Source organism: Protomyctophum parallelum (genome assembly GCF_964188405.1).
Source record: "Protomyctophum parallelum genome assembly, chromosome: 9".
Taxonomy (NCBI): domain Eukaryota; kingdom Metazoa; phylum Chordata; class Actinopteri; order Myctophiformes; family Myctophidae; genus Protomyctophum; species Protomyctophum parallelum.
Window position 1 is genome coordinate 11,636,852 of NC_139706.1, and position 72,089 is coordinate 11,708,940.

Below are 72,089 nucleotides of genomic sequence, written 5' to 3' on the forward strand. Positions count from 1 at the left end.
AATATAGTCGCAGGTTTTATAGGCCCCTTATGGCGTACTTAGGTGTAACAGGCCCGAGCACAAAAAGACAAACCACATAAAAAATGAGTCAAATCTTCACATTGATCTCATACAAAACGTCACGGGCTGCTTCTCTATTTCATACGGTTGCTCTGCGTGAAATAGCAACCTTGATGATGAGGCAATAAAATGTCACGGATGAGCAACTTTCCTCTCCGTGAATTAGCCCACATCCTTTGAGGGACTCCTGGGTGGAAGATGAGGGCACTGTGTGAAGGAAATGAAGTTAGTGAACTGAGTGGGGTCAACAGAACAGGAAAAGACAAAGCCACTGGAGACGCGTGTCTCTGTCACGGGGCCACGAAGCGCAGATCCCGTGTGTTTCTGTATAGCAGACTCCCAGGGGACCCGACCCGTCATTACTCTATTATTATTTGCCACATATTGATAAGCCTCGGTGTTGCCAAAACTAATTCACAAGTCGTCGGGAGTCGGGAATAGATATTCCGAATATTTGTCTCAAAGACCCATGCACATGCTCATTTGCCTTTTTAGTAGTTTGATCAAACTAATAATGGTTTGAAGGTTTACCTTTCTTCCAAGTCTTGTTGGCATTTCATTCTATAGCATTAATTGTTCGTTATTTTGATGTCATCAAATCCATAGATCACATCAGTAGTCCCACAAATTCCTATAATAATTTGATTATTAACGAACCATCATTCTGGATTAGCAGGTGCCATATGGCCATATAGTGCTATACTGCTATAATTAAGCCTTATCCTAAACCATTTAATTGAAAACATTTTTTTTTAATGTCCAAAAAACACAACCTTTTTAGTTGATTTATGATGCCCTTTATAGCCTGTGTCGTTTTTCCTCTTATTTCACGGTTCAATGGACTCCTAATTCAGGCTCCCTCTCACACTCCGGGCAAGGGGAGGTTTGCTCTCGCACCTCATTGGTTGTGGCTGGTGGCTTTTCTCATCTTAGCTAACCTCGCCATTCATACACCCGGCGCTCCTTTACAGCCCTTTCCAAATAACTTACTGTCATCTTAGGTAACGACTTAGTTTAGACGCGGGGCTTAATTGTTTTAAATTGCGGAATAATTAAATCGAAAGAACGCGACTGACATAACAACAACGACAGGTGAGTGAGCAAAAATAACGTTTGGGTTTGGGCTCGCGTCCTTAGAGCCAAAATGTCGGTGTTGATGTGCATGCTTGAAAGATAATAAATCATCTCTTGTTTTTGTCCGTGGAAGCGTTTCACCCCCTCATAAAAGGGCTGGTTCAGTGCCATGACGATATCGAAACGCTATAAACTGACATCATGCAGCCTTTACAATAATTAAATAATATAGGCTATTATCGCCGTGTCATTACGTTGGTTTATTGTAAATGGGCTTTTTAAAATATTTACCTCATTGTTTTAACGTCGCGTTTTTTGTATAAATGTCCATTTATTTCGTCTTCACTGCCCGCTCCCCCCAGTTGCTGCTACTTTATAGGGCATGCAGGTCGAAATATATAAGAAAAGAAAAGAAACGAAAACACCCCGCATAGATTATAGTTGAAATCAGTCCACTCTCACATTTATGATGGATAACAGCGCGCTTCTCTCGTGCAAGGTAAGATGCTTAAAATGTAACACTAGAGGCTCCCAGCCCACGGGCTGTCTCGGAGGAAGGTCCATGCACTTATTCAACCAGTCCTCTCTCCTGCTCTCCTGAGCCGCTGGCCGCCCTAATTGGCTGCAGATGCGGAATTCTATGCTCTTTTACCGTTTAGAAATTGGATGCATTTGGGGAACTTTATGAGGCGAGGAGCCCATGCAACGTTTGCCTGCAGCAGGAGCCGAAAAAGACGAAAACAGTGCGGTCTCCCCACGCCACAATTATAAATCGTGCCCATGTTCATAATCCTCGCTGGATCATTTATCATGCATGATTGGGGGGCGAGGTGCATGCGGATTGCGGAGGCATGCAGGGAACACTTCAGCGAAACATGAAATTGCACTATAAAAATGGAACTGTGGTCCAATTAAACAGCTGATCATGTGCATCAATCGTTTTGTATTTTGGTTTGTAATTTTGTAGGCTATATTGTTTGTGGATGTTATAGCCTTATTGGACTATATTAGGTTATACACTTCTGTATAGTCTATACTTTACCAGTTGATCATTCCCCATCATACTATGCATAACTTTCTAAATTGATGCGGGTGCCCGCGTTTCTTTATCAGGAAGCAGAAGACATAAGTTCTGCATGGCCATGCTTAAAACCTTTAGAAAGAATAGCATATTGCACTTTGTACAGGGGGAGTGCAGTGCAATAAAAGACTGCTTATAGGTCCACTTGGGTCCATTTTTACTCCATGAGTTAAATTAACTGAGGGTTTCTCCTGTGTGTTCGTTTGCTATTATTAACCATATATAGCCTATGCAATTTTCTAGCTAGTAGGAATGTTTTGTTACTGCCTTCTTGATAATTGCGTACCGAAGGAAGGGCTAAAGACACCGTCCCCTTACTGCCCTTTCACCCTAGACTTTGTAAGCTGCACTTATTAAAGCGAAAAGTGCTTCAATATGTGGTAAGCTTTAAGGCAGGGGAAAACGGGATGGGGGTTGGGTTGGATGGATGGAACTGAGCTCACTCTGCTGCTGCGCTGTGAGTCCTGCCTGTTTTGGGCAAGTCAAAGTAATTCAACAATATAATGGTGTAATGTTCATATACAAATATATTATTAACGTGTAACAGAGACAAAAGCAATATCCTTTCTAGAAAAATACCAGGCTAAAATACCATATACCATATCTATTCTCTCGAAATTCGAATGATTCAAGCTTAGCCTATTGGCAGAGTGTGCTAGGCCTACTGTGGTAGTGTGGTCTGCACCTTACAGTGACGCGTGAACCTTAATGTGACCTTTCTTTTTATTTTGGTGGAAGTGGTTCTGTATGGAACGCTATTCATAAAACCACGAAGCACTCCTCTCCTCCTGTATGGAGCCCATTGTAGCTAAAGCCTTTCTAGGCCTATACGGCTATATTTTGCTGCTATATGCTATAGAGTTACATTCTGTTCATGTTTTGACTATAGTCTCGGGGATCGTCCATGCAGAAAAGGCTAGACAAGACTGCAATATCTGAAACTTAATATTTCGATTTATTTTTAGGCATGCAATAAACAATTATGGCTATTCATGCAGGACGGGGCAGATTGTCAATACGTTGTCTCGAAAATGTAATAATAAATGATATACCCCCCCCCCCCCCCCCAAGAGAACACATGCCTATATTTCCTAAAAGGCATATAAATACATAATACAAGTTATATTATTTAAAAAGCATTAAAAGGAAATCATAGGCATGTAGAGTTTTCACCTCACACAGTAAAACTCGAGGACGAAAACATCTGGCTAAAATAGTAGGTATCCCGGAAGGCCTTATATTGGCCTTTAGAGTGGGCGGAAATCTGTGGTCATATTTTTAGGTGAGTATAACATACTGAGGCCAATAATATACATCAGACAACTGCAAGAAGTTAGGGACACTTTTGTTTTGTATAAGCTATTTCTTTAATTTGCTATTAGGCCTAATACAACGATTATTATTGGCTATTAGCTATATACTTTTGTTTTATATATAATACAGGCTATATAATATATGCTTTGCATTAAGTCAGAATTCATCCTATAAGTTTAGAAGAAGATTGGTTTATAATATACAATTCATATTAATCCCCCCCCCCCCCCCCCCCCCCCTCCATATAGGGCCCACTGAACGCAGTGTACACGCTCGGGCCTGGCTGTCACGTGAACATGTTTCAGACTGTCCCTGACACGTCGTCTTACGTCAAGGTAAGACACCTCTTCCACCAGGTAACGTTGGAGGGAACGTGCAACGTCCTCTCATCTTAACTGCTTGGTTTTTTGAGGGCCTCCCTTTATTATGCCAAGCCGGTGTGTTTGTGTGCATTTTAGCGATGATTTGATTGGCTGATCACCCCATATGATTTGATTGGCTCAATTTGACTGCAGAGCAAAGTACATATTGAGGATAAAAAATGAGGGTAATACGGGTGTGATTTTATTTTTGCTATAATGTCCTAAATGTTTTATATAACAGTGGGCCTCCTTCCTAACCGTTTATATGCTTTAAGATAAATGTTTTTTACTCATTGTTGGCTAGCCTATATGGCTTATGTGTCATGTTTAAAATGTTTGTTTGCATCGACTGCAATCAACTTGTTGAAATGTTACTCTAGCAGGGTGTCAAGATCAGTGGATTTCTCTGCACTCTGCCCAGAGTTGTCAGAGCTCATTATCATATTTTACATCGCGGAGGATTTTTTTGTTTTTTTGTTATTATTGCAATCTTTTTTCTTTTTTCAGTCTTTGGAATGTAAACACGGCAAATAGCGGACATCTGTTTTTCACGTTATAAGTACCGTTGCATTATTGCATAGAATCGTTTGGGGTATAGAATTCATCATTCATGCATGCATACATGCACATGCTCTGCCCGTTCTTTGAGGCCTTTTGTCAGAAGAAGATGGATTATGAAGATGCATGCTGTAGGTTAGCAGCCCATATACGATTATACGAATAAATAAAGTTCCAACTTCCAAGTCTGTTGATATTGGCAGGAAGCCTCAGTATATCCTATATGACCTACACTGTCCCATGAAAGGATCATATATTTTTCTCAGAGTTAAATGAACACTTAGGAATATAATAGATAGCCTACTAATTCAGCTCCTTCATTTTCTTCCAATGTGTGTACAGTATATAGTGTGTGTGTGTGTGTGTGTGGGGGGGGGGGGGCTGCTTATACACAAATTGTGATCACCTGAAGTCAAGAGGACTTTCTTCAAGAAAATGAGCCATTGTGCTACAGCGAGCCATTCATAATAAAATCATAATCTACGTATTTTTCCAAGGGCGATTTGTTATGTTTTGAAGACTTATTGCCCCCTTTGCATAAGGAGTCTTTTCATACAGTCGCACAGCGTTTGTGCCACTGCGGGGACTTGAGTTTCAGTGGGCCACAGACTTGGTTTATGAACAATTCCTGATTTGTTTTGAGAGAGTTCAATGGAAAGGAATGTTTTAGGAGAAAATATGCTTTGAAATGAGTCTTTCTGCTCCCCAAATAAGAGGACAGGCCTAATAGTCAATGCACAAGGCGGTCTTTTATATAGCTCATGCTTTCAGTCTCAATGTTGGATCTTTTTTTTCCACAGAAATGCGTCTTTGTGAAAATTTGCCAATCTGTCATTTTTTTGCAGCCAAATATTCAAATTGTCTGGCCATCATCACATCCCAGCTTGTATAGCATTTTGCGTGCAAATTCTTCTACTCTTTCACTTTAAACGCGGGACAATATTGGTCAGAATGCGGCCCAGGCCTCAATACAAATTCTAAAGAAATATTCTGCTTCATTCAGCCGAATCCACGGTCCAGCGTTTGGTTTTGTTTGGTTAAGGCCAGGCGAGACTGGAGCTCTCCAATAAAAATAAATCTCAAATTAATTATGGCCTCAAGCAAGGGGCCAGACAGTTCGTGCTTATGTGCAGTGCAGCAGACTCCACTTTTTGCCCTCACTATTTTGACTTAGGCTGTCGTGTTGCCTGTGAGAAGGAATAAGGGACTTTACCAGAACTCTAGTCTAATGAAGAACCTACAAGGCCGATCAATACCGTGGTATTTGGTTAGAATAATACAAGCCTGTCACACAATTCAGTGTATATAGGCGGCTAAGACTATCGGGTTCCCGCTGGAAAAATTGCGACACGTGTCTGGAATTCGAAAATCGCGACAGTTGCCTAAATAATTATTAATAGGCCTATAATTTCAATCATAAGTTTAAAATGATGGCCAAAACATGCAGGTAGGCCTATATTCAGTTAGCAGTTAGACATGCAGGCATGCAGACAGACAGACAGACAGACAGACAGACAGACATACAGACAGACAGACAGACAGACAGACAGACAGACAGACAGACAGACAGACAGACGGACGAGCTACTGGATGGCTGACTCGTGGTAGCTAGCCATGCAGGGGAGGAAGAAATGTCTGCCTGTCTAGCAGTCAGTGTCAAGCCAGATGTTCTGTGGTTCCACTGTGTAAACCAACTTGCATCTGTTTATTGGCCTTCCAAAATGTTTGTTACCCGCTGTATTCATTATGGTCATGGCAGTTCTGTGGACCCCCACAGCCCACCACACCCTCCTCCATTTACCTAACTAACAACATTGTTAGGTTGAGGGTGTGATAGTGTCACTGTCACTGATGGGTGAAGTTGTGACGTAACGTTGTCGTTGACGTTGGACCAGTGAGTCATGTGGACCTGACTATTTCGGCAGCAGATGAGACTGTATAATGCTATATTCACAAAGGACGACTCGATATGGATTTTTTTGCAGAAGGGTATAGCCTATAGTTTTTTTTTTTTTTTTTACAAGAGTCCTCCAAGTAAGTCTACGGACCATCAGACGTCACCTCACCTACGCCTTAACAAGTCATTAAGTCAACATCCACAGCTTCGATAGTCGCGGCAGGCCTAAAACAAGAGCTGCTGCTATGAAAACACCACCAGAGAGCATGCTATAGAATATAATATGCAGAATGAACCAGCCACTAAAGAGTTAAACAAGGTGTCTCCCTTAATTACGCGAGCCTGAACTGTAGCCTGAGGCAGGAGAAGCCTTGACCCCTAGCAGGATCCAGATGTGGTGGTCTCAGGGGGGGCTTCTACCCCAAAAACAGACCCCCGAGTCGAAAGCAGACAGGCCGGCACGTCTGTCAGTCTGTTTGGTCACTAGTCTGAGGCCGCTCCTCCAGCCAGCTAGAGAGAGAGAGAGAGAGAGAGAGAGAGAGAGAGAGAGAGAGAGAGAGAGAGAGAGACCCAATTGGTCTGGTCACGTTCAGAGCTGGCTCTGTGTCTAGCATCTGCTGCTAAAATTGTGCTTGAATTGATGAGGGCAATTTCGTAAGGTAGAGAGGAAAGAAGGGGGGAAATACCACCGTTCGTGGGGGTGGGGACTGACTGCATGCACGGGGATTTTTGTTTCGTGGCAAGTCAGACACAGCCCTTTGAGCTATATATATAGGCTCCAAACAGGCCTATAGAACAATACATTATTGTTATTAGTAGCCTAATATATAACAACAACAACAACAACGACGACAACAACAACATAACATCAGCCTCCACACACACACACCCCCTGTAATGGGCGAATTTCCCATGTGAAAATAGCCACTTCTCTTTCCAAATGGAAGCAATATAACCCATAGCCATCCCATGGAGTCTATTTATATGTTCCAACTCCTTTCTGTTTCCTATGTGTGCGCCATCATTTGGAGAATATACATTCCATCATCCATCCATTCAGCCGAGACGCACACATGCAGAGCAGACCGTCAGTAGACATCAAGTCAAGAAGACGGGCACCGCATGCTTGGATTTTTATTAATGGTGTTTCAGGAAAACTTCCCAGCAGCTTGCAAAGCTATAAAAGACAAGGTTGCAACAATCCTCAGCCACATATAGCCAGGTAGTTCACATTTCTCTCCTCTCCTTGATTTAAAGTTATCAGTCAGTGAGTGAGCTAGTGCGCTATATAGAAAACATAGGTCATGTCACATGTACATGTCCAGTGAAAGTGAAACTTATTTAATTTCTATTTTTCACGGTATAAAACGCAATGCAATATATAGAGCACTGAGTGGTTTACTGGAGGATGGAGGCATGGCCAGATGTGGTGTAGTATAGTCTGTGTAGGCGTGAGCCAAAAGCGCACTCTAAAACATCACGGAATCACATTACTGTCCAGGAATGCCCCGCAACGAATAAACCTCAGCGGTATAGCCCAAACCAAATTAAATTTACGGTGAAATAACGGCATTTTATCGAAAAGAAAAGCCAACCCGCCCATTCCACGATGCCTGTGGTGGTGGTATTACTTGGAGAACGACACACAACAAAACAACACTCTCCAGCGTGCACGCCAGAAGAGCAATGGCTGTGCATAACGCAGTCAGCCATCCTGTAAATATTTCCGAGGAAAAACATCACGGCGGAGCGAGCACTCAATTGTTTTGCCTGCTTATCTCTTTGGGACAGTATCCTGCTTTTTTGGTGCCGCCGCGATGAAGGCAGGGCTTTGCCTTTCAGTGACACACAGCTTCCTTCTCAGCGGCAGTGACTTCACTTCCCAAATTTAGAGGGGAAAAAAACCATCCGGTAAACTGTCTCTTTCTCTCTCCGCGACATATCGGGGGCTGGAATTAATTCAGGAGCGTGTCATGTTTGGAATATTGTTGGGGTCCGCTGAAAATTGCGCAAAATGGACGGAACTATTAAGGTAAGGGTGGAGAATGGGGTGTAGGAGTTTTATGAGAGATTGCTTTTCAGAGTTGCGCCTCCTTTTAGTCTGTGTGTGAGCTGGAACCTCCAATCTGACGACAATGAGCGGCTTTTTCTCTCGGTCGGAGCGGTAACCAGATTTCCTTCTTCTTTTCCTCTTTCTTTCAAAGTTTCCCTTTCCCCTTTTACAACAAACTCCGCTATTGTGCTTAGGAAACCGCTGCGTGTGGATTCGGGGCTATATCTGTCACGTTTGGGATTTTAGGACCGAGCGCACAATTACGCACGTCTGGAATGTCACATAACGGAGCTCAGGCTATTTGGCTCAGACAATAGCCTATATACGCCACACGCAAACTGAAGTATAACTAAGCCAGGTCTACGTTTTACATTATAGGCACAACGGTTCGTTTATATGCTTTCGTTTGATTTGGTCTGTGGCGATTGAGCAACACCACTCATTATTGTCGGATATGTACCGTTAGATCAGCTCGCTCACTCGCTCACGATGTGTCGAGCTGCGCAACAGTGGTGTGGCATGCCGCCCGGCTGGCTGGGTCCAGGGATGTCGTGAGTCTCTCTCTCTATATATATATTCAAAATAAATATGTGATGTCTAGTTTTTTATAATAATCGAAACGAACCCGCTGTTCAGAAAATCAGTGTTGAATAGCAACTAATGCCATATACTCTTCTTAGCAAAACGGTCGTTTGGAAATTGTAGAGATATGGTAACTCCTGCTTCGTTTGCAACACTCAAACCACAAACCCTCACAATCATACCTTGGCTTGGCCCTTATGGTTAAACACATTTCAAAATGGCATGTTACAGTCAAGAGAGCTGGTCTATATTAGCCCTGGCTACTGTCCCCCGACATTGAAATTCCAGATGCATCGTGGCTGCCTGCAGCCACCAGATGTTGAATGGCAAGGCAAGCCCCCATTATTTCATATAGTGCGATGTCCTCAGTCCATGTCTGCCAGCCAACAAGTGTATAGGCTTACAAGAATGCCACATCTGTATTTGGGGGTTATTGTTGCTGAAAAAATGAAGGGAGCTTGTTTTCTTTTGGAAATTTAAAGTGGTGGGTCTGTGGCGGCTGGGTGTGGTGTAACTTTTAGAAGAGTGTAAACGTTGGCTAGACAAAAATGGCAGAGGCTGAATAGTCACTTAAATTCCCTCATTCTTCTCTTAACCGCTGCAGTCTAATTGTTTTTATATCAATTGGGAGGACGTGACTCTGATGTGTCTCATGGACTTAACGGTCCAGCCTCAACATTTGAGTCAAATCAACAAGTTGTGACAAGACATGTAATCAATTTCTCTACATTATAAATGACTGGTGGCAAATTGTATTCAGACTTAGCTGGGCCAAAAGGAGAGTTTCCTGTTCTTCACAATCTTTTCCTGACAGGTTTCCTTTTCCTCCTCAAACAAAAGACAGGAATGCACCCCCTATGAATCGCTCCTGCGGGATGGGTGTGTGACTGTGAACGCCAAACAGATGCACGTGCGTGCAGTCTGGACGCTGAGCTCTCTCTCAAGCGTGCACGAGCATACACACACACACACACACACACACACACACACACACACACACACACACACACACACACACACACACACACACACACACACACACACACACACACACACACACACACACACACACACACGTCTGTGTTGTGACGCATTTGGAAAGACTCACACAGACTTGGGCTGATATAGCAGCACAACAGAGGTGACCCCCCGGCAGGTGTCACCCTCACATAATGCTCACATTGAAGACTTAACTATAGGCCTATACTCTGGCAAGAATGATCTTAAACTTCTCTCTTTTGCTTCTGAAATAAGTTAATGAAAATAAGTTGGGTCAGTGTGTGTCTTCATGTAGTGTATCCCCCCATTTAACAATAGTTATCAACAACTCTCTGTGCGTACATCATACACATAAAATCAGTATTTATCCATTTGTAAGTTAATTGGAGAGTTACAAATGGACCATTATAGGGTCATTTTGGTTACATTTGTACTTGGAGTTAAACCAACACTCAGAACTTTACTGTCTAGGAAAGGAGAAAGAAAAAACTGCATGAGATCAACTGACTGGATCTCTATCCTTTATCACACCCTCCCCATTGGCAGCCAGTGTGTGCGTGTTCACCACAGATACTGGAGGGAAAACATACCAAATTGGCACCCTGTCTGTTGATGCTAGACCGCTCTTCACAAGCTCGGCATGCACTCCTATTTTTAAAAGCTTCTCTGTATAATCTTGATAGGCACATGCCACGTGCCAATCAACAATTCTATTGCGCACGCTGATATGTCACTGTAGATGTAACGTCGCAACAGTCAAATCGCTGGCTTTTCCCTTATCAAGTCAGCACTGAGGCATTCTCTCTTCTCTATACCATGCTTTATCGTCCAGGCTAGCTGGTGTGGCCCACTCAGATTATAGAGTGAATACGTGCTTGCTGCCAGTGTCCAGGCTATATGATGGTCTCAGTGATGAAATCACTGGAAAGTCCAAAATGTCTACATAGGAGTGGTTAGAGAAGTTACTTTCTACTCTTGCTTGCCACAGATCTCTAAATTGAATGTCATTATGGACATGGACTGACTCCTATTCTGTCACAGGGAACCTGACATCAAACTATGTTGATGATTGGGAATGTTTTTGTTTAAATTTAATTGATTCATAATGGTGGCATTGAAATATGATATAGGCACTGTATCAATTTTTGTGTTGTTATAGATTTTAAGTTAATTGAATCATAGCTATACAAGTCATTTGACTGGGGACTCCCCGGGACCTCCGAGTCCTCATGGACCCCTGGGGGTCCACGGACCCCACTTTGAAAGCACCACACCTTGTCCAACTAGTGAACCCAAGCGCAGCGATATCACATTGTTATATCACAGCCTTGTGAATATTGTTAAAGATACAGTACAAATACAATCACCAAACTATTTGACAATCAAAATGTTGACTGTTCTGTCTGGCTTAAATCATTTTGGAACTTTGTCATTCCATATTTAAGACAATGCGCCATTGAGCATACCAATGCATTTTATACCATTATTTAAAAATATACAACACTTTTACAGCTTTAAAATACACAACATTTGGTGTTACCATCAATCCTTGTATTTTCCGAGGCAAAACATATCAAGCAATTCATTTATTTCATAACAAATGCCAGTTGTGGAGTAAGTGTGTTTCAATAGGGGGCGGTATATATTTTTGCCATAGAATGGGTCTTGAACAACTATTTAAGGTCAACATCACCACTTTTCAACCTATCTTCATATAACTGATCCTCACCAATGCACATTATACTATGGTACCATTTTTGTTTACTCACTCTGTGTGTGTGTGTGTGTGTAAGTGCTATGGACAGTTCAGAAACCTGTCTACCAGTGACATCATTGATGGGGAATCCAAGCTAATAGAAACCGCAGGCTTTCTATTCTTGGAAAGTTAGAATGGTATAATGGAAGCCATTGTTCTCGCGATAATACAAATATAAATATTTTGTTTCGTATTTTGTTAAAAAGGAAAAAAGGAAAATCCTGCCTGCGATGATTATAGGCAGATTTATGATGTGTCGAGTGTGAAAAGATCACACTCGACTTTGTGCGTCCTCACTTTTCTGTTCTCACTCAGCAATTAAATCATCGCTATAGGTACACATGCACACACAAAGCTGGGAATAGGAGGGGCTAGCACCCCTCAAAAATAGTACAATTTTATTATGAGCGATAGTGAGGACCAATTATCTGAACATAGGTTGAAAATCGTCTTCCTTTAACAATCAGCCACACTTTCTCTTCTTTCTTAGATGAGCACTTCTATGTCTTCCTTTGTCATTGCACAGACTGTGCCTGTGCCTAAATGGCACTGACACATGAATCTGCACCATTTAGGAAGCATTTAGTTAGATTGCCATCATTATCAGAAGCTGCAAATTGAATATTACATTTATGACTGACACATTCTGACCATCACATTTCATGAAGCGGAAGAGTTTGAGTCATACGTGTCATTGGTCACAGTGGAAAACCTCACAGCCACTCTAATCCGGCATGGAACCAATCTACATATCAATTTGGTTTGGAGTCATACAGTATGTCAGAGATGACTGACGCCATAGGCCACATGAAGTCCAAGATCCACATTGGAGCTATGCCAATCCCATGTGGATCCCGAGATCAATATGATCTAACTTGATATATATATATATATGTATCACTTTCTCTAACTCTGCCTCACGCTGATGTTGTTATACTCTTTCAGAATACCGTTAACATTCAGTGCTCGGAGGACCTTTGCGTCAGTCTTGACTGTTGCTATTGTTTCGATAAATAAGATTGGTCATAGTTTCCAATAATTCAAAAAACTATGACAAACTCTGTATTACAAAATATGCTGGCATGGAATTAAATCCCAGAATGAATGTCTCACAGAAGGTTTTATACTAAATAACTAAAATGGAATTTTGAAATATTGACCCATGCATATCAACTACCATTATAATTATTCCCTAAACAGATATATGGCATCATGGAATGAAACCTTTCAATCTTTAGGGATTAGACTCGTCTCGGTCTAAGCCGTTCCATCAGATCGTATTGAACACAGATGTGCGTCAAATATAACCCTAAGCCCCGACACAAGGCTATAACTGTAATGATTTCACTTGTCATCTTCTTATTTGACCGATGGATTATTACAAAAAATGGACTCAATGAAGTAATCAGCATCCATCAGGGCATCAATAAGGGCCAGGGTAACAAACATTGCATTGCATGTCAGAGCTTTGTGACGCTGGCATTGTCTTGAATGTCTTGTATTGAGATCAGCATGTTTGATCTGTGATCCCTCGAGTATGTAATCCATGCATTGCTTGGAAGACATGAGATGGAAGACCACGTGCATGGGGAGCTACAGAGTATCTGGCCAAGCCCAGAGTGGCTGCGTTTGTTTTCTTTAATAAACGTACATTGCTCCAGCTGAGCTGCCGCAGAGGGGTCAGTGCAGCCGTGACCTTGTGCTTCTGTTGAGTCTTCAGCTGCATGTTGCTCTGAGGAGGGAAACCCAACGTCTAGACAAGACAGTGACTTTGGAGCAGGGCATGACCCATAGCAGTGCTTTGGTTCCACTGTTGATTTGGACAGCACATTTTTATTTTAGTCAAATAGTTTTCATTTAGTTTTAGTCCCATTTTAGTCACTTGGAATGTTTTAGTGTTAGTCTAGTTTTAGTCAACTAAATCTACAGTGGGATTTAGTCGACTACAACGTATTTTGGCGGGCCTTGATGACGTCGTAATGACTGATTTTACACTTGCTGAAAAGAAAATAGCCGATCTACAAGCTGTAAAATATGTGTAAAATGACTTATACTGGATCTCTTGTCCACTAGACACTTCCTAACATTTTAGTTTAGTTTTTATTTGTTGACGAAATTGTCAATATAGTTTTAGTCATCATCATAGGTTAGTTTTCCATCAGTGAAAAAAAGGTAGTCGACATTTTTTGTCATATAGTATTAGTCGACAAAATCAACACTGATTGGTTCAGATGATAATTAGCCACTTAAACCCTAGCGTCCCTAATATCAGAGCTACACAAGCTCACAATTTGTTGCGTTGACATGCGTTGCTAGCTTGTAGATCAGCTATTTTCAGTGAAGATATTTAGTGTAGAGAGAAAACAGGAGGGGCCTAAAGGTATAGAGCACTCAGTCTGGACTCTGGGGTTGATCTGTTCAACATTTACAATGGAAAGGGCCTACATTTTAGGCCCTTTCCATTGTATTGTTACAAACTATACGTTGTACATGAGAAATTAAATGAAACACTTAAACCCCAGTATCCTTATTGCGGGGAAGGCTTTCACAGAAAATAGCAGATCGACAAGCTCATAACCCGTTGTGCTGCGTCATGCTGTGAGCTTGTCGATCGGCTATTTTCAGCAAACCCTCAGCCAACCATAATATGAGGTTTAAGTGGTCAAATGAATCAATGTTGAGGCAACTGTGCGTGACATTTTCTAACAGTTTCTGATGGGCTGTATTGGTTGAAAAAATCAGACATGTCTGAAGTGAGTGGTGCAACAGCGCCCCCTGTTGGTACCCTAAACATACAGACATATATATGGCAATTTCATTTCTTTATAGGCCTAAACATGTTTGTTTAATTTCAAAGTTTTTATATTTAAATGAGATGAAGAAAGTCACCACTCACATCACACATGTCGACAGGTGTGTGTAGGCTAAATAGGCTTTAAGGAAACAGGTTTGCTTCTAACTGTATTCATGCAGGAGGCCTTACGTGCACAATGAGGACAGGGGTGGCTGTGCTCTAGTCGAGGTTGTCTATTTCTATGCTGTTGTGTTTGACAGTGTCCCAAAAGTCCCATGGTGTCTGATTGGGTGCCATGCTGCCAATTAGGCCACACACAGACTTCTGTGTGCGGCCTAGCCATTGCTGGAGTGGTTGCACCTCTCAAAAAGCAGATAGAAGATTTCACTACGCATTGCTATGTGATGCGCTGAGAGCCTTTCGATCTGCTTATTGATTTTGTTTGAAAAATATCTGCATTTTAATGTAGCAAAGAATTGAAAATTTAAATAAAATGTTCTTTGTAACTTTAAAACTTTAAAAGCAAGTAGGCTATTCAGTAGCCTACTCAATTACAAGTTGAATAATATTTGACCATGGAGGAGTACCCAGATGAACTGGGATGGGTCTTTGTCAATGCGGCTATTCATTTTTGCTAATTTTGACAGGGGGGCACGGTCCTACTGGACCCTGCAGGAAATTACATCTGGCCACAAAAGATCATGGGATCTATTGAATGTGAAGGGGGGCGGTGACAAACTGACAGAGGCCCCTTTTCCACTATGGGGTGGAACCAGAACTATCCAGAACCTGAACCTATTTTTTTTAGTTCTGGGTTTGTTTCCACAGCGCACAGCGCGGTACGGCACGGTTTCAGACCAGGTTCTCAGAACCTTTTTTCGGCCCTGCTTTTGAGGTAGTACTAACGCTGAGTTCTGGGAACCTATGGGCGGGGCCAGCAGCGCTGCTGCTCTCGATTGGTCGAGCTGAGGTGACAGCACTCTGAGCACTGAGGAGACCGGAGCGAGGAGAAGCGCACACAACACAACAGCGCACATTTTAAACTCCTAAGTGCGACACAGCGACAGCGGACACACATAAAAATAACCTGGAAAAGCACACAGAAACACTATGGCCACGAGAGAGGGAGAGACAGAGCTTGTGTGTGCGTGAGGGAGAGAGAGAGAGAGCCATAAAGCTGTCGCGACGAGTTGTTTGCTTGCAGTTGTTGTTCTACACTACAGCTAACAGCTAGGCTAACTGCAGATGTGTGTGTGTGCGTGTGCGTGTGCGTATGTGTTTGCGTGCGTGTATGTGTTTGCGTGCGTGTGCTCGCGCGCGAGAGCGCCATATAATCTATTCTAAATTGCCAGAACAGAATTTTCTTTCTTTTTCAGGGCAAGGCATTAGGCATATCATTACTAGAAATGTGCTGTACACAATACTACACATTGGAAGAATTAAATTCAACTAGCACAACGGTTAAATGATTTGTATTTGCACATTTCTTGATATTGACATTACAACTGGACTGGATGTTATGGCACAATTTGCTCAATCTGCTCAAGAGGCACTATAATTGCAACCCACACAATGTTAAATGCTATATTCAAAAGGTGGGTTATCATTTATCATATGAGCTATAGCCTATATGATATATATTTTTCTCTTGCAGTTTAAGCAAAATATTGTAGACAGGTAAAGGTTGGAGAACAACTGGTCGAATGCATTTAAAACGGGTGTTTTACTGTTGTCCCACTCCCCACATGGAAAGGAAATCCATATCGGCAAATATAGCCTATATATAATGTATGCTGCATATATCCAATCCATGTTCATATAAACTACAGTATGTGCATATACAGTATATCTATTATGTATAGGAAATATATGTGACAGCTGTGGCATGTGGCTGCCACAGCTGTGGCACATGTGGCATATAAAAATATGTTCATATTATTGGTTTAAAAAAGTACAATAAAGCAAATAAATTTGAAAATAGACAATCTACAAGCTCACGTGTCTCATCGAGCTTGTAGTTTGTCTATTTTCAAATGGCCGAAATGTATTTAAGTAGAATACTATATACAGCTACTTTCCACCACTGTTGAATAATAACCAGTCATTATTTAAACATGAATATCTCTGTATTCCGGGACCCCCCCGGCCGTGCCAAGGGGGAGGGGGCCCTGCCGGCCGAGCTACTCAGCAGTGGGGGAATAGGGGGGGGGGGGGGGGGCAGACTTAACAGGTTCTGGGTTCAGGTTATATGGAAACGGAAGCAGAACTTGGTTCTGGAACTACACATGGTTCTTGGTAGTTCTGGGTCCTGGAAAGTTCTGGTTCTGGTTCTGGTTCCACCCCATAGTGGAAAAGGGGCCAGAGTCTACTACGACAGTGGTTCCCAAACTTTTTCATGTCAAGGACCCTCAAATTGACACCAATGAGCCCACGGATCCCCATTTGGAAAAGATATGCCAGGGACCCCCCCCCATAAGAGAAGATTCTTACGGCTCTAGCAGTGATTCTCAACCAGTTTAATTTCAAAGACCACCAGTTTGACATGCATCAGTCTGCGGACCCCCATTTAATGTCTTTTATATCTCTGGGACCCCCAATTTATATTGTAAAATCAATGTTAATTGAACTCTGAGAGTGTACAAATGGAACCAAGCGGACCCGTTAGGGTTCGTTTGGCTTCATATGTACACTCTCAAGAGTTACAGACCCATAAGGGTCCATTTGGTTCCAAACTATCATTTAGCTGGGGACCCCCTGGAACTCCCTCAAGGACCCCTGGGGGTCCCCGGACCCCACTTTGGGAACCAGTGTACTACGACACACAGTGTGGCATCCCAATCCCCCTTAACATTCAGTATCCCGTGATCTTTTGTGGCCAGATGTAATTTCCTGGGGTCTAGTTAGTAGAGCCATAGTAAATATGAATACAATAAAATCGCTGTAAAATGTTACAAATGTCAAAAATACATATTTAGCTACTTGTTCGAATGCTGTCAAGAATAGCTAAAGTCGCTAAAAGAAATGAAAGCAGCACATGAAAAAGAATGAACACTCATCTTTCACTTTCTCTAATAATAACCTAACATGAAACTTGGTTGAAAAAACCCAAAGTTGTCCATTATTATAGCATGGTGTTGCGCCTGAAATGTATCATTATGATCTCTATCAATTCAGACTATATTATTCTAAAAGGATGCATGCATATTTGAAGACGATTATTATTGTTATTTTACAGACATTTAGTTTTCTGTATAACAAAATGTATTCCACTATGGGTAAAATATTAATAGAACAAATGCTAATACATCTCTCCAAAAGGCAGATATTGGCCAATAATAGCACATACAAAATATCAGTCAGCGCCAGGTTTGCATGTAGCAGCCCTTTACGGCAGTGGTTCCCAGGGGGTCCCCAGCTAAATGATAGTTTGGAACCAAATGGACCCTTATGGTTCTGTAACTCTGAGAGTGTACAAATGGAACGGGTCCATTTGGTTCCATTTGTACACTCTCAGAGTTAAATTAACATGGATTTTACAATATAAATTGGGGTCTCACTGATAGAGCCATAACAATCTCCTCGGGGGTCCCTATATGACATTATCTCTTCAAATGGGGGTCCGCGGGCTAATTAGTGTCAATTTGGGGGTCCTTGACGTATTGTGGGCATATTTGAAGTCATGCTAACATCAACAGGATGTCAACGTTGCTACATAGGCCTGAACACTGTATACACAAACTACTTAGGATGCCAGATTGCGATATGACAGCGTAACTGCACATAATTGCTGTAAAAAAAAAAGTTTTGAGATCACAGGCTTTTGATTTGTGCCGACAGAGAGAAAAGATTGAAGTTTCTGAGTTAATTTTCAGATTTTTCTTGGGAGTGGCAGAAGCTCAGGGGTAGAGTGGCCGGATGGGAACCGCAAGGTTGCCAGCTTGAACCCGGGCTCCCCCAGAGTTAGTGTCGAAGTGTCCTTGAGCAAGACTCTGAACCCCTAATTTCTCCCGATGTGCAGGTTGGTGCCTTGCATGGTTTCCTCCGGCCATCTGTGTGTGAATGGGTGAATGTAATGCACAATCTATGTAAAGTGCCTTGGATGAAGGCACTATATGAATGCACCATTTACATTCATTTATGAAAAAAATATGGAGATACAAGATTTCTGACAGACAGCAACAACATAATATAGCCTACTTTTGCTGTTTGTCTTGTCTTCTCCATTTTTGTACTTGTACTTGTACGTGTAAAAAAGAAAGAAGAAAAGAAAATAATGCTAAATATTCCCTCTTTGACCTACAGGAGGCGCTATCAGTAGTGAGTGAAGACCAGTCCTTATTTGAGCCTCCGTACGCTGCTGCTGCTCCGCTCCCCAAGACAGATATGACTGCATCTGGAACCCAGGACTACGGACAGACGCACAAGATCAACCCCCTACCCCCGCAGCAGCAAGAGTGGATCAACCAACCAGTCCGGGTCAACGTCAAGAGAGAGTATGAGCACATGAATGGATCCAGGTGTGTTTATGGTGTTGTGTTCCACGTTGTCCATGCATGTGGCTTTACCTTCTCCTGCTTAATCTGAAATATGGATGTTTTAGCCTATAGTACGCATAGTATGCATGCAGGAGTTGTCATTTGACATTTAGCACAGTGGTTCATGTCAAGGATCCTGAAATTGACATCGCCAGGGACTCACAGAAGAGAAGATTCAATCTAATTGAATCAAAACTTTCCTAACATTTTCCATATTTTTTTAAAATGTTCAAATTCGTTGAATAGCAAACGTGTAAACGTACAAAGTGGATGAAAGGAGTGTGATGCTATATTAACTACCTTTGCTGGGGATCCCCTGGAACACGCCCAAGGGCCCCTCATGGGTTCCCAGACCCTCAGTGGATAACATTTATTCATCCATTCTAGTGTGGGTGACCACATTTGATCCCTATATGAAATCTAAATGAATGCTAATGGTCTCTAAACCCATGTACTTTGTGTTTTCTTTATTATTTGATTTTTTTAAATCTTTTTATTATTTTTAAAACCATAATATCAATGGGACATAAAACTGTCATGAAGGGCACACCTACTGAAAACATGTAAAGCGTAAAGCTACTACTAGTCTCGCGTGGCCAGACTGTTGCATTTTGCAATTTTCAAATGCTTCCGTCATACAGTCTGGAGAACGGATGCTCTGATCACGAGCAAGCGACAAAACAAGGACTATTAAAAGAGGACAGGAAGGGAAGACCGTACGGTGGACTCCATGTTGCTCCCTGGAAGTACAGAAACATGCGCAATGGGCTATATGCAGCCAACACTTCCGCGTTCAGTTTCCTTGGTCTCAATTGCGCATGTTTCCTGTCCCCTTTTAATAGTCCTTGGTGATAAAGTGGAAGTGAAGCCTCCTCCTCACTTCCGTTTCGTCTTTACAATGCCGCAAATGTAGCCTATTATGAATAGAAATCATCTATTAGCATATATAGCATGCTGCTTAGCCGAAATGGATATTAAAAAATACAATGTAATTAAAGATATTTTTAAATACATTTTCGTGAATGGAAATGGCAGCTTCCTTACTCGGATTGTAGTTCGAGACTCTATATAGCATTCAGAGATTGTGGAATAGTTTGTGGAGATGCGGAGATTGTGGAATAAGCTACTACTGTTGTTTGTACTTACAGGTATTTTGTCAGACTATGAGGTTTTACAACTAACCTAAAGTGTGTGTGTGTGTGTGTGTGTGTGTGTGTGTGTGTGTGTGTGTGTGTGTGTGTGTGTGTGTGTGCGTGCGTGCGTGCGTGCGTGCGTGCGTGCGTGCGTGTGCTTGCGTGTGCATGTGTGTATGTCTATAAAGCAGGGAGTCTCCTGTGGATTGTAGTGTGGGTAAATGCAATAAGCTGGTGGGGGGCAACAGCGACACATCTCAGATGAGCTATGGAAACTACATGGACGAGAAAAACGCCCCTCCCCCCAACATGACCACCAACGAGAGGAGAGTCATAGTTCCTGCAGGTGAGCTTCTGCACTGCACAGCAGCTGCCATTTGAAATGGTGGTTTTTAACCTTTTTTTCCATATGAAGGTCCATTGTTTATTCGGCTATTGAGCCACGCATGACAGTTTGATGATATTTAGCCTCTCACTCAATCAGACCCAAGACTTAGAATATTTTGTTGTCGTTGGATAGGATTTTGTCCACAATTCCATGCTGTATTGATGTTGGTACCAGGCGAGATAACAGGCAAACATTGATCAAAATATCAATTTTTCTACATTCTCTAAATGTGTAGACTTAAGTAGCATTACTTAAGTCTACACATTTAGAGAATGTAGAATACATAACAATAATGTAACTCTTGAGAGCATAACATGAAACCACATTTTCATGTTACACTCTCAAGAGTTAAAGATCTAATAAAAGGGTTAATTTGTTTACCAACCTAATTTAGCTGGGGACCACCTGGAACCCCCTCAAGGACCACTAGTTGAAAACCACTCTTCTAAAATGCTTTAACCATTTAAAGGAGTAGTTCAACCCAAAACTGACATAAGTTCAAGGCTTCATGGGGTGTGTAAGTGATAGAAAATATGTATTTTTTGACACAGAATAGGGATGCTGCGTGGTTCAAGTGGTTAATCACCGAATCCCTATTCTATACTTCGCCATTATGACGGCCCAGCGCAAAAAAATAGCAGATCTACAAGTTCGCAACACGTCACGTTGTGTTCTCGTAGTTTTTGACGCCAGGTTGAAAATGCATTTTAGGTAAATGCTGTGGTTCCTTTCAAAATCATAAAACATCCGGTTTGTATAAATGTTTATATATATTTGTTAACATCATCGTATTTTGTTAACATCAGGTAGCACTTTCTGTAGCGTAGATCTCATTCTATATAACAATACGGTTCATTTTTTTTTAAATCACACGCGTGTGAATACATCATCATACATCATCACATTCCGTGAGGCAGCTCAGCCAATCGAATCATCACAAATGTGGTACACATTCCGTGCTCAGCCAATCAAATCATCAATATGTGGTACACACAAGCACACAAAACTGGAGGACTGGCCAATCAAATCATCACAAATGTGGTACACACAAACACACAAAGCTGTGCATAGGAGGGGGAGACATACTTTGGTCCGACATATCATTGGTTCGAAGGAGCATTGGTCCGAGGTGCGTTAAGGGTCGGGAGAGGGTTGGGGTTAGGTTTAGGTGTGCTGTCCCGTGCTTGCGGTTATGGTTAGGGTGAGGGTTTGGGGTAGGTTGTCGTTCGGACCAATGGTATGTCGGACCAAACGCATGTACCCCATAGGAGGGCCCCTCAAAAAACACTGCATCTGTAAATATCCCTTAAAGTATTTGTACAGGTGCAAAAAGTGTTCCCTCCCAGCACTTTTCTTCAAGACCTTTTCACTGCTGCTGTATATATTCAGACTTTAGGCATTGCTCTCTATTGGTATAAACTTGGAGATGTTGTAAATGTTTTATGACTCCCATTTCTATTTAGCTGGGGCAACGGGTGAAAGCTGTTTGTTTCAGTGTTTTAGGTCACTCCAGGGAACAAATCAAAATGCACCCGCGTGCAAAGACCTGTGTTTCTCTACAAGCTCTCCAAGTTTCTCTCACCTTCATCATATAATAACAGTGGTGGAAAAAGTACTCACATGTTTTACTTAAGAGCAAGTATCAATACTGCAAGATAGAAGTCTGGACAAGTAAAAGTCTGGAATTCAAAATGTACTTGAGTAAAAGTACAAAAGTATTGGCATATTGGCAAAATATACTCAAAATATATGAAAAGTAAAAGTAGTCATCATGCCGTTTAAAGTTTTCAAATGTATAATAATCTTTTGAAAATAGCAGTCTACAAGTTCACAAAGTGTCGCATCGAGACACAATGTGAGCTTGTACATCGGCTATTGTATAAAGGGCTGAAGTGGTTAATGTATGTTTTGTAATAATAATCAAAATCTACAAAATAACTAGTAACTAAAGTTTTCAAATAAATCCCTCTGAGATAGTGGAGTAGAAGTAAAAGTACTGGATATTGGAAATACTCAATTAAAGTACAAATTGTACTTAATTGTACTTGTACAGTATACGTAAATGTACTTTTCACCACTGTATAATAATAGTAAAACAGTATAACTAAAAAACATCGCATGGATGCACCTGGGACGTATCCTCAGTGATGTATCCTGAGGTCAACGGGGTTTCGGGTCTCTCAACATCAACATCATACCCCTCACTCAGGCGACCCAGCCGGGAGTGATCAAGTCCCGACTTACGTCCCAGTAGCTACCCTCAATCAGTCCCACTAGGGAAAAACCAGGGGCACACAATCCGTTGGAACTACTCCAGAACTACTCTGCCAGGGCTGGGAGGTACACTTCTGGCAGTAGAGGTTGTTTGTTTGTTTGTTTATTTATTTTTCACCAGCTACCCAGATTATCTTTTCAATATAACAAAACGGAATGTGCTCTCCCTAGAAAGTGGACCACGTAATTAATAAAGAAAAAAAATAATTCAATTTTAAGGACTGCTCAAGTGTTTCTCCTAAACTGCTGTGCAAAAGGCCACCCATTAGCCTAAAAACTCACCACATACAGTCCATGCCACTCCTTAACCGCTAGTGGTGAGCTTCATGTTTGCTTTCCAGACATGATTTGAACAGCCTCGGGTCAAACAGAATGGTCAGATAGTTTTTATGGCTTGTTTTCGCCTTCTTAGGTGCCAGATGGATAGGGTTTGGCTTTGGCCACATAGAACAATATGTTGCGTGTGCCAGGAAGCTTATAAACAAACGTAGAAACTCTTTATTTGTATTTTAATGAACTTGGTAGTGGATTTCAGTGTGATTGAAAACGTACGTGCCTCTACCTGAATTGCCCCGTTGCAGCAAACACCAGCCGTCTGTTTTTAACCACACCGTTTAAAGCAGAGAACAACTTCCAACTGCTATTTCGGCCGGTTCTGCCGCTGATATGAAGTGCTGTTTCCAATTTCTACACCTCTGTCGTTGTGCAAGCCGCTGCCGCCATACTGCTCATTCAAATCCTTCTCAGCTTTCCATCCCCCGTCTGCCTCTCTCCACACATGAATCTTTGCAGTTAATAAACCATCGCTGTTGGACGAAAACCCTGTGAAAACCATGAATCATGAATGAATGCAGTATTTTGTACATCATCGTATGTCAGTGTCACGCAAAAGTATATTTTTTCCCAGTTAGAGTAACAGTTTTGGACTTTTCGGTTTCTACCCGACAGAAAAACGAATCTGGCCCGAGTGTGCCCTTAAGCTTCACATTGAATTGTCGAAATGCCCTGTGTCCAACAATAGAGAACTGTGGTTGTGCTGGGAGGCAAGAATCCTTGAGAATTACACTGGGTTGCTTCATTGCTGTTTTCCTCATCATTTTGTCCAAAAAGCGCAGATACACTTCATACGTCGGACAGTCATACATAGCGGTATGAATGAGAAGCACAGCAGACAAGACAACAAATCATCCGAACACAGGGATTCAAGTTCTCAGTCGCCACGGCTGATTTCAGTCAGACATGTCTCCTACAGTGTGTCCTGCACCGAAAATAGGCAAGCTTACTACAAGCTTACAACAAGCTTGTAGATAGCCAATTTTGGTTAGGACTTGGCCTGTAGCCTATTTTTGGTCAGGACTTGGCCTAGCAACATATTTCAGTCGTGAGATTTTATTTTTCCTTAATCCATGTGAACATATGTTTGTCCTCCTTTCTCCCTTCTAGACCCGTCCTTGTGGTCACAGGACCACGTGCGCCAGTGGCTGGAGTGGGCCATCAAGGAATACGGTCTGCTGGAGATCGAAACAGGCATGTTCCAGAACGTAGACGGCAAAGAGCTGTGCAAGATGAGCAAGGAAGACTTCCTCAGGCTCACCACCCTGTACAACTCTGAAGTCCTTCTCTCTCATCTCAATTACCTCAGGGAAAGTAAGTGTGCCCAGAAATGGAGCCTATCATGAACGGTTAAATCCTTAGAGTTAAATTGACACTTTTGGAATTGACTGTGATCTCAGATGCCAAATACAATACTGAGCAGCAATACATTTTGGTGTCATCATTGCCACATTGTCATTGCACACTTTCTAACATACTGTAAGTCCATACTGGTAACGGGACCAGATGTTTCGTATAGATAGTTACTTTATTTGTCCTTGCGGAAATTCATTTTGTGCCAAGCAGTCAACAAGATACAAAAACACAACACATATGCACAATACAGACACAATACATTGACAATACTAAGTTCACAGCTCCTCTCTTGCAGAGAGGGAAAAAGAAAGAAAAAGCTACCAGTCATAGTTCCAAGAGGCATCACATTACATTACATTTTATGCACGTATGCAGAACTGAGATGGGGCCTGCTTGTTCAGAAGTCCTATACTTATGAGGACAAACGATCTTGAAGGTGCAGGTAAATAAAATAGACATACATGTACCTGTGTGATAGGCAAAAGCAGTTGGTTAATGGTTTAATTGTGAGAAACAACCCATTTAGTAAGGATCATAGGAGAAGATATCGTCAATAAAACCACATGTGTCTGTCTAGCAGATAGTCTGTTTTTATGGCAATGTGCTGCATCGATAGGAAGCTGAAGTACTGACATGAGGACAACCTATTAGGGATACATAACCTACTTAACTGATGGTTGGCCCTTTATGTGTTACAAAACATAGTAATCTAATGTTCACAGAAGGAGCTCCGTCTTGTCTCCCTTTGGGTTGCAATATTTGTATTGCTTGCAGGCCTGTATTTCTGTCTGCCTTTTGCACAGAGGTTAGAGTCAGCTTTCAGTAAAGACATTAGCCTCTTTTTCTCCCCGGAGTACTTCTCTTACTTTTGGATGAGAAGTGAGGATGAAAAAATGCCAAACCAAGGGAAACAACGCGACACACTGTTTTTTTTCTGTCGCCACAGTATATTCATATTACAGTCAACAAACAATGAAATTGCCCTTACTGGAAACCTGGGCCCAATTTATCCAAAATGGCTACTCAGTATTTTAGCGCTGCAGTGGAAACAGGGTTTCTTTCCCTCTCCAGATAACCATCTATATCCCCCAACTCCACTTTGCTGTGCCTTATTCCACATAGTCTACAGAAAGATGAAACCCAGGTGCATTGCCTCAGGAACCGTGCCTAGGCCCGTGTGTTCAGAACAGCCTGGGAAGTTTACATGTGTAATTTTACAATGGAAGCAACATAGTTCACTGCATATCCTCAAATAGGATTTCTGTACTGCTTGTTACGTGATTTAGCTGGAGATATCACATACGGACAAAGGCTGGTCTAGACAAAACATTTGCCATGTAAGGCATATGGTGAAATAAAATAAACAATAGATTTTTATCAGAGTGCGACCCTTCGCTTGTTATTGTTAACCGGAGAGATGAAGTCATAACGAAAGAGAGTCTTGGGAGATACGCAAATGTACATAAGTTAAAAGCATGATATCATAAGAGAATGATACTGTAACTTGATACTGTAGTGTGGTCAATACCATAATAGTAGGGTGATAATATAAAAGACCAAAGGTTATGACTGACACATGATTGAACATACAGACGTTTGATTTGAGAAATAAAAATGGCAACATTGTAGTTGTGTAATTAACCCCAAATCAGTGTTATTACTGTACATAGTAGTGTCTGGAAGGCAGACAAAACAGTGAATGACCTCAGCCTCACTTTTTCACTTTGCAATCATTCGCGTCTGCTAGCCTGTGGTGCTATCGCGGTATGTCAGGAGAGCGGCAAGAGCACCGGCTGCGGCCGCAAAAGTATCGGCTTGGGTGGAGTAGCCGATGGCTCGACTAAATTTAACGTTACTCCTCCAAAGAGAGAGAGAGAGAGAGAGAGAAAAAAAGAAGAAGAATTGCGATGGGCCTCGGTTGTGATGTAATGGGAACTGTATTTTGTGGGTGTCAACAGTTTTCTCTGTGCATGGCTGTCTGGGCAGAGAGGGATGCTTGTCGTTGAGCATAACGGCCTCATTGTGTGCAGCGAGTAGCGAGCGGGTGGATCTGTGTGTCTGACCGCCGCTGGCCACACTCTGCCAAGCACTTTTCATTATGGCCGCTGGCTGGCTCACGCGGGACTTAGCTTATGGTCGGGTGGAAACCTTGTATGTCCAAAACTGTTACTTTTCAGGAGAAGGGGGAAAAACGGATCCCGATGTATAATAATTATTTAGTCAAAAGGTCTTGTTAATACCTTTTGTACAATATTTATAAAACCCAAAGAAACTTGATTGATTGATTGATTTATTAGTTTGCAGAATGGGTACAGTACAAACCAGAAAACCACTAAGAGTGCTTTACATAAGGGTCCTCCTTACTCTTACCCATTTTCACTTTGACTTGCATAATTATATTGACTTGTAATAGCAAGACTATCAGTTCTACAAGTTCACAATCTGTTTGCTACTTTTGTGTGACAAAGCGGTATGAGGAAGTCGGGCATCAATTGACCAAAGAAACATTTGAAACACGGACTTAGGAGGTTTTTGGCCCGCCGCCGACATTCTGCAGTATGCACTGCAGTATGCGCACTGTGCCGCATCACCACCACTGCTCCTTTTGATTTAGACCCTTGTGTGTTTTGGAGACAGAAAAGATATCTTGGGAATCCTCTCTCCCCGCTCGCCAATCAAAATTACTTTGGACTCGTTCCCAACGGTACGAAAAAAAGAAAGAAAGAAAAAAGAGCAAATCCCTCCAGTCCCGTCTGTCCGTGTCTGGAATGGCCTGGCGACCGGTTTCAGGCGGCTCTCGGCGAAAGCGGAGAGATGTCTGAATTGAAAGCGGCACATATTATTATTGACACGGAGAGCCCGAGGGCCGAGAGGAACTATGTCAGTGAAGGCACGTCCAGTGGTGGAAAAAAGTAAAAAAAATAAAATAAAATGTACTTGAGTTAAAGTACAAAAGTATTGGCATGAAAATGTACTTAAAGTACCAAAAGTAAAAGTACCGGTACTCATTGTACAGAATCTCCCGTTTCAAGTTTTCAAATTGCCGAAATGTATATAGGGCTGAAGTGGTTAGTGATTAGGGCTGAAGGGCTGAAGTGGCAAATCTTCAAAGTAACTAGTAACTAAAGTTTTAAAGTAATTCTAGTGGAGTAAAAGAACAACATCTGTCTCTGAGATGTAGTGGAGCTGTAGAAGTAAAAGTATTGGAAATTGGAATAGTACAAATACCTCAAAATTGTACTTAAGTAGAGTACTTAAGTAAAAACAGAAAGGCGGGAGGAGAGAGAGAGAGAGAGAGAGAGAGAGAGAGAGAGAGAGAGAGAGAGAGGAGAGTATAGTTCAGGGTTGATGCCGACCGACCCTGCAGCCATGGGCCCGTCGCTGATTTGGGAACTGAAGCTGTTCTCTGTTTCTTAACCCCGAAGCACAAACAAACACAATCATCATGCAGAGCAGACCTGCTCACAGAAGAGAGACCGCCGGCTTCACTCACAACAGCTGGATAGAGGCTGCGTTTCCAGTACAGATAGAGACAGTGGAATACTCAAGGGACAGAGAGACAGAGACAGAGAGAGAGAGTACATTTACTCCACTATGAGCCAACATACTCTACAAGCCAATTACTCTACAATTATTTGAAACCCTTAGTTACTATAGTTACTTTGGAGATTTACATTAACCACATCAACCCTTATATACATTTCAGCTATTTTCAAAAGATCTTGTACACATTTTGATCTGGTGAAATGGTACATTCTGCAACATGAGTAAACCTTTACTTTTCGTACTTTAAGCCCATTTTGAAGCTGATACTGCCCATATACGTAAAACATTTGAGTACTTTTTCCACCACTGAGAGAGAGCAAACTAAGACAGGCCCTGGAAGTATTAGTGATCACAGATCACGTGACATTGCCCGCCAACATGAAACCCCTGTTTTCTCCACAGTCCGCAGACTCCGCACCTCCCCCCCTACCGAACGCCCCACGGTCGGTCGGCACAGGAGAGACTGCAATCATTTCATACACATCTGTCTGCATCATGTGTGCATTTTTGAGTCTGTTTATTGAAACTGATTAACATTCCTTAGAGTCATTAAGCCCCTACGTACGTATATGTACACTCGGCCGAGCACCGAGGCAGGGACACGCTTCCCCACCCTATGGCCATACCATAACAACACATTCCTGCCACGTCACGCACAGAAATATCACTCCGAAACGAACGCCCACGCCCACGGCCCGGTCTGTGGGCACCGACCGTCTGAGCGAACCGACCGTCTGTCTGTCTGTCTGTCTGCATGGGCCAGCTGCGTGCCGTAACAAGGGTGGTTGCCCGTGCATGATTTTGGCCTCATTGTTGGTCACTTATCCAGATTTTTATAAGCGATGGACGCCCGCACCCCAATGTGCTTTCAATTTGGTGGGTGCAATTTGAGAATTTGTTCAAATTAGTCTGTCAGGGAGCAACTGCTGACTGTTTGCTTTATCGCACCCATGTAGGTCGGTTTGATACCACATGTGCTGGAAACGGAGCGCGGCGAGAGAGAGAGAGAGAAAAAAGAAAAGGAAAACCCTCAGACAACGAAATACTGTATCCTCGAACACACGGCAGAGACAGACAGACAGACAGACAGACAGACAGACAGACAGACAGACAGACAGACAGACAGACAGACAGACAGACAGACAGACAGACAGACAGACAGACAGACAGACGTTGGGATGCAGGAGGAACCAGGCATGGAAGAAACATACATCGAGAAAAATAAATGCATTGATAAAATGTGAGGAACAAAAACACATTACTGTATATATATACCCAGTGAAACCATTGTGCGATGTATATTCGTGTCCATTTTTACGCCATTGACATCCCAGGACTTTCAGGAGGAAAGATAAGGAATGCAAAGAGAAATGGAAGACGGTGCAGTAGGGACTCACGGAACAGTACGTGTGCGAGGGAGGCACTAGAATAGAAAGTATATGATGATATAGACAGGGTGGGGGAGTATTATTTTATTTTTTCGTCAGACGCAGAATGGAAATGGCCCGAGGTGGCCGTGATTGAGTGCCGTTGGAGTATAGCAATAGCTCTGTTTCCCAGCTGTCGCCGTTCTGCGTGTCTGGATGGATTTACAGTGAGAGTGAGTGAAGAGGGAGAGAGAGAGAGGGAGAGAGAGAGAGAGAGGGAGAGAGGGAGAGAGAGGGAGGGTGATAAGTCTGGGCTTCTGCTCTGCACTACTGCTCGCTCCAGAGTGGGGGACATTCTCTAGCCCTCAATAGTTTATACAGACCATAAACATCTGGGCTCGAGGGCTGAGGAGGGGAAAAAAGGAGGTCTGGAGCGGCCTCTCTCCCCCTCTCTCTCTCTCTCTCTCTCCTCCTGCTTACTCTCTCCCATCACAATATTTTTATGGAGCACCTCCTGCATTAGTTCTCTCTATTGGCAGATTATCACTGGTGTGGAAGGGATCAACAGCCTGGCCGTAAGCCACTGCTGTTAGCTGTCTGCTTTTAGACACCGTTGCAGGCAACGCAGTCTGGGCAATTCAATTGCACGTCTGGATTTAGTCACTTAGCGCTATAACCACTTACATAGGCCTACAGTATTATACTGTATTAGCATCCGCGATATTGTGTTACCCAAACGATGGACTTTTAAATTTATAGAATCTGTCTACCAGGCCTTAATAAGTGTTTTTGAATTGCTGTTTCAATACACATTTTGATTTGTCAGTTTGTAGATTTTCATGAGTGAACTGAATGTGATTTGAGACTAAGCTATTTTGCATTTACAAATTGTATGCGAGTGTACGGACTTAAAGGGCACCTATAGTTAGAGCATCCTTATACTTGGATTGCATTGCTTATAGAGGACTGGCTTCCATTTGGCCCCTCTTTGGGGGGTGAATTGCCCAACGGTGGTGGTGGTGGTGGTGGTGCGGGGGACCCTCCGTTTGTTGACAAAACCCAGGCCGCATGTTTGAGGCGATGGCGTATCGTATGGCTTGACAGAATCAGCACCAGGGGCCCAGATGAGGTCCACAGTGATGTTGGACAAGCCAGAAGGACTTCTGTCAATATTATGGGTGTCCAAAATGGAGGATGGATGGAGGATGGGGTCTTTTTGAAGAGCCATCAGTCACAAAGAGGAGAGGAAAGAAAATAGTTCGGAGAGATGTTACGTAATCGAACAGCCTCCAAGCAGATGTGGCAGGAGAGGGGGGGGGGGAGATAGGAGAGAGAAGAGAGATAGAGGTGGGGAGAGAGAGAGTCTTATAGGGGTATAGAAAGAGAAAGTGCGGTAAAAGAAGAGAAAAGAGTTTGAAAAGCTGAACACCGGCCAAGCGTCCCGCTGTTCCGTCAGATTACCCAGACATGTTTGTTTTCTGAGGGGGACGAGTGCGACCAAATAAATAGGCAGGGCTGTCAAGACTCCTTCGGCGAAAGTGTCGGCAGTGGTTTGCCTCTCTCTCTCTCTCTCTGAATCTCTCTCTCTGAATCTTTCTTTTCCAACTTTCTCAATTTCTCTTCTTCCCTCACTAGTCTCGCCCTCGCCTCCTCTCTCACATCCACTTTCCTTGCCTCTGTCTCTGTCTCTCTCTCTCCCTCTCGCAGCAGTCCTGAATTGCTTTGTGGGACGGGTTGCGGTTTTCTCAGCAACGCTGCCTGTTTGCCTGTCTGGGTCAGCCCACATGTGGAACACAGTAGGAAGAAAAGGGTTAACAGATCCTTCCCCTCCCTCCTCTTGCTCTGTCTGTCTGTCTGTCTGTCTGTCTTTCCTTCTTTTTCTGTCTGTCTATCCATGTCTTCGCCTACCCATGTGTCTGTCTCTCTCGCTCTCCCCTCGTCCGCCCCGAGACGGTGCAGTGTTGGGATTGCGCCCTGCCTGCCTGCCTGTGCGCTTACGCTCAGCGTGTGGAATTATTTTTGTATGGGGGAGCTGCGTTTGATTGCTGTGCAGGGACCCTGCCTCATACAATGGCTCCCCTGTTCAGAGGCCCCCGCCGGGTCTCAGGTCTCCAAACTAGACCCAGAGCCTTGGGGGTGCCATGGAGTAGTAGTAGTAGTAGTATAGGTGGAACTGGGAGGGGTGGCGTGTGCGTATGTGTGTGGGTGTATACTGGTGTACATGTGTGTGTGGGTGTGCGTGTGGGCGTGCGTGTCCGCCCCTCTCTACCTCCTAAAAACAGACCCCGAGTTCTACCAGTCCAGTACTGTTGCTGCTGGCCCCCTTCCACCCTCCATCCCACGGCAAGATATAGGCAACCAGCTGAAATACACACAAAGAGTTGTCTGATTTGGGTCTTCCAGACTTCCACCCACACAACCGATCGTCAAAAAGGCATCGTCGTTATACTCGGCAACTCTTCCTCCCCCCTGGTTGTCTTTGTGCTAAATCTTTGCGCTCCCCGCGTAGTAGCAGCGCTTGTGTTTTCTCTGTGCATTTTTGGGTCTGTTTTTCCACTCGCTGATTTATGCCTGGGGGCAGCTAAAATTAAGAGAGCATTTTGGTGCCGCCCAGGGTGCCTGTGTAGCAGAGGAATGCACTGCTGAGTTCTGCTCCATAAGGTGAAATGAATAGGCAGCCATATGCAGAGTCTTGCTTCCCCCGATTTTACTATTCAAGAAGTAGAGGTTTGCAGTTAAAATGTCGACTGACATTTGTGTGTGCGTTCTTGTGCAGACTACTTGTACCCGTAGCCGGTAGAATATGTTTGCGTGGACTAAACTTCATATGCCATGTATTACCCCGCCCCTCCAAAACAATGTTTTTGAGCTCTATACACAGGTTTAATGTTTGTGTTTAGTTCAATGTTTTAAAAACGCCATTGACAATGAAGGGAAAATTCACGTCATCCTGTCCCTAAATGCCATTAACAACAAAGATAATTTAATGTTTGTTTTAACACCGTTTGTTTCACATCACCATTACATCACCTAATCGACATGAGTTAGACTTTAATATATTAGCGCCCCTCACTTCACACGGGTGTGATTTTTAAAGGTATAAGCAAGGGTGAGATGTGAGAAATGAAAAGGCTTGATCTCTGTCCTGTACTAATTATGCTGCGCCTTCTACTGCCACCTGCTGGCCATAGACCACTGCTGTTACTGTTCTTCCTGATACACAGTATACAGCAGTATTTTACACAGTCCGTTACTTATATTCTACACTTGGTGGAACAATAATGGTAGAATTGACCTCATATCTATATATACCTTTGGTCTTTTGATATTTTTTGACCATCTGAATATCATAGAGACCTTCAAGATGGGTTGGCACAGGCCTGGTAGTTCCCAAAGTGGGGTCCGGGGAGTGGGGACCCCCAACGGTCCTTGACGGAGTTCCAGGGGGTCCCCAGCTAAATGATAGTTTGGAAACAAATGGACCCTTATTGGTATGTAACTCTGAGAGTAGTACAAATGGAACCAAATGGACCCATTTGTACACTCTTTTTACAATATGAATTGGGCGTCCCAGAGATAGAGATGCTATTAAATGGGGGTCCGTAGACTAATGCATGTCCAACTGAGGGTCCTTGAAATTAAACGGTTTGAGAATCACTGCTATAGCCGTAAAACAACTACAAATCTTCTCTTCCTTGGCATATCTTCTCAAATGGGGGTCCTCTGCCTAATTAGTGTCAATGTGGGGGTCCTTGACGTGAAAAGGTTTGGGAACCACTGTCTTAGAGACAGTCAAGACGGATTGCCACAGGCCTGGTATCTAATAGTTTTGGGTACAGCGTGGTCCCATGGCACAATGCGACTTCCTCTCGCTTATGTATTGATCCCGCGGGGGAAAGTCCAGTGCCAGAGACAGCACAGCAGTCTGCTCTGAGCACTACTTTAATTACCACCACCCTGAATGTTTATTATGTCTCCCATGATAATGTATTAATTAAACCAATAACGTTTGCTTCAACAATTACTAATTGATCCAGAATTCCATTACACTCAATATGAGTAAACTAAAAGTGAACTACAGTAGGAGTAGTACAGTGTAGTAGAATTGAATGGGACAGTCTGTCAGAACAGGGTGGAATAGATAGTTTGCCAGTATGTCAGTGTAAACTAAACTAATTATTGCTCTACAACAGGGGTGCCTAAAATCCACCAAAAGGTAGATCGTAATCTACCAGTAGATCACAAAGGATCACATGACATGGCCCTAAAAACATATCATTTAAATATAAAAAAGGCATCTGCCACTTGAATTAAGGCGACTTGACTTGATTGACTGACATAAAAAAGGGCCTGTCAGCTCAAACCCACTTATGCAATATCTTCTTTGTTTTCAAGAGTGTTGTTCACAAACGTCGGTAGCATTACAAAGTTATATACCAAAAAAACAACCAACTTCATTTTCACCATTCTATTATTATGTAACATCAGTGCCACTATTCCAAAAGGTAACTATTTTCAGCAATGGGATAACAATCGTTTTGGTGGGTAGATCTCGTTTAGCTGGGCATTTTGAAAGTAGCTCTCAAATCAATTAGTGTGGGCGCCCCTGCTCTACAACAATTGGCCATCGCACGACAACCATTTAGGTCTACGCTATAGTATTAGGTTTTACATTTAGGTTTACGCTAGAAAGAGTGTTATAGAGGAAAGATACCAAGTACAATTCACAAAGGCCCATTACCGGTAACATACTATGCTTATGCTATACTATAAGCTAACTATGTTATATAAACACAAAAGTGTACAATTAGGCCTTATCCGGCAGGTGCTTCAAAGGAAAACAATCAAGACAATGTAGACTATAGAGAGATTCAGCTGTTCTTTTTTTCTTGCCAGTTTTGTCGCTATATTTCAGAGCCTCTTACTTCAGAGTTCAGACAGATAAAAGACAGACAATTATGGAGTTGTGTCTTAACAAATCCTTTTGGTACTGTTGCAGGTAGCTCATCGTTATCCTACAACACTCCATCTCATGCGGACCCGTCCCCACGCCTGGCTGCCAAAGAAGGTACTCACACTCAGTCCTCCTAGATACTGTACTCTCGTCATTCAAACCTGCTCAGTTCTGAGTATCATCAGGAGTATTTTGGTGCATGTGCGTCTGAGCTGGAACTGGTTAACTGGCAGGCTACACATGGGCTTCACACAGTGAAAAATCAGTGGAAAATCCTTATAATCCATATACTTAAAACCTAGATATACTTTGTTGTAGGGCAAATAGCGTTAATACCGGTAGTAGATCAACAAGCTCACAATGCGTTGCTAAGCGTGTACACATTTGGTTACATTTGTACACTCTGAGCCGGTAGAAATGGTAAATTTGATTGTGCACACACACACGCACGCATGCACGCGCACACACACACGCACAAACACACACACACCCAGCAGGTGCAGGTGCTTTGTTTTGTTCCTGAAATAACGACAACCACAGAACGGTTACGACACGGTGCCATTCAGGTCTTCTACCTGAGCATTAGGAAAACACTGGTGGTCACAACAGAAGAGAGGGAGATTAGCAAGACAAAGGAGCATGGCGATGGCTTCTGTCCACAGTTCAGGGACAGAACAGAGACCGGCGAGAGTGCTGCTGGTTTGAATACGGTGAAGCGAGCAGGAGGCGGTTTTGCATGAATGATGACGTGAAGTGAAATAAATGGACATGCATGAGAGAGACAGGTGGCAAATGCGAAGCCACAGTTTGTTACAAGAGGGTGATTGGCCTTTGTTTTCGTAGGCCAGGCTCCATCGCTTGACGCTCTTTATCCACAGTGAGAACGTGCTCATATATACTGGGTTTATAAGATGTGTTTTATTACTATGCAGAAAATAAAATTGGTTTACAAAATCCTACTATAAATGTGCAACATCTCTGTGAGTGTACGTGTGTCTGTGGTTCGCGTATCTCGAGAATCGTTCGACCGACCCATTGACTTCTAAGTCGTCGTACATGTCACTGGCGACCTGAGGGAGTGCCGAGTCCGGTTGAATCAAGTCGGTTGAGTACAGGTTATCAAGGATTGCCGATCCCACCAATATGCCCATACAATATATTGGCATTATACGGATGGCATTGGGCATCTCCCTATGGGCATAAAATATAGGCATGGAAATCTGGATGTCCAGAACTGTCAATTCAACCGATATGCCCGTATTCCGTTTTGTACAAAGTATATACAGACTTAGGCATAAGTGGCTAAGAAGAGTAGGCTAGTAGTGTTATATAGTAAATGCAGTTTTGCTTTGTCTGCTAGCATGGCAGGCAGGGATTGATCGGAAAAGATAATAGCTGGGAATAACATGCAATGAATGCTGGGAAATGATGTCTGTGTGGTACAGTATGGGCTGTAGTCTGCTCATTCTTGTTTTACATCTAGACATTGTGTGTTTAATTGTTTGTTCTTAAGGCCAGGCACTCAATACAATGTCTGGGTGGTTGTGAGTGACGCGTGTGCTTGGGCTCCCACGGTGCCTGGCAGTGAGTTCCCGGATCGATTCCCGGGCCGGCCACATGGATCATTTACAGCTGCCCTTTGCTTTCTCTCAATTGTTTCCTGTCTCTCTACAGTGTACTATCAATGATGGAGGCACTAATTAAAGAAGTGGTTTCTGGAGTCACCAAAATTCGATAGGTCACCAACGCATGTGTGACATGACAATCGATATGACGTAACAGCAAATTGTTTGCTTATTAGTTTTCATGAATGCTAGTGAGGGGCGCTCTCCGCTCTAATCATCATACATCACATTCCGCGCTGAGGCAATCAAACCATTTCCGTGGTATAAAACACACAAAGCTGGGCATAGGAGGGGCTAACACCCCTCAAAAGGCCTTACAGTACACCCAAAGGTGTCTTTGAGGATGAATGGACAACATGACAAACCATCTGTTGATGATTACTGTGCAGGATGTACCGCCGTCCACAAATGTACTTGTAGCCTCCAAGCTATACGCTGCTTTTCATGTTGGACCCCCAGGGCGCCAAATTCAATTAACGTATTGCAGAATAAAAAAGGTGATTGTTATTATATTGTACAATTAATTGTACAAGAATTGAATTCAAGCCAAAGCATATTTCCAGGGTCCAGGACAGGACACTGTCAGGACAGTAGGCCTAAGTGAGTAGGGAGTTCCCCCCCCTCCCCCCACACCCTCCTCGGGCACTTTTCACTTTAAACGCCACAAGTTTCTGCTGACACAAGACAAAACCCTCGGTGCGAAACGCGACTACACATCCTTTACATGGAACTATACGGTGTCACGGCCTGCAGACAGGGCTAAGGACTGCAATAACAGCGATAGCCTCGCACACAGGATGAGGGGCCGTATCGAGGAGGGAGGAGAGGAAACGCTGGCGCTGATAAGTGTCCGAGAATGCCCTCTCTCTCTCTCTCTCTCTCTCTCTCTCTCTCTTTGTATCTGACTCGGCCTGTGAGCGTTAGCAGACCATGGACTTGTTCTCGCCTTGGCTTCACTAGCAATAGAGAAACGAAACGGGCAGGCCCAGATAAGATTCTGCTCGGTCACCCCCTGACCCCCGTCCTTCCTGGTTCTCAGCGGCAGGTATTTGGACTGGCAGGGATAAAGGGGCGACTCCCTTCAGCCGCATCCTCCCCCCACCCCCCTCTACCGAGGTGTTCTATTATGAGTGTTCCTCTCACAGTGTCCGTTACGCTACAGTATAACGCCGGGGCCGCAGACGGCCAGACGAAGAGCCCAAACTAAAGGTTTAATTAAAAAATGAAAGTTATGACAGCTAAACCCAAAGCGAGAAATGAAAGACGGCTAATGTTTCGGTTCGTCAGCGGCTTTTTCATATGACAGAAATGTTATACTCTGAAGAGGAGAGAGGAGCTATGCCTCAGCGGCGGTGCCTGCCCTGCTCCTAAAGCCTTCATCAACATTTCGCTGAGATCCATATTGCCAGATGTCTCTGTGTTCAAATTGCCTTTTTGGAGAACAGTGGAATAGCACGCCGGCTCTTTGGGGTTGAGTAAGCACGAGCGTTCAGCAGGAGACTGCCTTTAATCTGCTCCAGACTGCACAGTGTAAAATGCAATGTTATGAATAAAGGAGAGCATATAAAACACGGACTGCCAGCAGCTATGAAAGGGTGTGTGTGTGTGTGTGTGTGTGTGTGTGTGTGTGTGTGTCTGAGGTCTGTCTGCCTGCCTGCGTGTAAGTAATCATGTGTGTGTGTGGGCGTCCTGCATGCCTTCTTGCCGCATGCATCAGAGGGTGCGTCTTGGCTTGCTTGTGAGGGTATGTTATGTGTACGTATGCATTTGGGTTTGTATGGGTATAGAAGATATACGTGTATACGTGCCATATGTGTCTCAGTGTTTATGTACACATGCGACGGACCAGCGGTCGGGTAATGTAGCATACCACGTGGCTTCCACACAGACATGAGGCATGCAATGTTTATGCAGCCATTTCTGTATATCAGTATACGTACTCCTGCACCAAAAATAGGCGATCTACAAGCAAGCTCACGATGCATCGCGATGCCACTATACTGTCTTTCAGCCTGCGACACCGTCGTAAAGCTGCGGCCATACATGTATAAATCCGGCTTTACGGGCTGATGTCTGTTTCCATCTGCAGCCTCCCACATCGCAAACCTGCTTCTTTTCACTGAATCAGCAGCAGTAATGATGACTCATTCCTATGATCATTATTTTTACTGAGATGCCGCCTAACAGGTTGCGGGGTGAGGAGAATGCCCTCATCCCCGTCTCAATCGGTTGGCCTAAAAGTTTCCAAAACAACTTAACTGAACGTGCAAAAGAAATAACATAAACCAAATTTCCCTAAACCAAATATGTCAAAGTCAGTTACCAAGGAAACATTTTAAGTTTTCTCGAAGGAGAAGGGGTGGGTGGTTTGGGTAGAGGCTGTCATTACGTATGCGTCTGTGGTGGATACAAAAAGGGAAAGTATACAATGATTGGTCTTTTTTTATCTTGTTGAAGAAAGGTTTAAACTACATTCTCTCTTTAACGGTGACTCCATTGCTGCACAGAAGCAGGCGTGTTGCTGCACCATTGCTGAACCTGTCAGCTGTTTCAGAAAACAACAAAAAAAAGATCTGTAATATGTTTATATTTTCACTTTTCATTTGCAGCGTTTTATATTCAGAGCTATAGGCCCTGCACAGCCCCTACGTTGCAGTCCTGCAGTTATCCACAATCACACCTGGGAGATGCTCAATAAAATAGCAATTTCCGACTGTTTGCCACCAGACCGTGCTACCGTGGAACTAGGGTCTTACGCGTCTCACACAAAAGGTCCCATGACAGCAGTAGCTGAGATGTCAGCCAAAGTTTTCACAACTTGTTGGGGCGATTCAAGCCTTCGGCTTACAAGCCCGTTTCTAACATTGAAGTTGCCACCAGCCTTAAGCCCTTATTTTCACGGTCACACTGAACTAGCAAAGGCTTCATTTTCAATGTGAAATTTGCAGTGCTGGACAGTAATTAAGTATACTTAATTGAGTACTGTAACATTTTTGGAGTATAAGTGCTTTACTTTTTTCTTTTCAAAGACAAATACTGTATTTTTTACTCCACCACATTTCTAGCCAGGGAAAATTACATTACAGAATTGACCACTTAAGCCCTATTAGTCATTTTTTTTAACATTCACGGAAAATCTTGTCAAAACAACCATGCATTGATATTGTGAAGAGTGCTGACCAAAACCAACGAGTTTTTTATTGGGGTGGAAACTTAAGGCATGAGTCAGACTTTAATATATTAGCGCCCCTCACTTCACACGGGTGTGATTTTGATCATCTAATGTATGAATAAATTAACCATTGTAAAGCGTTTTGAGCACTTTGAAAAGTGCTATAAAAATGCAATTCATTATTCATTCATTCATTATTATCTATTTGACCTAAATTTTACAAAATCAATGGCCAATAAAGTCAGATTGAGGGTTCCGGCCTGATGACTACAAAACAATGACTACAATATGACGTAACGATATCATCCGCTCCCGACCGGATCACAGACCTGAATGCATTACCCAGGCTAGGTCACCTTGGTGGGAACGCCAATTGGACCGGGACCTAAGGAGACACTCCACAATATAGAAAATAACATGTACCATTACTTAAACTTAAGACCAATTTGACCAGGAGTATCTATACTTTGAAGTGCTGTGTTTCTTTGTCCACCACTATAGTGAATATGAAGCTTATTTTTTAGCCTATTATTTCACCCTTGTATTGCACCTCCTCCAGCCTCTCTACCGCTGCAATGAAACAGAGGAATTTGGTAATTCCAGTCAGGGACAACTCATATTCTCCGCTTCTGTTCAGTGCAAGGGGAGGTGATGATTCACCGTTATGGGTGTTTATTTTTATTTTTATGCCGAGGCTCATTTCGACGTGCATCATAATGTCACCCGGTGCATTCAGACTGGCAACCTTGAACCTCCACAGCGCTGCGATCCGCAGTGGAACAAACTGCATCAAAACATGTTGTTTACTCTGGTGAACCATGAGTTCACCAGAGTACTTCTGAAGGAAGAACCCAGACGTTTTATCTGAGTTTTGCGCGTGCGTATCCGTCTGTAGGCTACGTGTGAGTATGTGTGTGTGTTCCCTTGAGGAGTTTATACTGCACTCACTGTTACTGCAATATATACACGCATGCGCGCACACACACACGCACACACACACACACACACACACACACACACACACACACACACACACACACACACACACACACACACACACACACACACACACACACACACACACACACACACACACACACACACACACACACACACACACACACACACACACACACACACACACACACACACACACACACACAGTATGTTGTAAACCTTGCCAGTATTTGCTTCCTCCCATGGCTCCTTTCTCATACAGATGGCTTTTAAAGCACCTGTATTATGGGTATTAAAAAGTTGAGCCTGTCTGGGTCTCTCTCTCGCTGGCTCAGACCTTGGTTTAAAAATGGCCCATGACTCGACTCTTTCCCCCTCTCTCTTTCCCTCTATCTCTCTCCCTCTCTCTCTCCCTCTCTCTCTCCCTCTCTCTCTCTCTCTCTCCCCCTATTCTCGCCCCCTCTCTCTCTCTCTCTCTCTCTCTCTCTCTCTCTCCCTTGCTCTTCTTTCTGTCTCTTTTCTTCTCTATAGTGCTCAGGCCTCCTTGTTTTGACTAGGCTGGTCCAGCAGCCTAAGTCTCTCAGGAGCGCTGCACCACACCCCAGACCGAAGTGGAAACTGGCTCAGCTCACTGTCAAAGAGGGGGGAGAGAGAGAGAGAGGGGGGGGGGGGGGGGGGGGGGGGGGGGGGGGGGGGGGGGCGGGGTAACAGAATAAGACGCCTGGAAAAATGATGGAGCATTGGGGGGTGGGTGGGGGTCTGTGTAGGAGGAGGGTAGGGCGGTGGGGGGTGTCTGTCTGTGTACACGTTTCAGGTCTGATCCGTCTGTGCGTGGACCTCGAGGCTCAGGATATTCAGTGCCAAATGGACCAGTGGCTGCACTTCTAAGAACGCTTTCTCGTATGTTATGTCACCTCCCTCTCGGTCGGAGGAACGCCAACCCGCCACGGAGTGTCTCTGCAATCTTCAAAGACAAAAACAACAAACTACACAGTAATCCTTGAGATGAGGCACTATGAGATACTGTCACAGTGCCACAGTGCCACCCTCTCTTCATGTTCTTTGGAATTCTTGAGGCTCGCCCAGGGAGAAGGCTTTGAAACACAGTCCCAGTGCTCAGAACTCGGGAGCATAAGAGATCTGTGGACGAAGCCACATCATGACACATTTACTGGGCATCTGTGTTCTTCAGCTCCAGACCAGACAGTAGCCGCGTTTTCTGCCTTCGTTTTCTTTTCAAATTCCAACGTTGTGTTTCGTCTGTCGGGTTTTTTTCCCCTCCCCTCCCTTTAGTTTCTTCAACTCCACCCACCCCCACCCACCTCTCTCTCTCTCTCTCTCTCTCTCTCTCTCTCACTCTCTCTTTCTCTCTCATGTATGTTCTTTGCTCTATCTTTCTCTCTCACGTTCCCCTCCCATCTTTTCCTCAACTTTTCGCTCTCTTTCTCCTCCTTCTACCTCACTGTTTCTTGTCTTCTTCATCCCTCTCTCTTTCTCTCTTCCCCTCCCTCTCTTCATGTTTGCTCCCTCCATCTCCCCTCCTGTTGGTGACCCCTCTCTCCTCCTGGAAGGAGGTAGCCAGCCCCCTTGTGTGTTTTTTTCCCCTCTTTTTTTTCGTGGCACTAGCGGTGCTGCAGGGTTGAGTCGAGGGGGGAAGAGAGGGCCAGTAAAACAAAGAGAGGTTGTCTGCAGGCGAGGGAGGCAGGAAACGCAGGTCTCCCAGGACTTCTCCCCCAGTCGCTGCTCCTTGGCTGTCCTACCGGCCCGCAGCAGATTGAAACTGACAACCTCCACCGAGTCCCGGCCGCCCTCCTTGTTTTTACTCCCTTCCCTCTTTCTTTCTGTCTTTCTTCCCCTCTCTCTCTCTCTCTCTCTGCGTTTCTCTCTGTTGCTCTACCTTCTCTCTTTCTTTCAGTCTTCTGATCTCTTGCCGTATCTCACTCATCCACTGCAGGGCTTGGATATATCGCATCTCATTACTTCCTCTCGCTTCCTTTGGCTTTTTTCAATGTCATCGTTCACTCCACTGCTTTTCTTTTCTCTCTCTCTCTCTCTCTCTCTCTCTCTCTCTCTCTTCTCTGTGGTGCTCTCTCTCTCTCTCTGCGTTCAACCACAGACAGCCGGGGGAGAGAGTCAACTCTTTGTCTGGCCCCTGCTAGGGACGGGGCCCGCTAAAGCAACAGCGGGGGTTAAAAGTTGAAAAGTTAGAAATTAGAGAAAAAAGATCAAAAGGTCCCCTAAACGGCGGGAAATGTGACCGGCCAGAGGCCAATTCTCTAAAGAAACAGAGAACAAGTGAGGAAAAGGGAAATAAGGCAAAATAACATCCTGTGAAAGTAATTTAGAAGATGTGCTTGGTTTAGATTTTTTTTTAATGTTTTCACTGGTTGGCATCTTACAGTACTGTACAATAGGCTTAAGTGAGACAAAACACTTGTGTTGCAGATTATCAGACAATCTTTTGTGGTCGAACAGAGAGGAGAAAATCTAATCAAGATATGGAATTGAGCTGTAAATGAAAGTGGAGGATTACCCTTATTTGGAGAGTGTTATTATGAATGAAGCCACACAGTAGTTGCAGCAGGTTCTGTCATTATAAAACCATTGTATTTTGCATCCAGGAGAGGGCAGTATTGTACAGTATTTAAGTATTGACATGACATGTACACCAGTAGCAGATTGTGAGATCACAGTGATGAGTCACTGAAACCTCGTAAAATGTGGCTTGTACAGATGAATCGGGTCAAGATGCACACACGTGCACAGCACACGCACACGCACATACATGCATGTGTTATGATGTGTATAGGCACACGGTGACGGTGCGTCCATAGTTACCCCTCTGAGGGTTGGACACAACACAGTACAATGAGTAACAAAAGGTGGACTAGCTAAGCCATCTATGCTGTCTGGTGACTGATATCTGACACCGTCTGAATTGTCCTATAGTAGGCCTATAGTACACACGTAGTAGCGTGCAATTGATTTCTGAACTGCCAAGCTCATTCATATTAGAGCGCTGCCCACTATAGTGCCTGTACTGTACTATCTCATATAGTGTCCTTTACTATAGAAGAAGTTGAGGGTTAGATCCCCACAAATGCTCAGGGCACCTGTTCAGGGTGGGGTGGAACTGGGGAGCATAGCGCATACCCGTTACTCACCCAAAGTGAGGCCCTCACAAGAAGACGGTAACTTGACGGCCCTGATGTCAGAGGAGACTCGAGGCTATATCTTCACCCTCCCACTGACTTATTGTGGGTGTTAGCAGAGATGGAGCACTTGTAGAGAGGCAGGGGAACTGGGAATTGGCTTAATTATCAAATTGGGATAAAATTGGGATTTTTTCTTTTGTGTGGGAGGCCGTGGGGTGCTCAGCAACATAGTATTGTCATTATTTGCCTGCCCCTGAGATTGCGGTCATTGAAAATGTCAATAAAAAGATTTTGAAAACAAAGACATTTGAGGGTTAGAGACAGTGCCAGGAGGCATTTCTCTTGTCCAGATGGTAGAACTGGTGATCCGTTAGTCATACGCCCACATCTTTTACCTCCACCACTGTCAGTCAAACTGGTGGTCCCCACTTTGAGCATGTCCAAAATGAAGGTCAAAGAATGGCCTGGGCACCAGAAATGGAAAGTTTTAAGGTGCACTATAAGATGGTTCCCCTTAAGACAGAACTGTCAACGGCACAGCACTAATGCATATATAGGACTGAGACAGTATGCCTATATACATTCATGAAGGGGGACATCCACAGCTGCCACTATAATAAAAGTATCACCTCCCTGACCTCCTATGTCAGCGCTATCCTTTGTAGGCACCATTCCACTGCTCCTCCTTCCAGCCAGCCCCCTTGTGGCCCTCCAAGGTACACGACAGACAAAAAGATATTCAATGTGATAAGACCATGAAAGGCACATGTAGGACACACGCACACACTGGCAGAAAAGTGTATCTGACCACACCAACCTATCATATTCCTCATCCAGTCCTTGGAGGAGGACACGTTGTTCCAACTGTTTTAACTCACAACAATGCTAACCTCCAAGGGCATTGTTTGGTTGCCGTGCTAGCCAAACAACTGTGAAATTGAGTCGACGTTCAATTTAGAGGCAGGGAGTGCACAGCAGCGCTTTTGGTGCCCCATTCGGGAGAGATACTTCCTGTTTTATCTACACATGTCAGAGTGATTGATTGTGGTTGGTAGCCTTCCACTTTCCCAGCAGTACTACTGAATGGTTTTGAACTTCACAGCCATATAGGACCAGTTTCCAACCTGGGTCAGTTTTTGTTACGTATCAGGCAGGCAGTCATACAAAGCATGAAGTCCGCGCGCGCGCGTGTGTGTGTGTGTGTGTGTGTGTGTGTGTGTGTGTGTGTGTGTGTGTGTGTGTGTGTGTGTGTGTGTGTTTCCACACCCATGTGTGTTCACATATAATATACAGTATGTGTCTGACTGTGTCAATGTTTTGTGCATTTGTTGATTTCAGAGCTTCACCCCCAGCTCGGAGGTCAATGTTGCAACCTCCCCAGGCAACTTAAAAATATATATATTATCTTTTATAAAAGGAACAAGTTGAATTTCTCCCTTAATTTCTATGGATGGATGCTAAAGGCTAAATAACACATAAACAATCTTTTTCCCCTATTGAAAATCCATTATTTACGGGTAATTTTCTGTTTTCATGATGCAACCATTCGACAGTATGAATCCATCTTTTTGGTCAGTGTTTGCTACGGTATTTGTCTGGTGACTGATGATGAAGTGGACTGAATACCAATAACATTCCTTCCTTCCTAACCCTAACCCTCTACTGTGTTCCCAGCTCAGCTTCTACAAAACCTTCTTCTAAATCCTAAAGGTTTTCTGAAAAACCTATGTTTCTATATCAGTGGTGCTCAAACTTGTTCATGTTAAGGACCCCCCCCCCCCCCCCCCGTTAAAAACGTTTGCTGTGGAAGTATACATATTCAAAGATTCGTGCCACATTTGCACGATTAAAAAAAAGCAGATCTACAAGCTCGTAGCTCAGTGCCACGCTATGAACTTATATAACTGGTATTTTTCAACAGCTACATTTTAAAATAATAGTTAAAGTGGTTAAAAGCTAAGGCGACACAGACACGTTCCAGGTCAATAAAGCATGCACTGAGGAGACAGTGGCCTCCCTCCAGGAAACATATAGATCCTGTTGATGTGCTGGTAGCAGGTGGTGGTTTGAGATACTTAGCTAATCACACACATTCCAAAGCACAGACGCTACTTTTTTATTGTGGTTAAATGATGCTTAAGGCTGGAGAGTAATGTAGCATACATACAAGGGTCTCTCTAGCATTGGCAGGCTTCAGTTGAATTGTTCTCGAGATGGACTTAATTATCTTAAGTGTGTAGGAGGCGGTGTTTGTCTAGTTCCATCTCCATTTTTGTCTCTACCATATACAGTATAAAACATTTGAATAATTCAAATGAATAATCAATTTGTCTAATCAGATTATTTTCTTTCTTCTTTTTTTTTAGACCCTTCATATGATGCTGTACGGCGGACAGGATGGTCAAACAACATGCACAGTGGCAAAGGTGAGAGCTTTACTGTACAATGAACGGTTGAGAACGGTTGAGCCTGACAGTCATCATCTTATTTCCTGCCACGGGTTAGTTTTAACCTGCCACACATGTCCGGGGCCACGGGTTAGTTTGAACATGCCACGGGTTAGACACATGTCAGGAGCGACGGTGTTGTCGGACTAATGCCTGTCTGAGTGTCTGTATGTATGTCTAACCAACGTATGCACCCTAATATCTTGTGATAATTTTCAGTAGCACAATGGTTTGTTATCACAATTCCCCATGGTTGTTAGTCGTGGGGCAGCATATGGTACACTGCAGAATCAGAATCAGTATGCATTTTATTACCAGGTATGTGTACACAAATTTGTCTCAGCGCAGTAAACATTTGAATTATTTACAACCATTCACCCCCTGAAGAAATCCACGAAATTGCTAGAAGCTGTATAATGATGCAAGTAGAGGTAGAGGCAGTATAATATGTATATATGTATCTATACCTAAACAAATATGAATTGTTGGTTATTGCACATTGTACACCGGGTGGTTACAAATTCCACAATGCACTTCCACATAAATGAACAAATTATTGCACTTACTGTATGTATTGCGTTGAGTACTACCAATCAAGGTTATTTAAACAGAGGGGAGCATTATATTTCAACTTACAGTATATACAGTCTTTGGTTGTCTTACTGCTCCTAAGCACATTTTTAAAGAAACAAATGAGACCTAGGCTAAGTGAAAGTTGATGATGACAATGATCATACAATGAGAATGTGTTTTCCTTGTATATACAGCGGTGCATAAATCTACTGAAAGTATATAAAGTATCTACATACATAGTATCTAGATACACTTGCATTCATGGCAGAACATAGCAGATCTAGAAGCTCACAACATGTTGTGATGTGACATATTGTGAGCATGTAGATCAAGTCATTAATAAGAATGTATTTTCAACTACAATGTAACGACCCTTATTAATTATTAATGACTTGATCTACATGCTCAGAACGAAAATGCATTGCATGGATGCAACTGGGACGTATCCTCAGTGATGTATATGATGACCTCGGGATACATCACTGAGGATACGTCCCAGTTGCATCCATGCAATGTATTTTCGTTCTGAGCGTGTATATCAAGTCATTAATAAGAATGTATTTCCAACTACAATGTATAACGACCCAAATAGGGTCCCCGGGATGAAATTGGCTTGCCGTTTTGTATAGTTGTATTGCAATAATAATGACGTGGTTATCAATAAATCACCAGTGTGCCTTAGCACACCACTTGGCTACCACTGCATTAAACTTACATGGGAGAATGGACTCACTTGAAACTCAGCGAGACCATTAGAGCTCCCTGGGACAGAGAGCTTGTCAACAGAGTATCTGTGGTGCCTCAACAGCCATCTGGGGCTATGGGATAGGATAGGAATGGATAGGAGACGAATGGCTAGCATAGGATAGAATACTAATGGCTAGGATAGGATAAGATAGGATAGGAATGGCTATAGATAGGATAGGATATTATAGGGATGTCCCGATCCGATTCCGATCAATTGATTTTTCCCGATCCGATACGTTTATAGAAACACGCCATATAACAATAGTACAATATCAAAAATCACAGACAATATCCAGGGCTATATCTTGCGCCACCCCTTAACCCTTATCCCTAAACTAATTTGCCTTTTTTTTTTTACTATTACAAAAACGTTTTAAAATAGTTCAAATAGCCGATCTACAAACTCACAATGTCTCGATGTAAATCGGCTAGTTGAACTATTTTAAAATGTTTTTTAAAATAGTAAAAAAAAATGGCACATTAGGGTGGCGCAAGATGGAGCCCCCAGTATAATATCATGATATGGACATAATATTGATACAAGGATGTTGTCTCCATCACGTTTTTTTTGCGATTCCGATCATTTGAACATGACGCGGTCGGCCCCCGATTTCCCATCGCGTGATCGGATCGGGCCAACCCTACAGGACAGGATTGGATAGGTATTAAACTACCTGATTTGTTCTGATGCGGTGAAACAACACCCACCCAGCAGTCTGTGCATATTCAGCCAAACGCCCAAAGTATGTGCTAAGACCATCTGACCCATGTCTGGGATCATCCAAAGGGGAGTTCCAACATCCACAAAGTACACATGCAAAGCAGACCACCAAAGATTAAACCTTCTGCCTGCTGTCAGAGCATGAGAAGCAGGGTAGTTAAAAGTACTGGGTGCAGCCACAAGCCTTCTGCTCTGTTTGCTTTGGCCTGACTCTGACATGCCATTAAGATGTGTAGCCTGGTTATACATGCCCCAGTAATTCTCTCTCCGTTTCTCTTGCCTTGCTTAAATTTATCTTTTCAATTTCAGTCCCTTATACACACTTTACACACCCACTGTCACTCTCTTTGCCCTGTCTCTGTACCTCTTTGTTTTCTTGGTCTCTCATTTTGTCACACTCATTTCTTCCCCCCAACCCGTCTTCCGCAGGCTCACCAGTGGTTACTCAGAATGTCTCCAAGTCCACTGAGCAGCCCAGACCCCAGCCAGGTAATCACTCAATATAATATAATAGAATGGAATAGAATACATTGCATGTAGTGTGCACAGTGTGTGTGTGTGTGTGTGTGTGTGTGTGTGTGTGTGCGTGCGTGCATGCATATGTGTGTGTGTGTGTGTGTGTGTATGTGTGTGTGCGCATGCGCACGCGCAAGCTCACACACACGTGTGTGAGTCAATATAGTGTATTAATGTGTAGTATTGTGTACATAATAAATACATATAAATAAATAATATGAAATCAAATTGAAGATTCTCAAATTATCATGTTCTATACAGCATCAATGTATGCCGTTTGGTATTAAAAAGACGTCAGTCATTACCATCATACGGTGACAGTGGAGAGGGACAAATGTATGCAGTCGACAAAGTCAGATTTCTTCAAAATGGATGTTTAGATCTGGTTCAGCATTTTGTCTGGTTCATCTAGTATTGTGCATGGGTATAATACAAATCACACTCGTGTGAAGTGAGGGGCGCTCACCATATACATCACATTCTGTGCTCAGCCAATCAAATCATCACAAATGTCATTCCGGCCAATCACTTTTGGCGTCTTCACTTTTCTGCCATCACTTTTATCTTCACTATGTACTTTCACAAGCCAATGTCCCTCAATAATACATCGTAATATAGGCTACTGTATGGCTAAGTATGCACTGTGCACAACAGTTACTGTACTGCCATTTATTCTGATTGACACACAGAGAGGCTGTGTCATTAGTGCTATGTATTAAGTCAATTAATGTCTTCTTAGAGGTGGGCTACCATAGCCTCACGTAGCGATACTAATATCACTGCATGGATATTAGTCTCGTCCCTCTCAGTGTTAGATTTTTTTCCCGCAATGTCCCGCCCCAAATTTTGGTGGTCAAATGCAGACCGAGCGCTCAATGTTAAAGCCCAGCTGCACAGGGTTTCCTCGTCATGAATACAAGGGTCCGCCTGCAGTCCTTCCTCTTACCACTAGGGCCCAGTGCTTCAACGTTGGAGCGCCTCACTGGCCCCTTTGGGCAAAGGCAGATGGAGGCTGGCTATGCGAGGCTATAGGGCTACAACATGCCAGTCTCACTCTGTCAACCAGCAGACTGTGAAATTACAAAAAATGAATACGTACCGTTGCTGTCGAAATAGTACCCCGCAAGTACTATACCTGCATGCATATCCAAAGTGAATCTATGAGCTGCTAATGTGTCCTATGCTGGACAAGCAACCCCTAATTTTCGGTATTCTTTTACTGCTTGACCACATCTCTTACCACTTTTCTCTCTCCCTCTGGCCACAGATCCCTACCAGATTCTGGGTCCTACCAGTAGCCGTCTAGCCAACCCAGGTAAGATGATGAACGATGGTAGAGTACAGTATAATGGCCTTGAGTTTCACTCATGTAATATATCTTTCTATTATCCTTTCACTGTGTTATTGAGTGTACATTATTTCCCTTTTTTGTGAAATATTATGAAATGGCTCTAAAATTTTGTTCAGTGATGTCAGTGTATGATGAATGAGTCGTGGAGGACGTTCATAATAAATCTATTTGATTGTGTTAGCATTCATGTCTGGTTTCTCTGTCGGCATTGTGATCTGCACAATGTTATTTATGTTACTCTGCAGTCTCCAGACTAGTATCTGGCCTGTATTTCTCTGCCTATTAGCACCCATTGTCCGAAGTACAGTGCGTGATGTTCTGACCCGCTGTTCCTTTAACCTCTTTCTCCAGGTTCCGGACAGATCCAGCTGTGGCAGTTCTTGCTGGAGCTTCTGTCCGACAGTGCCAACGCCGGCTGCATCACCTGGGAGGGAACCAACGGCGAGTTCAAGATGACCGACCCGGACGAGGTGGCGCGCCGCTGGGGCGAGCGCAAGAGCAAGCCCAACATGAACTATGACAAGTTGAGCCGCGCGCTGCGCTACTACTACGACAAGAACATCATGACCAAGGTGCACGGCAAGCGCTACGCCTACAAGTTTGACTTCCACGGCATCGCGCAGGCCCTGCAGCCGCACCCCACCGAGTCCTCCATGTACAAGTACCCCTCGGACCTGGCCTACGTGCCCTCCTACCACGCCCACCAGCAGAAGGTCAACTTCGTGTCGCCCCACCCCCCGTCCATGCCGGTCACCTCCTCTAACTTCTTTGGACCCACCCCCACGTACTGGAGCTCGCCCGCCGCGGGGATCTACCCCAACCCCGGCGTTCCCCGCCACCCCAACACCCACGTCCCATCCCACCTGGGCAGTTACTACTAATATACACCCACCTTTGACCACCCCCTTCCTCCTCCTGAACCTTCTTTTCACCCCTTTTTTCCTCCCGCAACTAAGTCCACAATCGCTGACGTGCACTCGCAGACAACGCCAAACCAACTAAGACTGAATACATGAGGAGACTTGAGAAGGTTCCCTGCTCTTAAACGGCAAAATGAAGGATGCTAAAACTAAAGGAGTTTTTGTCGTTGTGTGTGTGTGTGTGTGTGTGTGTGTGTGTGTGTGTGTATGTGTGTGCGCGCAAGAATTTATATGCAAGAATTTATAAACAACTGGATGCTATGGTCCAAAAGATGGAATACTACTTAACTTTACAAGACTAGAGACTGTTTTCCATGTTTTGTTTATGTATTTGGACGTGCGTCTGTACTTCCTGTGCCTTTCTCCTATACCTATGCCTCTGGAAAAGCTGCACCTACAGGCCAGTTAAAGTGCCTTCCCCGAACTCTGACACGATGACACCCACACATGTCACAGCAATAGGACGGGACAATGGACAGAAGCCTCCTCCCTCCATCCCTCTACCAGACATGGGCCTATAGTCTTTATGGGTCTCAATCTACAGTACATTAATGTACATTAAAGCTTTAAAGCATCTGCCTTTTTCACCGTCTCCAGCTCTGCTGGGGTTCTCCGATTCCCGCCACATCTGTCTAACGTTATGTTCCACCGAGTCTCATCTCGTCTGCTCATCCGTTTGTCTGCATCCCTTTATGTGTGTGTGGAGGGTCTTCTGGAAATGGTTGGACAACCTTTTTGCAGGGGAGGGGAGGAACTCTCCCGGAGAAATGGACTTTTCTCAGCACTGAATGAAATTTGGCAACTGGAATATGCCATTCACAATTTAATTTATCCTCCAAACTGGAAGGCTAGAGAAGAGTTGGAAAAGGCCAGAGTTGGAAGCGCTGTATGTTTTCCAGACCTTGGGTCAGCAATTAATTGAAATCTTTTCAATTACATAGCAAGTGTTTTGCGTAAGTCTGCCTGGAGTGAAAGATGGGCAGTGTATGCACTTTTGAGTCATACCCATTGGCTCCATTGTGCTGGAAAGAAGGAGAAAAAAAAGTAATTGAAACAATTTGTGATAGTAATTCAACCCAGGTCTCGTGTTTTCAGGGGCCCACACACCAGGCTGTTAAATGTTTGCCATGCTGTTTGCCTTTCAGCTGTGCCATTCCCAGATGTTTCATTGCTGGACCAAGTCAGTATTAATGTGAATGTCTTCTGGTTTGTGAAACATGCGTAAAGGGATACCCTACCTATAACAAAATCAAACTTTGTCAGACATTACACCATACAGCAGAAATATCTTTTATGAAAAGTGAATCACTAGCCTACACTCTGTGGTCAATGAAAATAAGATAAACCCTAAAGATATACCTTATGCAGCATCTACTTGCTTGAATTCAGTTAGTACACATCTACAATAGTTTTCCTTTTCTTCCTAAAAACACTTTGTGGATGCTTTTATTCAACGTACCTTGTTTTTAGCATGGTTAACAAGAGTGGAAGTTTTAGCGCTAACCCATACCCACACGGCAACAGGGTATTATGCCTGTTGGGAATAGCATTGGATCTCACCAATCATTGTCAAAATACATAAAATGCCGCTACATCTGACAAAAGCTCTGACAAATTTTGATTTTGAAGTGGACTCTGACAACGGCGGTTGTCAAGGTCACTCTTCATCCATCAAGGCCAGTCCCTTATGGTCGACTCAAAGAAGTGGCTTCACAGTAAGTCATGTCATTTTAGCTATCATATCAATATACCGTTTTCAGTGTATCATGTCTGGATCTTAATTTGAGAGCATGTGATTTTGAATGTCAGTTTGTCATTGTTGATATAACGACCAAACAGCCAAAGCACATTATGCTCATCTCAAATCAGGATTCAAGCTTAATGTAACAGTATTATGTCAAAGCATGTCCACATTCAGGTAGTGTCAGTTAGTGTTCTTCATGGAAAAAAAAAAGTATTACTAAAAATAGCTGAAAGTGGACACTTGAAAATAAACTACTTGGAAATAAGTAGTTTATCAAAACCGATAATAGTATGACAAGATGAAACAAAGAAATCCTCAGATTCGCGAATGCTGTGCGTTCGTCAGACCTATTTTCTATTATTTTGTAAGCAACAGTCAACTAGGCATTAAAGCAACTTACTGTATAAATTAAGCAGAGTTATTTTCATATGTGACACAGTATTAAAAGAAAATCAAGAGAATTAATACGAGTTGACCTCGGTCAAAAATGCAAACCTTTTGAAGTCCGTTTCTGCTACATAGTATGTTCAACATTTTAAGGGTTTTTTATCTGTACATTTGGGCAATACATTTTTACATTGTGTGTTTTTCTTTTGTTTTTTTTTTGTTATCGTTATTATTCCTGAAATTTGGTTTGTAACGTCCTCAGTGCCTTGAAGTGCACAAGATATTGTCTAGTTAATTCTACCACAAATGCCTGCTTGAGTCTTAATCAAATAGCCAACATTTCTTTGTACATTATATACAACATACAATGAATATGGATGCTTTTCATTGTTAAATTATGTTCGCTGCCTAATAACCCCTGGAATTGGCAGCTTATCCTGTGCCTTAACATTTGCCAGGTATATTATGCAAAACCATAAATAAATAAATAAAATTACAGACTGATAATATCTACAGCCAGCTTCTCTTAAGGTCTCCCAGCTTTAAATGAACAAATAAAAAGGAACATGTCATTTGTAGCATGAAGAAGCAAACGTTTGAAATATGTACCCTTAACTACCATGTTTCAAGAGCGTTAATATTCATCAAAAAGGGAACTGTGCTACTTCTTATACACCATGTATTTTGGATATCAAATATATATATATAAATATATATATATGTGTAATTTTGCAATTAACCAGTGTATTATTATTATTGTCATTCCTGCAATGTATGAAGTAATACCTTTTGAAAAAGGGCTTTTGTATAGGAAAAAAATGTGACAAAATAAATGTTTTTACCTCTCAGGTTGCCCTCCAATGTCTGCCAATTGCCTTAACAGAACGCAAAAGCCTTTCATTCCTAATGTTGACATTTGACACAAATGTTGTCTCCAGCTAATTGTCTTAATATCATCATTAATTACTTGGTAAATACACTTGGGGATCAAAATTTGTCTCGATTATCCATGGAAATCTTATTATTTTACATTTTCTAGTGGTGTAAGAAACGGACGCTGCGTTCATGTTTTGCAGTATTTTGTACAAAACAGGCCACTCCTGTAAACTTTGGAATTGGAAGTCAATCTTAGCCAATCAGGATGGAATATGAGAAATCAAACAGACCCGTCTTGATCACATGACAATAGAGATCATGTGTGTACCAATTAGCGTGAAATTTGGATAAAATCTGAATGAGTAATATATATATATTTTTACATAAGTCGGCCTCCTGGTGGCGCTATAAAGAGCAGATGTGAAAAATACAGGGAAAAGGTTTGTCCATGGCCTCTAGGGAGTGGGCATAAAGTTTTACACAGATTGGTGCAGTTATAGGTAAAATCACGAATAGGCCACCAGTTATAGCGCCACCATGAGGCTGATTTGAGAAGTTTCAAGTGGCATTTGTTCCTCAGCCTAGTGGGAATGTGCATGCAAACTTTCACGGAAATGACACGATGTGTTCATGATTTGCAGGATTTTGTTCAAAACGGAGCACTAATGTGAACTTTAAAAACATACTCTCCATGCCTTCAGCCTGGTGGAGACAACTTGTTTAAAACTGCATCAAAGGTGGGTTAAGTGCCCATTCAAATGCTTGATTGTACACCTTGATATTTATTCATCCAATTGTCTTCCCCTGATTGTATCCGCAACTTTCTCAAGTGTTCTAAAAGATTACCACGAATACCACGTAGTCCTTCACCTGCCTTGCTATATTTGTCTCCTTTAATATTTATAACCACAGATTCAAATAATGAACAATGGTTAGCATGCAGCAGGTGTAAGTATAGCATATGCAATAAAAGACAATCGTGGCCATATTAAACTCCTTTTGAATTTGTATGCTGTGGCAAAGGACATATGCTTCAAGTGATTGGACATCTGTTAAGCCTTGGGGACAATTGTGGGCTTGTTGGTATTCAGTATGCTAGAGAATCTCGTACCCACTTACTGCGAGCTCTAATCAGTTAAAGATTGCATTAAAACTCCTCATTTGTCATTGAAATTCATGACGGGTGGGTTTTGCATGCAGAAACCCTAGATACAAACACAACTTTCCACATATTATGGTTAATATTATATTATGGTTAAAATTATAATAATTATTATTATTATTCAATTGTATTTATTTTATATGCAGTTTCTCTTTGAGGTCAAACAGGTGACTTAAGTTACATAAGTCCGTCTGCATAACAGACACAGACAACACACGCCTTGCCGTGTCTCGAAATGACGAGTTTTGGTGTCATGTTTAGAAGCCTCTGGCAACATGGTGGGCAGCAACAGCTCTCACCTTTCAAATGATCAAGCTCCGCTGTTTTTGGATCACATGCTCGTTTGCTGTCACAACTTCACTCTGTTTGTGTATGAAGATATGTCATAGGGGTTGGCGCCTGTCATTTTATGTTGCCCCGACCCCGTTTTTATCATGGCCCATATGAAGCTATACGCAGGCTTGCAAGAATGATTCCACAAAGAGAATTTCTTTTGAATGCAAAAATATCTTTTATTTGATTCATTACAATGTTTTCCCCTGAGATCAAATACAAAAAAGCCATACAAACAGTGTTGATTCATTCATGCTATGTACAGTGCTGCATGCAGCCATAATTTAAAATGAGAACTGTGTTCAGTGATACTCTTATAAGAGAAAACCACCTCTAACTCTGTTTTAGTGCCTCAGTATCAGATACCTCATAAAAAAACAACATGATTTAAAAGTATTTAAGTACAGACTTTTTCTGACATACAATACAGTGCAGAACAGAACAACAATCATTTCTCTGTCTAGTCAGTAAGTGTATGGTTAAGGCACTTTCTCACTTTCTCTTTCTTTCCATTGTCCTCCTATTTCTGAAATGTGCTCGACGTCCGACCCCGGAGGTCAGGTTAAACAACTCGACTTCATTCGCCACCAGAGGCTGAATATATTAGCAAAATGATTTCCCGTTAATATTCTTGAATTACAAAAGAAGCATTCTTATCCTGCCGGATCTCACCTCGCATTCTGAAGACGGGTTTGGAGTCAGACATTGACAGGCTTGGTCTTAGATACAAGGAAATACATCACAATAGCACAGAATGTATTTCCCTGTTCTTCTTATCTGTGTTAACTCAAGTAAGAATGTCTTTGTCTTTACTTTCTGTCAGCCCACCGCATCACCCCACAGATAGAGTACTTTTGGCACTTATGAACAGTTTCCACTTTTTATACTTTCCTTTTTAATCGTTGTCTCCCAGTTGTGTATTCCGGTACTTGCTCCACTCCTTTTTTTCCTCTACGCCAAATCATTTCGCCGACATTAGCCGACTAACGAGCACACAATGCGTCACATTGGGAGCTTGTAGATCGGCTATTTTAAGAGGAAGCTTCTGCCAATAAGGTGGCAATGTCCACCCACAACAAGTGCTCAGTAAGTCACATCTTGGTGATGTGATGATCACATATATCAATCACCTCAAAGCCCTGGTTGTCCCGTCCGTCTTTGGAGTGGAGATGGTGGCCCTTTATGTTGTGGAAGCAGTAGGAGCAGTGCGCAGTGGTCACGGCCACCACTTTAGAGAAGTTGGAGAAGTCCACTCTGTACTTGCCCTCCTTGCTTCTGGAAATGATGGGCAGGAACTTGTAGCCCCACATGATCTCCTGGGGTATGAACGAGGTCCGGACCTGACACGTGGAGCTGGTGGACTCGGCCGTGCCGTCCAGGAACACCACCAGCTCAAACTCCTGCTTGTGGAGCGTGTCAATGGCCATCTCGAAGAACGGGCTGCCCTTGTTGATGACGTGGTACAGCGTGAGGGGACAGACGAAAAAGAGGTTGTCCTTTCCGGCGTCGACCATGAAGTCAATGTTCACCTGGTCCATGATGATGGTCTCCCCGTCCGGCGTGATGGTGGTCCTCAGCAGCTTGCCGTAGATCTGGCTCCCGATGATCATCGTTTTACGCATGTTGGCCACCCTGATCGACAAGCACAGGGCGCCCTCTTTTGGGGAGATGACGGCCATGTCACTGAACAAGATGGTCTTGGCTCTCTTCTTGGGCAAGGAGATTTTGGCCAGGATGATTCCACACATGAAGCAGTTGATGATGGCTCCGATAAGGGACTGGATGATGATGAGGGCGACGGCGCCGGCACACAGAGGCGTGATGGCCCGGCCGCCGTATCCTATGGTGGTCTGGGTCTCCAGGGAGTAGAGGAAGGAGGTGGTGAGTCCAACGACGTTGTCCACGCACGGGGTGTGGCCCTCGGGCGGCATCTGCCACGTGAGGTCCCCGTTGCTGCGGGCGATCCAGTACCACAGCAGGCCGAATAAGAACCAGCTGAGGGTGAAGGCGGCAATGAAGAAGAACAGGACGAATCTCCAGCGGAACTCCACAAAGGTAGTCCAGAAGTCGGCCAGGAAGGCAAAGTGGTTGTTGTAGTTGACGTTCCCGAACTCGATGTTGCAGCGGCCATCTTTTGTCACGAGCCGCGCCTTGCGGATCCGCCGCTCTGCCAGCCTCTCCTGGATGCGCTCGTGGAAGAAGCCTAACATTTAGTAGTTAACAAGACCTAAGGGAGAAATGACAGAGTACAGAAATGAGTACAGTGAGCAAGGAAATGTTTCTGAAGAGAAATATTGAAGTCAAGTAAAAACAATTAACATAATAATACTTTAGAACACTGTTTCCCAAATAGTGGGTTAGGACCCATTTGTGGGTCCCGGACACATTATGGACACTGTTATGGGTCCCCTTGTTGTTTACTACATTTGGTTTTTAATTATTATTATTTGAAAACATTTTCAAAAAACATTCCCAAAGAAGCCACACATTTCATGAATTAACACGGAGCCCGCCAGAACTTTTTTTGTCATTGTAACATCCAGTTACGGATATTTGGCTCTTCAAAATAAGGGTTGCGCACGATAAACCCGTGGCAATGTGCGATAGATAGAAAAATCGAATAAATTCCATAAATTAGAACATAATATTTAAGACGTAGTGATCTGCTATTTTCACTAGTTTGGGTCCCGGGCGAATATCTAATTTCAGTTTTGGGTCACGGGCTGAAAAGTTTGGAAACAATTTGGTTTTTGGTATTACGGATCATATTCAAAGAAACCTGTTAAAGTGCTTGCCAACCTCTCCTCTACTCTATGAGGCATGCTATCTCTCTTCAGTATAGTGCAGCGCGAGGCTTGCCGCTTCATCCAAAGCTAATTTGGAGCTTAGCATATGTTTTTTGGCTGCACCCGACTAGACCGCAGAGCAGTGACGAGGGTGAGTTAAAATGAGTGCAGGCCTGTGTCACTCGCACTCTCAAGGCAGGCGTAATAAATGAGAAACATCTTCTGATGCAAACATTTTCTTCACAATATTTGCAGTACATTTCTCCCCTGACATATAACTGCCCATCAAGTGTTACACCAAGCAAATGTGTCTCTTGAACAATAGCTGGTTTTTGGAGTGAAAGGCACATGCAGCTGATTATCATTCTTAGTGCCTTTCAAGTCAAGTAATAGTTGTAGTTTAGACTGCAGTGTTTCTTAGTTCAGTTATACTATTTCATGCAAAATAAATAGCTGTATCACCTGCAAATAAAGCATTGCACTTATCCAAAACATGAAGCATGTCATTGGTAAATATTGCAGAATACTGGCCCAACTGCCCTGGGTTACGGTTCACTGTAAACATTAATAGAACAACAATTACACAGGCTGCATCCTATGGGATAAGTATCTATACATCCAATTGATTGCTGTCGGACCTAACCAATATGAATAGTTTCAGTTTATTTATGAATAATAACCTATGTTCAGCAATATATAATGCTTTGCTTTTAGATTTAAGTTTATAAATACAGTTCCAACCATTGTTTTCTTGTCAGCGTAAGATAAGCATATGTCTAGTAGGCTAATCTGCATGCCATGCCAATTAATGTCAGACTGCTATCTTTTAGTTCTAAAGCTTCCAACACGCTATATTTAGCACAAAGGTTTGTTAACTTAAAATATTAAAGATGCATAAGCAATGGCAAAGAAATATCCTTCCTTGTGATACTCTTTTATCATAACAATGAAATATAATAATCAAACTTTTAACACTGTCCCCCCCAGCGACAGTACATACCTGGCACTGACTCGGTGTGGACTAAAGAGTAGTTATGGCCTCATTGGCCAGTTCAGCTATAGCTACAAGCTGCTATGTGCATGTGCACACACTTATCCCTGCTGAATGTTTATAATCCTGTGTGCATGCCATGCTGTGGTATTATTTACCTTATTATTGTACACAGCATAACTTCCCACTAAAGCAAGTTCAGAATGTCTTGAATAGGCTGTGCGATTCACAAAGGTTTGCTAAAAGCATTGTGAGTTTTATATAATAGATTTGAAAAGTGCATGGTGTCGCTGTCGGGTTTTTCCCCCCCAGAATAGAATGCCCAACTTTGTCATACGTTATTTAAGTTTCGGAGGCAGCAGGCACAATTTGGACGTATTTTGGATATAAAAGGTTTCCACACAACAACAACAACAACAATGGATTCTACTACATGGAACCTACTACATGATCATACTACAGTGTCACACAAAAGTATCAAAGATAGCAGGTCTGCAAGCTCAAAACATGGCTTGAAGCCATGTATTTTGACCTTGTAGATCTGCTATTTTTGCTACCCTGGAAGGTAACAGTTTTGGACAGGTTTCCACCCGAGTCCGACAGAAGGAAAAACAGGAGGGCCTAGTATAGACGCCTGGGGGACCCCGGTCAACTATGTACTGTATACAGGTAAAGGTTTTAAGTGGTTAATTAATATGGACCAACAGGTTTTGGAATATCCAACAGCTGCATAAAGACGACAATCTGTGGTTCCATCACCGGTAATAGGCCTACTATCTTATAAATTTACTGTTTGATGGATAGGATGGTAACCGGTGAGAATAAATGCAGTTCTTTGTCCTTGCCAAGTCTCCCAAACGACTAATTTGGAAGATGGTGGAATGCTTGTTAGAGAGTGTTACACAAGCCGTGCCAAACACCTACTGCAGTGAGCTTATATGTTTTTGTTTCTAAAACCCTCAGCTTACTTGTCTTAAACCATGCATTTTCTGCTAAGTAATCCAATAATCATTGGATTACTGTTAGCCAGCTCCCTTTTGATCGGGTCCCAGTTCTTTCACACCTGATGATTAGGCCTAACATTGTTCCACACTGTAACATGATATGATGTACTCAAAACACTTTCCACGTTGGGCACACTTATTATGATGACAACAAATAGCTTCAGGTGAAAACAAATCACTTCACACCTTTCACTATAACATAGTTGATTAACATAGATGATTAACATAGTTGATTAACATAGTTGATTAACATAGTATTAACATAGTTGATAACAGTTGATTAAACTGATATAGTAGTATTGATAGTAGTAGTAGTAGTATTGATCGACCACTATCCCATCCCATGTTCTAATACTGCTACAGCCCAAGTTATTTCTCATTATTATATTCTTGACGGCCGTTAATGATAAACTAATTATGCAGTGCTTGCATGATTTCAACCTGCACAATAAAGTTGATTTGATTCAGAAGGTTAATGAAATAAATTCAATTTTTGGAGAGAGCAGTCATCACAATATCAGCTCACTATAATTTGGAACTGTGTTCTATCATATAGTAAACTGCTATCAGTAGCACATGTTCACCACATTTTTAGGGCAATGAAGAACATTTTAAAATTAGGCATGGTGCCAATTGAAGCAGATTGAGTGACTAAACCCCAATCAAATATTCACATAGACCAAAGAAAATGTGTACTGTATAATATGTGAGTAATCCAAACTCACCTCTTGAAGCATTCAAGTACAAATCCTCCACAAAAAGACAAAAACTGGAGTAAATCCTGTCTTGTGTCGTCCTTTGGCTGGATATTGTTCTCTGACGCCTCCAGGTAAACTCCTTTGTGCCTTTATACCGGCACCCTTGGCGAACTGGAATCACGCAGGTAAAGTTCACGCCCACAGAGACTTGAAGTACGCCCCCCTCCACCCACACACACCCCACCCCACCCCACCCCACTCAACCCCACCCTCCCTCTTATGCTATACTGGTACCACTGAAGAGCAGTGGTTCTCAAACTTAATCAAGTCAAGGACCTCCAAATGGATATGGGATTCGGCCTTCCCCTCTTTCTTGTGTTTTAGATCTAGCCAGCTTATAAATAGATAAAGTGGGGAAAATATTGATCTATATTACCTTCTTTTGCTGGACCCCCCTCGGGCCCCCCCAGGACCCCTGGGGGTCCTACAGACAGGCTCTGCCAGTGCCAGCCACTTCCCTGTTATTCAAAGCACTGTCTGTAGTGAATTCCACAGGAGAAGATGATGAGCATCAGACACACCATAAGGTATGTGGAATGCTCGCCTTAAAACTCGCGCGCACGCTCGGTTCTTGTATTTGTTGTACTGAGAATAAGGTTAAAAATAAGTTTAGGGTTGGACAGTTTTACTGGGATTAAGGTTAGGAGTAAGGTGAGGTTTACCTTTTAAGCATACAGTAGGCCTAGTTTACTTGGGTTAGCCTACGTATAGGAATAAGAGGCTGAGCATGCAGGTGTATGACTGTGTTTTGAGGCGAGCATTCCAGTATTCCATCAAAAATATGTGATATATAAATATGACATCCACTACCCTTACAAAGCTTCAAAGACGATCAACATCACAGTCTCTATTATTAAAGAGCATACCGTAGTCTTATGAATGAATAATTTTAGGGATAGTGTCAGCTGTACTCTTGAAATATCGGCAGACAGTCTGTGTTTGTCTCAACCATGAGATGCACGCATGCAATATTTACTGTAAATGTACTGTATGTGCATGCACGCACAGTGTTGTGTGTGTATTGTTGTTTGGAGAAATAAAGATTTCAATCCCTGACAGTTTTGTTGACCCCTAAACCTAACCATACACAAGCCTGCCTTTTAATACATTTCTGAATGAAGAAATCACAAGTGGAAATACACACAGGTAGAGAGACATTCAAGCTACGCTATGTAGAAAATATATATCAAGGAAAAGTAGAATGTTGCAGAGTCATGTGTCATACAGCTATAGAAGTAGTTGTAGTCTTGATCTTCACGTTCATGAAATATGTATTGGGTGAGTCCCTATAGTACAGTGGCGCTGGCGCTGTCCATGGAACTTCAGCACTTACTTGCTACTTCAAACAAATCCCTTGCTGGCGTAGCTGTCTGGACACCTGGGCTGGTGATCCAGCCTGACAGCGCCGCGGGTTCGGCTCCCGATACCGACGACCTTTGCTACCCGTCTTCCCCGAATCTCTCTCCCCATTTCCTGCCAGACTACTATCTATCAGGCAAAAAGGCCCAAAAATATATCTTTAAAAAAGAAATCCCTGTAGCTGTAACAAATACAAATCAATTTTGATTAACACTTGAGACACATATTTTATATGATGTACAAACTGATCCACAAGCTAAGGTGTCACACACACACACACACACACACACACACACACACACACACACACACACACACACACACACACACACACACACACACACAATAAATCACAATAAACACAATAAATCTTGCACCGTAGGGCGTAGGTAGGTCATATCAGATTTTTCCTGGATACCTTGGATCATTCCCACAGAGGCCGTCTAACTAGATTTTCAACCATGTTGTATTTTCTTCAGAACACAATTTTATTTAAAGTTTGAACAATTATAATTATGTTAAATCTTTTAAATATGTAACAATAACGATTGTCAAAATGGCTCATCCACATGAGCCTGCAACGCATTGTAGATCAGCTATTTTCAAATGGCCGAAATGTATATACAGTAGGGCTTATAGTGGTTTAAGTGAATGTTTTGTCATAATAATGAAAATCTACAAAGTAACTAGTAGCCTAACTAAAGTTTTCAAATAAATGCAGTTGAGAAAAAGTAAAAAATTTAGATCTGAAGATCCGAGTACAAATACCTAAAAATTGTACTTGTGTACAGCACTTAAGTAAATCTACTTAGTTACTTGCCACCACTGCATGAAACATTAAACAGTCTGCGAGTGAAAGGAGTAAGTGGAACATGTAGAGTTCCCCTGGGCAGAACAGTGACTCTGCTCTATTCATGGGGCGTTTTTTTGAAGGCTTGTTTGACGGGGTTGAACTTGGCCGTTGCGAGTCATTTTTCACCTCTATTATTTCCAGTAAAAGTGATGGAAACCATGTATTGACTTACAGACTTTGGTGCCTTTACATGGAATTTGTGATTCCATGAACATTAATACATTATCGGTTGTTTTTGTTTTCAAATGAAAATATTGCTTGAGCTTTAAATCCATGTGATTGCCTATATGGGATGAGTACTTAAGCTATTAATAAATTGGGGAGTGAGTGATTAGCCTTTTGGTTAATGAAATAATTGCTTCAGGGCAATTTTGTAAGACAATAGCTGCAGCAATGGGTCAATCAGCTGCTTATTTGAAGTACAAGCACAGTGGAACTATTATCTTGATGAAAGAAGAAATTAAATACATCTGTTGAATGCATAAATCAGACCTCAACTCAACTAACATTAAACTTCACTTTATTGTCACATGACCAGTTTACATGTGTACAAGAATGGCGTGACATTGCGGTCATTTTAGAAACTCTCACATTTTAAATATTAAGAACCCAGATGTTTTGGGCTGTCTGTGTATCTCCCTGTCTCCCTTTGCCATTTGTTTCTAGGTTTTCCTCCCAAGCCTTCTGTGATTGTTCAGTGTTTCTGGGTTGTGTCCCACATCTGCTCTTTGCTTGTGTCTTGTGACTACGTTGTACATTTTGACCCATGACTGCTTAATAAATCATCATAGAACAGTTAGAACTAGCGCTGCTGTGCCTGCTGGTGCCTGCATTTATACAAAATACAGATCGGTACTACACTGTACGACAAATACTCTACTGGTCTCCTCTTAATTTATATAAGAACACATTGAAGTACCGTATGTTCTGATTGATCAGATCACACTATTATTATTGTTATTGCACTGACTCAGATACCTTACACATAAATCTATACATAAGATTGTGTAGCACAGCAGAGCAGGTGGGGACCCCAACACTGACAAACAGATTGCGTAGCAAAGCAGGTGGGGACCACAACACTGATAAACATCTGGCTTGCACTGGAGCTTCTTGGAGCTCTCAGTAGCAACCTCATACAATCATTATAAGCCACTGTCAATCGTCTGATATTGGCTTGTTTGTAGCGACACAGAAGGATTTAAAAAGTGAAATCTTCACCGGTAATGAGCACATGATCTCTATTATATTTCTGATGATCAAGACGGATCCGTCCAAGTTTTCATATTCTATCCTGGTTGGCAAATTCTGAACAGCAATGTTCAGAATTTTGCCCATTGCTGTCCCTACAGTACCTGACCTGGCAGAGAGCTGTGCTCGGGTGCTCGGGAATGATGTAACATGGGAACGCTTGCCCCAGGCAGTGTTGGGAAAGTTCTTTTTTTTTATAATTAATTAATTTAGTTCACAGTTCAGAAGTTTTTAAATGAACTCGTTCAGTTCATAGTTCATCCGAAATTTTGAACTAAAGTTCATGGTTCAAAAAAATGAACTATTAGTTATTTTTCGTTCTTTTTTTCTTTTAATTTACATTTTGGAAATAATAGCTCTTTTGCAACAAATCTTTTTATTGTGTTTTTTTTACATTTTCCCCTCCCATGTGGGGTCCTTGTTCATGTCAACATACATTTGTAATACATAGATATAGACACCCATCACTTCCCTCCCGTCCACCCACTATACCCACCCACTCTTCCCCAATGCAAGACAATACTAGAGAAAGGAGAGGGGGGGGAAATACAGAAATAAAGAAGTAAATAAATTAAAAGAGAGGGAGAAGAAAAGAGGAAAGGAGGGACACACACACACACACACATGTGCAGCCACCGGTTTACATGACGCACGTACAATGCATAGGCCTATGCGTTCACACTTGTGAAAGCTACATGCTTTTATTGTGAAGGCAAAGGTTTCTGAATGTTCTCGTTTCTCACAGCCTGCCTATCTCCGCGTGCAGCTCACAACGCGTCGCGTCCACAATGACGTTCATCAGGCACAAATACAGTACGTTCAGTTCACGTTCACCCAAAATATGAACGTGTTCAGAGACAACACTGGCCCCAGGTATGTATACCCTTTTACCCGTACCCATTGTCAGTGGTTACAACGTCTGTGTTCCTTCTGAACCCACATTTGGAGATCCCTGTATGTGTCTGTCCCTATTATACTATTACCATAATGGATATCAATAGCATGTATGCCCATGGGCGTATCAGTCAACATGGCGGTCTTGGATCTCCATGTTATGCCTCTGTGCATATCTATCGGTCAGATCAGTGTTTCTGGACAACCACGTATCCGACTGACTCCACACTGGGCACCCTCAGCACATTGGCAATGCGCGCACCGAATTCTAAGGGCCAATTCATACTCCTATTTTAGAGCCGAATAAAAGTCGGTTCGGCACTGTAGAGCCTACAATTTGACGTCATTTGAGGTTCGGGGGGGGCGGGTACCGTCCTAAAGTCGGCTCTTCGGTGCTACTGAAAATTTCTGACGAGCCGAAATCATTTCGGCACTACAGCGCCGAAACAGCGGTAAAATAGGAGTATGAATCGGCCCTAAGTCGATCGATATATCAAGTTTCAGGTCAAACTGTCTGCGTCCCTTTATGCCCATGCGTTGGGTTCCATGTCAAAATGCCCTCGAGTCCCGGCCAGTCAATTACGTCAGCACTATGACTACTCCTCCATACACACAGAGGATTTGTGGATCTCTATAAATATTTTTCGGAGACCCGCTGGTAAATTTCCCACTCAGCGCATCACTCCCTTGGGGACGATATGCACGGCATAGACGTCATTCATTCATGTACTAATAATTTTAGCAATTGTGTCCTCAAATTTGAGAGAGAGAGAGAGAGAGAGAGAGAGAGAGAGAGAGAGGTGGGGGGGGGAGTAGCCTGGCGGGGCCAGACTCATAGCGGGGATTCACTGACACTTCCTTCCCGCATAGAGGAAGCGTCAGTGAATCCCCCCCGCTATGAGTCTGGCTAGCAGGAGAGCGCTAGGGATTGGGTCATATCATATCATATCCCCGAACTACAGTGTGTTATTCAATAGGCAGTGTGCAATTTGCTGACAGTCTGTGTTAGCACCCCTGTTGTTGAAGAAAAGAGGAAAGGAGGGGGACACACACATGTGCAGCCACCGGTTTATAGGGCATTAACCAAACATGATTTTTGATAGTCGACTCGAATACCATCAAAATCGATTTATAGTCAATTAGTCGGCGGTAAAATATGATATTTATTCCATCCAATCAAGCATTAAAACATCGTGTTCTGAAACAGCCAGCGAGTGAAGCAAAACAGAGCCGGTGAATGCACTCAATGCAGGCCGTGTGGAATAGTACTAAGAGAGTGGCGACACACTTCCTATGGGCTATAGTTCCAAACATTGGAACTATCCCATTGAGATAGAATGAGCACTTCCGCATTCCATTGTTACAGTGGGAGTCAACGCGAGTGTCGCCACTCTTACTAGATTACGCTGAATGCCGCTCTGATTAGCCGAAATTAGCTCAGCTAGCTGTTTCAAGTCAAAGTTGCAAGTCCACAATGACTCACGGATGGACGCGTTGTGAGCTTGTAGATCTGCTATTTCTGATGCGCAAGACCGTTCTACGGAGCAGCATAGCATGTTACGTTGTTCACAATGTTTTGGAGAGTGGAAACTGAAGCGGGGAGGAGGAGAAGGAATGAACCATGCGATGTTTTTCATACAACCCTAAATGTTCAACAATAAGTTACAACCACAGTTCCTTTGGTTTTTAGAAGGAGCTACAAGTTAGGAGGAGGTTTGCTAGCTAGCAGGCTGCCAGGCTATGAATCAGATGATCAACTACTTAACTCCGTCGCGAGTCTTTTGCGACTATTAGAACTATGATCGTGCGGCATAGCTGTTTGTTTTTAATAATGCCACACACGGCACGCCTGGACTTTTGTTGGATAAGCATGAAGAAACATTAAATCACGGCAAGAGCTATGTAGTTTGACTGTCACCAAACTGGATAATATTGGGCAGAGCGAGGAGGAACTCCTGCTATACTTTACTGTACCGGACGACGACGACACATCTCCAATCTAACTTGTTGAACAAACTACAGTAATAAACTCACCAATAGTAAAAGTATTTACACACTGTAGTTGTCCCCATTGATCTTATGAGCCTATGAGGCATATCGCATATGCTTTTCCCAAAGAAAATCTGTCTTGAATGCTGCTATAGTGCCACCGCCGCCCACCGCACCTACACGAGTGAGGGTGACGGCAAAACCCACGTACAGTAGGCTTGTATATGATATGAAAACAATCAGCCAAGAATGGATTAGTACTGAAGTTGGCGAACTACCAACAAAAGAACCGAGCTCACAGCTGCATGACTGCATGTCTGCTGTAGAAAAGCAAAAATAATAATCATAATCATAAAAAATATTAAAAAAAATATTAGCGAATAATCGGATGTCAATTAACAGTGTCGACTAGTGTTTTGCTAGTCGACTAGTCGACTATTCGATTATTATGTTAATGCCCTACCGGTTTACATGACGCACGTACAATGCATAGGCCTATGCGTTCACACTTGTGAAAGCTACATGCTTTTATTGTGAAGGCAAAGGTTTCTGAATGTTCTCGTTTCTCACAGCCTGCCTATCTCCGCGTGCAGCTCACAACGCGTCGCGTCCACAATGACGTTCATCAGGCACAAATACAGTACGTTCAGTTCACGTTCACCCAAAATATGAACGCGTTCAGGGACAACACTGGCCCCAGGTATGTATACCCTTTTACCCGTACCCATTGTCAGTGGTTACAACGTCTGTGTTCCTTCTGAACCCACATTTGGAGATCCCTGTATGTGTCTGTCCCTATTATACTATTACCATAATGGATATCAATAGCATGTATGCCCATGGGCGTATCAGTCAACATGGCGGTCTTGGATCTCCATATTATGCCTCTGTGCATATCTATCGGTCAGATCAGTGTTTCTGGACAACCACGTATCCGACTGACTCCACACTGGGCACCCTCAGCACATTGGCAATGCGCGCACCGAATTCTAAGGGCCAATTCATACTCCTATTTTAGAGCCGAATAAAAGTCGGTTCGGCACTGTAGAGCCTACAATTTGACGTCATTTGAGGTTCGGGGGGGCGGGTACCGTCCTAAAGTCGGCTCTTCGGTGCTACTGAAAATTTCTGACGAGCCGAAATCATTTCGGCACTACAGCGCCGAAACAGCTAAATAGGAGTTTTGAATCGGCCCTAAGTCGATCGATATATCAAGTTTCAGGTCAATCTGTCTGCGTCCCTTTATGCCCATGCGTTGGGTTCCATGTCAAAATGCCCTCGAGTCCCGGCCAGTCAATTACGTCAGCACTATGACTACTCCTCCATACACCCAGAGGATTTGTGGATCTCTATAAATATTTTTCGGAGACCCGCTGGTAAATTTCCCACTCAGCGCATCACTCCCTTGGGGACGATATGCACGGCATAGACGTCATTCATTCATGTACTAATAATTTTAGCAATTGTGTCCTCAAATTTGAGAGAGAGAGAGAGAGAGAGAGAGAGAGAGAGAGGTGGGGGGGGGGGGAGTAGCCTGGCAGGGCCAGACTCATAGCGGGGATCCACTGACACTTCCTCCCCGCATAGAGGAAGTGTCAGTGAATCCCCCCCGGTATGAGTCTGGCTAGCAGGAGAGCGCTAGGGATTGGGTCATATCATATCATATCCCCGAACTACAGTGTAAATGGTAAATGGTGCATTTATATAGCGCCTTTATCCAAGGCGCTTTACATAGATTGTGCATTACATTCACCCATTCATACACCGATTGCGGCGGAAGCCATGCAAGGTACCAACCAGCACATCGGGAGCAATTGGGGGTTCAGTGTCTTGCCCAAGGACACTTCGACATGTAAACAGGAGGAGCCGGGATTCGAACCGCCGACCCATGGATCATTGGACCACCTGCTCTACCTCTTGAGCCACAGTCGCCCCACAGTGTATTATTCAATAGGCAGTGTGCAATTTGCTGACAGTCTGTGTTAGCACCCCTGTTGTTGACGAAAAGAGGAAAGGAGGGGGACACACACATGTGCAGCCACCGGTTTACATGACGCACGTACAATGCATAGGCCTATGCGTTCACACTTGTGAAAGCTACATGCTTTTATTGTGAAGGCAAAGGTTTCTGAATGTTCTCGTTTCTCACAGCCTGCCTATCTCCGCATGTTGAACTACAAGCTCACAACGCGTCGCGTCCACAATGACGTTCATCAGGCACAAATACAGTACGTTCAGTTCACGTTCACCCAAAAAATGAACGCGTTCAGGGACAACACTGGCCCCAGGTATGTATACCCTTTTACCCGTACCCATTGTCAGTGGTTACAACGTCTGTGTTCCTTCTGAACCCACATTTGGAGATCCCTGTATGTGTCTGTCCCTATTATATCCATTACCATAATGGATATCAATAGCATGTATGCCCATGGGCGTATCAGTCAACATGGCGGTCTTGGATCTCCATGTTATGCCTCTGTGCATATCTATCGGTCAGATCAGTGTTTCTGGACAACCACGTATCCGACTGACTCCACACTGGGCACCCTCAGCACATTGGCAATGCGCGCACCGAATTCTAAGGGCCAATTCATACTCCTATTTTAGAGCCGAATAAAAGTCGGTTCGGCACTGTAGAGCCTACAATTTGACGTCATTTGAGGTTCGGGGGGGCGGGTACCGTCCTAAAGTCGGCTCTTCGGTGCTACTGAGAATTTCTGACGAGCCGAAATCATTTCGGCACTACAGCGTACTACAGAGTATGAATCGGCCCTAAGTCAATCGATATATCAAGTTTCAGGTCAATCTGTCTGCGTCCCTTCATGCCCATGCGTTGGGTTCCATGTCAAAATGCCCTCGAGTCCCGGCCAGTCAATTACGTCAGCACTATGACTACTCCTCCATACACACAGAGGATTTGTGGATCTCTATAAATATTTTTCAGAGACCCGCTGGTACATTTCCCACTCAGCGCATCACTCCCTTGGGGACGATATGCACGGCATAGACGTCATTCATTCATGTACTAATAATTTTAGCAATTGTGTCCTCAAATTTGAGAGAGAGAGAGAGAGAGAGAGAGAGAGAGAGAGAGAGAGAGAGAGAGGTGGGGGGGGAGTAGCCTGGCGGGGCCAGACTCATAGCGGGGATCCACTGACACTTCCTCCCCGCATAGAGGAAGTGTCAGTGAATCCCCCCCGCTATGAGTCTGGCTAGCAGGAGAGCGCTAGGGATTGGGTCATATCATATCATATCTCCGAACTACAGTGTGTTATTCAATAGGCAGTGTGCAATTTGCTGACAGTCTGTGTTAGCACCCCTGTTGTAGTCATTGTATTCTTAGTTAATAGCAGTTACTGTAAATGGAGGTCTATGAGAAATTTCCCCTAGGGCCAATTAAGCTTATCCTATCCTATCCTATTGTTCATAGACTGGAGTTAACAATTTACCCACACTCATTTACACTTTCATTCATCACAGATGCTATGCAAACTTTGCAAAGTGAACAACCTTCTGTTTATATACAACTGTTGTGGATTGATTTGATTAGCAAATGCCTCTTTTATTTAGGAATGATTGGAGCAAATAATGTCAGTCAATGTCTCCAAATCAATGATACTGTAGCACTCAAAGGAACAGTAGGAGCCTCTCTCAGTGCATGCCCATTAGTATAATGGGGTCAGGGGGTCGGCAATAGCCTCCCTGCATTAGCACCATATGGTTGGCAGAGAGAGAGAGTTGACATGAGGACATTCACGTAAACTTTAACATATTGGCTCAATATTCAAATTATCATATTGTTGCTGTCTGGGGGTCACTTCTATGTCCTTTCTTCAGGGTTCAAAGTCCAAAAATGTCAGGGTTCAAATTCCAAAATTCCAAATGATGTTATCTTTGGATAAAATCTGTGCGTTTCAAAAATATTGAAGGGCGTGTTATTTCAATGATGGTCAGTTTCAACCGTGACATTTATCAAAGCTGCGACCAAATTTACGCCAGGATCAGCTATATACGATCACTTCATAAATGCCGTGCTGGTGTGAGCGCACGCCAAAACCCAAGCTCGGATTTAAGGCAGAATTTATACTCCATTGATAAATGAGGGCCATAGAAGGGCTATTTTTGCTACTTTTTGTGTGACAATGTATAATGGATAATGTAGTAGGCTATGTTCATAATTCAAGATGTTTTGCAGTGTATACATGCAGTGTGGAAAAAACGTAGGTTGGGGGTACTCCATATGTATGGCAAATGTTATTTAATTTGTGTATGTAAGAGAGTACTACTTCTAGAGGGTATGCGCATGCATAAAGTGAGTGGCAAACCAAATCGTCGTTTAACGTCATTTAATGCAATCATATAGGACTTTTCTGTTTGACGCACATACTGTCTATTGGACTTGTTGGATATTTTGTATTTTGTAGTTTGCTACACTAATATAACACTAATATAACAGGGATGGAGAATTGTGCAACACAGGATAAACAGCATTCCAAAGTGTGGGACCTATATACTTATGCCCATCACTAAAGGATATGAAGGCCCTTGTATTGCTATGCGACATAAGAATGATTCTGAATGTTGGCACACAGCATTGTCCTGGTTATTTGTGTTTGAAATGAGATCTCCCTCTCGCCCTCCTTCTCTCCCTCTCTCCCTCTCTCTCTCTCTCTCTCTCTCTCTCTCTCTCATTAAAATGTAAATGAACACAATGGCATTTAAGATGCAGTCACAATCTGGTAGAAGACTTTCAATTAATTTAGCAATTATGTTTTTGTTAGTGACGCCTTTCCTAATCGATGATTACAAATTTTAACAATCATTTTAACTGTCACAGAATGGGTTGATACTAGTGTACACTCTGTTTGGATAATATTACGTTAGGAGCAAATATCGACCAATTGGCTTAGAGGATACGGCTTCATGTTGCAGCGTTCAGACTATGCGTTTTATCTCCCATTGGCTTAGAGGCACTAGAGGCAGCCAATCATGAAAAAGTGTCCACTAGGTCCCCACTAGTCTCAACATCGACAGTATAGCCAGGTTGCACCTGGCTAGAAAGGAACTATCAAATATCGACCAATCAGAATAGTTACACCATT

At 43.0% G+C, this 72,089-nt stretch overlaps 2 protein-coding genes across 7 annotated transcripts; one reads left to right on the forward strand and one right to left on the reverse strand.

Annotated features, from left to right (window-relative positions):
* The first annotated feature begins 1,022 nt into the window (after positions 1 to 1,022).
* Positions 1,023 to 53,579, forward strand: fli1 (Fli-1 proto-oncogene, ETS transcription factor). Of its 6 annotated transcripts, none has more exons than XM_083773666.1 (10): positions 1,023 to 1,152; positions 3,778 to 3,864; positions 18,833 to 19,047; positions 20,387 to 20,544; positions 24,304 to 24,507; positions 34,462 to 34,530; positions 45,692 to 45,751; positions 48,243 to 48,302; positions 49,597 to 49,644; positions 50,032 to 53,579. In XM_083773666.1, the coding sequence occupies exons 2-10, from the start codon at positions 3,826 to 3,828 to the stop codon at positions 50,559 to 50,561; spliced, it is 1,383 nt and encodes a 460-aa protein (XP_083629792.1). In that variant the 5' UTR covers positions 1,023 to 1,152; positions 3,778 to 3,825; the 3' UTR covers positions 50,562 to 53,579. The 6 variants fall into 6 exon arrangements, with proteins under 6 accessions (XP_083629792.1, XP_083629793.1, XP_083629795.1 ...); XM_083773667.1 differs by having other exon boundaries at positions 20,390 to 20,544; XM_083773669.1 differs by lacking the exon at positions 34,462 to 34,530.
* A 1,302-nt stretch (positions 53,580 to 54,881) lies between these two features.
* LOC310864322 (ATP-sensitive inward rectifier potassium channel 1-like) lies at positions 54,882 to 57,314 on the reverse strand. Its single transcript, XM_083772968.1, has one exon. It carries the CDS (start codon positions 57,310 to 57,312, stop codon positions 56,194 to 56,196), a length of 1,119 nt encoding a protein of 372 aa, XP_083629094.1. The 5' UTR covers positions 57,313 to 57,314; the 3' UTR covers positions 54,882 to 56,193.
* Between the last annotated feature and the right edge of the window lie 14,775 nt (positions 57,315 to 72,089).

Bases quoted from the DNA above. Each gene is read 5' to 3' on its own strand.
- LOC310864322 (XM_083772968.1), bottom strand. From the start codon at position 57,312: ATGTTAGGCTTCTTCCACGAGCGCATCCAGGAGAGGCTGGCAGAGCGG.
- fli1 (XM_083773666.1), top strand. From the start codon at position 3,826: ATGTTTCAGACTGTCCCTGACACGTCGTCTTACGTCAAG. The intron at 24,508-34,461 runs GTAAGTGTGCCC...GTACTGTTGCAG, and splicing joins TCTCAATTACCTCAGGGAAA to GTAGCTCATCGTTATCCTAC. The intron at 48,303-49,596 runs GTAATCACTCAA...CTCTGGCCACAG, and splicing joins GCAGCCCAGACCCCAGCCAG to ATCCCTACCAGATTCTGGGT.